Source organism: Telmatherina bonti (assembly GCF_933228915.1).
Source record: "Telmatherina bonti genome assembly, chromosome: 8".
Taxonomy (NCBI): domain Eukaryota; kingdom Metazoa; phylum Chordata; class Actinopteri; order Atheriniformes; family Telmatherinidae; genus Telmatherina; species Telmatherina bonti.
In genome coordinates this window covers 27,211,357-27,274,391 of record NC_136626.1, presented here as the reverse complement: position 1 = coordinate 27,274,391, position 63,035 = coordinate 27,211,357, and the positions used below count along the sequence as shown (strand labels likewise).

Sequence of the window (63,035 nt, the reverse complement as noted above, 5' to 3'; positions counted from 1 at the left end):
TTTGTTACAGCAGCAGGACTTTAACCCCAAACACAGTCTGTCCTTCCCTCTACAGCATGAATGTAGTCAATTTATTTTTTAAGAAAAATGTACAAAAAGTCATTTCTTTCGGCAGATCATTCATACTTACTTTTCTTTTTCTCATCTTGTGCCCATCACAGGTTGCTTAGCTGGTGAATGTGTTCCAGATACACAAAACCAACCTGTGTACCAGTATATGAAACATTAGCATGGTTAATGGCTAGTATTTTGTGATGAAGGACAGGAGCTGCATTAGGGTGACTTACAGTCTTGCATTAGGGTGATGTTTTCATTGCTTTAATAAACGTATGTTAATAAATACACTTAGCTTTTTGATTGTTTAATAAAACAACCCACTGTGACTGTCAATAAACACCCTATGGCAAAATGTAGGTACTTGTTTAACAACAATTCATAGGAACAGCAGAATAACAGAAATTTATTGCTTAAAATTGATTTTTAATTATTTGATTTCACCCCACAGAAGTCTTCTGGGTTATATTAAGGCCTATAGCAAAATACTAATAACCTGTATAAAAATGGAAAAACAAACATAATCCAAAAGTAGCCCAATACTAATCTTGATCATTGCAACTTTCTGAGTCACAGAACAAACACACAAACTAAAAAGTTAAAAACTATCTGGTTATTTCTTAACTGTTTGACCTTTTCTGATGTTTACAGATCTGTATCAACTCCAGTATCAGTAAAATCCTGTATATCCACCCTTGCTGATATGTCACATAGTCGTCAGCAGGATATACGGTTAATGTTTAGCTAAACTGTGTCTTGCAGTTATCTGGGTTTCTGCAGATGTTCGTGTGGCCAACACTGATAAATTTGCCTTCAAATGTGTATAGATAAACATCAGAGGTTGTCCAGTCAAGCATGACTATTTGTTGCCCAATACTTTAATTTTTGTGCAGCTTGGGAGATTCAATTCGGTCCTACGAGGGCGACAACCCGACAGCGTATTCCTGCTCAACACACCTGAAACAAATTATTTGAATCAAACAGCCAATCAGGTTCTGCACAAATACTCATTAATTTGAGTCAGATGTGTTGGAGGAAGGATTCATGGGAAACCTGCTGGTTTGTGGGCCTTGTAGTAACAAACTGAACTATTTAAAGTGACAGTAACGAAAGGAGCTGAAACTTCTTCAAACAGTAGGAGCTGCACATAAATATGGCCCCTTTAATGCAAAATGATTACACCAAATCAAAGCCATTTAACAGAATGAGAATTGTAAAATTTCTTACAATTATTTAAAAAAGAAGAAAAAAAAGAAAGAAAAAACAGGATTAGACCAATGCGAGGTCTTTGCAGAGTGCAGTGGGAATTCTGTTAGGTGGGAATTTCTCAAGCAGGTCTTTTTTATGCTGTTAAGTGCGGTTTACTGGAAATCCCCTGGTTGGCATTAAAGTATTGGTGGCACTGGTTAGGGTTTGGCTATGTTTCAACAACATCCATGAAATTCATCACAGCTGCATTGTGTGAATGCAGATTCCTCACGCTTTGGACTGCAGTTATTCTTCTGGGAATGGACAGGAATATTCGTCCTATCATGGATCTTGAACAGGAGACTGTGTTAGTGGGAGTTAAAACTGTTCACTTGTTTTACTGTGATGGAACTCCTTGTATTTACTTTCATTTCTCCACTATGGGGTGCTAGTTCACATCCTGGCATTTGACTTTTATATGTTCTATTAGTCTGTCATGGGACGGCTGTTGCTCAGGAGGAAGAGCAGTCACCTTCCAAATGGTTGGGGGCTTGATTCTGGGCTCCCCTTAGTGTCCATGAGCAAGACACAAAACTCTGCATTGCCACCTGATGTGTCTAGAGTATAAAGGTGAATGTGACACGCAAAATAAAATGTTTTGAGCAGTCAACATGACCATAAAAGTGTTTTTAAGTCTATTTTCCTTCTATGCATCCATAAAATATCAGGAAGCAGAGACTTCTCTGAGTTTTATAGTTAAAAACCTGCTTTCCTTGTTTCTATTTGGCTGCATCAGAGTTGGGTTAAAAGTTTAGAAAAACCTGTGGGGGTTCATTCTGTGCAACTTTGCTTTCATATGTGGCTGAGTTTCTCTGTTGTGCGAGATCCACAGTTTAAGCCAGTGTTTCTCAAATCCAGTCCTCAGACCCCCCTGCCCTGCATGTTTTAGACACGTTCCTCCTCCAAAGCACCGAGTCAGATAACTGAACTTTCTTATCAAGTTCTTTGCAACCTGTTAACGAGCCCTTTATTTCATTCTGGTGTGTTAAAGTAGGGTTGCCTATAAAACGTGCAGGGCAGGGGGGCCTGAAGACCGGAATTGAGAAAACCTGGTTTAAGCTAAGGTTACTTGTCCAGTAAAAGTGTAGAAAGCTTTTATTACTGTACATGTTGACACTGTTGCACTGGAAGGATACAAAGTGCATTACAGACTGAGAAAATAACTTTTTAATATCACCGCATCAGGTTGAGCTGAACATTTGAAAAATTATGTTCAGCTTACAAACATGAAACATCGATTTAATGACTTCAAAAAAAGGTTTTTGTTTTTTAATAGGACAGAATAAGTAATCCTTTTTACAGTAAGCTGATCAGCCGAGCCTGATGCAGTGCTGAGGTTGTATTTGTATAGTTTTCCCTGATGAACACTGCCTTTAAAGCAGCTTATTGGTGTGACGGCTAATTCAGCATCCATCTTGATTCCTGTCTCTTCTCTGAGCTCTCTTCAGCCAGTAAAAATCAACAGCAGTTTTGAAGTCAGAAACTTGTAGTGTTGCTTTTTTTTTTTTTTTTTTTTTTTTTTTTTTATTCCTACTGAGCGCTCTGTCTTTAATGTACTAAGAAAGCATGTCAACATGTACTTTAATACAAGCTTTCTACACATTTACTTCAGAAGTAAATTGTTGATCTTACAGCAGACAAACTCAGTGGCCTGAAAGCAGAGTTGCACCAAACAAACCCACATTCTTTCTTCTCAGCCATCTTTCGAACCCAACTCTGCTGCGACCATGCAGAATAAAGGGAAGCAGGCTTTGACCACAGTTGGGGCAACCTGCCCACTCTAAAAATATCTTTGAAGCCAGTTTAACCAACAGTCTCTTGCATCAATCCTGTTTCAAAAGTATTAACTCATGTGTTTTGTAACCAGTTTAACAAACTGACCAACATCATCGTTTCAATGTGCTGAAGAAATAAATAAAAACCAAAGTAAGGAAGAGCTTTTTTTTTTTTTTTTTTTTTTTTTTTATCTCAGCAATATAAAGGCAAGAAAGAAAAGTCAGGATATCATGAGAGACCATGGCAGTCCGCTTGGTACTTCTGCTGCTCTTTGCCCTCAGTGGTAAGCTACTCTATAAATATGAAAAATGAAGCTAATCAATAAAGTTAATCAATCTTAAAGTTTAAAAATGTTGTATTTCAGGAGCTGATGGTTCTCGAATTGTTGGAGGCAGAGATGCACCTCCTCACTCGTGCCCGTACATGGTCTCTCTGCAAATTGGAGGGAACCATTTCTGTGGAGGTGCACTTATTAGAGAGGACTTTGTGCTCACAGCAGCACATTGTGCCGTATCTAGGTGAGATTTTAGTCGTTTTTTTATTTGTTTTTTTTTTTTTGTTTTTTTTTAGCAATATATGGATAAGATCACATTTTTCTCACACGTGAATATATGATATATGTGTTTTAAAAGCTTAGATTCTGTTTGTAGTACTCATAAACTAAAAGCCATGTTTTCCTTCCAAGTTATTATTTTTCTTTTATCATAAAATTGATAAAACATTTCACATTTTGAAGTGTTCTTTGCCGCTATATGCATGCATGTGCTTTCACAAAACAAACATCTGTTGTGTTGTCACGCTGGGAAAACAAAAAAGAGTAAAATAATGATCCTATAAACATCTAGGTAGAATCTGATGTTCTGTTCACTTAAAACAGCTCATGAGAAAACTTGCTGATGAACTGCCTGGCATCTCAACATGAAATTTAATATTCTGATTTCTAGACAATTCACAGTTGTGCTTGGTATCGATACCCTGAGAGGCAACGAGCAGACAAGGCAGGAGTTCCGTGTTATCAGATCCATCCCACATCCAAACTACAACGATCTCACCAATGACATCATGCTCCTAAAGGTTAGGAAGGCTCATCCTCTGCACTACTTCAGAGTCAAAATACTTAAAATCTCTTTGGACGAATATATAACATTATTATAAGTCAAACTTACCTATTACATTTATTCTTTTCTTTGCTGTTTGTTTTTCAACCGTCAACTCTTTCTCAGCTTAGCGGCAGGGCCCAGCTGACAGAAGCTGTGCAGGTGATCCCTCTGAAGACTGGTCGGCTGAGTCGGTGCATCACAGCCGGTTGGGGAGACATAGGGGATAACAGTACCTTAGCAAACAGGCTCCAGGAAGTCAATGTCACCATCCTGACACGAAGCGAATGTCAAAGGAGATGGCGCGGCGTTGCTATTGCCACATCAATGGTTTGTGGCGTGGGGGCCAGAAGCTTTCAGGGCTTCTGCTCGGTAGGTAACAAAGTGACCGAGCGATGTTCAGTACGTACAAAAGCTTAAACAAGGCCCACTTTCTGATTGGTATCTTGTATGTTTTCTATTTAAGGGTGATTCAGGTGGTCCTCTGGTGTGTGATGGAGCCACAGCAGGTGTTGTTTCCTTTTCTGGACGGCGCTGTGGAGACCCAAGGACTCCTGATGTCTACACACACATTCCATCCTTCAGACAGTGGATCAATAGTGTGTTAAACAACAATTAGATGGAAATAAACAGTTCTTTGTAAATTCAAAGTACTTTCTCTTTTTCAGACTTCACATTTTTTATTGAATATTATTTTTTGCTGAGAAGTATATTTATAATGCAGAAAAACATGAAGATCAGTTGGTTTCGTTACTGTATATTGTTATCAAGCATGTTTAATCTTAATATTAATATTGAATAAAGCAAAAAAAGCGAAGGGAAATAAACATTCAGCAAATTCTAATGAGGAAAACAATCAAATGTGCAAATAATGCAAAAAAAAAAAAATACAGGATGTATTTGTTTTGGTTTTGTCAAATAAATGATTGACTTAAATGACACTATTTGAATAAAACATTTCATGAGTTTTACAGGTTGAATAAATTGATTACGACAATCACCTTTTATTTTAGAATATGCTATTTTAAGGGCTGTTCTGTTATAAAACTATGAAAGGAAAAATATATAAAATATAATAAAATGGTCTTTTTTTGTTTACCAAATCATAAAATTTCTTCATTATTTATTACAAGGCATGATTATAATGTCATGTGAAGTGTTTTTAACCTGAGGACACAACAACAGATTCACTAAGATGAAGTCATGTTGTAGAGCAAAGTGAAATAAACAGCAAAATGTGTGTTTGAACATTTCAGCACTCAATGAAATGTGAGCTGAAAAAGAAACACACTAGCCATTACATAAATAAGTAATAAAATCTTCAAGAGCATACTAACAATTTCTAGAAAAAAAAATTAAGTATTTATTTTAGAGGGAGATTTTAGGCTATTTTTAGCATTTCACTATATTCAGTGTGAATTTATATATTTTAACTGAAATGTTGTGCATGCTAAATTCAGAATTTGTATTCCCTGCAGACCACTACCTACAATGGACAAACCGAGTTAGAATCATGTCCCAGCATCCTTTACTGCATTACAGTGCAGTAACTCTTAAAAAGAGATGATAAATTATGTTATTTAACATAAAAATATAATAAATTAAATAAATGTCTAAACAGTCATCACAGATTTGCAAATATTTTAGAAATGTTTTTTTTAAATAAATGCATTATATAAAAGTAATATATAAGTTGCTGCTGTTTCATAAATAAAGAGTAAAGTTGCTGGACAGCTGAAGAAACATGTTGAGCCTGGAAGCAAGTGGCATGTGGTGTTTTCACTGTTTCATAGCATCTTTAAATATAGACTGATTTCTCTTTTTGATGTAAGAAATAAACTACATTAACTTTTTTAGTGTTAAATTACCCCAAATACTCTGAGTACTCAGTCACAGAAGCTGAAAAGATAGCAAACAGTCACAATGGGAGTACCACGAAGGAATGTTTTTGGTCTTTAAATGTGTATTTCATGTGTTTTACATTATTTAATACCACTTCGTGGGCACTTTTGTTTTTTGGTAACTTTAGTTCCCAGTTACTGTTATTTGTGCTCAATTTATTCCATATAAGGACACATCTTCCTTATTTTGGAAATCTTTGTAGTTTCAGTGCATTGACAGCATGCTGCTGGGCTGCTTGTTAAAACAGGCTTTCATGAATGATGCAAGAGACAGTTGGTTACATAACATTCGAAGATCATTACAAAGAGGGCTTGTTGCTGTAATAAATCAATCAATTAGACTTAATTATAAAGCACTTTTAGGCAACCAGAAACCCAACATGCTTTATATAATAAAAAACAGTTCCTGCATAATAAAATAAAACCACTACAAACCACTGTAGTAATTAAAAAAAAAAAGCCAAATAATAATGTAATTCACAAATCAACCTCTTCGCTTTCCTCTTTTCAATGTGGTTGCATCACAGTTGGTTTAGATTGCTGAGAAGAAAGATTGTGGGTTTTTTTGGTGCAACTCGCATGTGGTTAAGTCTCTCTGCTGTGTGAGATTGACAGTTTATTTCTCAAATTAAAGTGTGAAAAGCTTTTATTCACATGTTGATGCTGTTTCACTGGGACAATGCAAAGGGAATTGAAGACAGGTCACTCTGCAGGGACAGTTATTAATCATATTGTATCAGGTTCACCTGAACATTTACAAAATCATTGTGTCTCACTAAAGATATGCTTTCCTGTTCTTTCACAAAGCCTTAATCTTCAAATTTATCATGGATCAACAAACAGCCCAGTAAATGTTTGACTAGTTTCTGTGAACATGTTATACTATGTAATACACTATGACTACTGTACCTATTCATGGTGTTTCTCAACAGATGTAATGCAGGGCAGGTAGCAGTTTTTTATTTTTATCGGCGTAATTTTTCTGTGTTTTGCATAATCAATCACTAGTTTGTGGTCAGTTCATTCTCTTGTAACTATATTTCTCTTGTATGCTCAGTTTGGTCATATGGTAAAGATTTCTTGCCATGCTGCATTTCTTAGTGGTAATTTAGCTACTTTTTGTGGTATTAAGGTTATTTTATTCTCTCTTCTGGTCAATCTAGGCACAAATCATAAGAAATGTGTTTACCAAGTACACTTTTGGGAGATGTCTCTGTCAGTCAAATGCTGGTGCAGAACACCGATCCTACAAGAAATGACATGTCATGTTACACCCTGCTGGTTATCTGCATTATTTCATTATTAAAATAATCATTTTGACATAATTTTGCATCATTCATGATAACCTTTTGTCTGATTTTATTAATTTTTCATCTATCTCATTCTCTTTATAGTAGTTATTGACTTTTTTTTTTTTTTTTGTTATCCTGACCTGCTGTTTTGTCCTTTTTTATTTAGTGGTAATGTTGCTTTTTGTGCAGGTTTGTTCTATTTTTTTTTTTCTTTTTTTTTCTTTTTTGCCTGTTGTGGGTTATAATGTTTTCGTTGTTTTGATACTTTTTTTTCAGTCACATTTCATATCGTTCTTATTAAGCTTTTTTTTTTTTTTTTTTCAAAAATGTGTGGTTATTTGCGTTTAGTTGTGATTGTGCTATTTTTTTTTTCCAGAATATGGCTATTCCGATGTCTTTGGGGCCATCAAGTAAATCTTTAAACTCATTTTCTCATATCAGTGATATTACTCTCAATTTGGTCAGACAGTTTTAACTCTAGCAAAAAAAATGCTGAGGCAGCAAAACTTTATGTTTTAGTGACTTAAGCCCCCACCCCTTGTAAACATGATTTTAATCAATATTATTTTTATATACTTTTCTATAATTTATTCATTTTTTTCTTTGATAAGATAGATTAACTCGATATCAACTTATATAATAGTTTATTCTGATACAGAATTACATTTTGTTAAAAGGTAAAGGTTTGATAATATGCTTATTTATTTTAAATAAAAAAGAATGTGAATTAGTTGTTTGTTTTGTTTTCATTATATGTATCTGTCAAATGCCCCAAATTCAATATAAAAAAATAAATAAAAAAGCTTTAGCTCTAGCATGAATAGCAAGTCATAGTTCACTGTCGTCAGAATGACTATCGTTTCAAAAGCCTGCCGCTGTAATTCACGTACACGCTACCGTAACGTACGAACCACCGATACGTACAACCGTCAGCGTAATTTCCTTACGTTATCCCTTGACGTAACGGTGACCCAAAGCTTGACGGGAATTGTAGTATTTTTTCCATGATACCAATAATCTCCCCTTTCTCCACAGGTTTCGCGAGATTTACACCGGCGGGTTGGTGTGTAGCAGTATTTTCTCAGCCAAACGAACTGACCAGTACTGACATGAAAACTGCTTAAAAGGTAACTAAATCATGTCCCAAGCGAGGAATAAGGTTGTAAATACCCCGCTGTTGTTGGTGTTTGTTAGCTACTATTAGCGACTGTAGGAGCGGGTGTTGCTATCTGCACGCCTCCGCTTACCTACAGTAACATCTGCATTGAGGCAGAGCAGTGTGTCACACAGACAAGTGTTATGAATGACATACAGCCTAAAGGTGTAGCATTTAGTGCATTTAGTCCAGGACAGGTGAGCTATTGTTTGAGTTGCTGTGTATTTTATCAGACTTACCTTGTCAGATTTTATTTGGCAGTTTGCCATTGGCACTAAAATGTCACCCTGCTAATGATTCATACTGTAATCTCTCTCATAAGGCGACTGGCTTTGTCTATTACAGTTGTCACGGCGTGATATTTTACCGACTTGCAAGTGACTACAGAATGGTCGTGCTTCCAGTGTAGTGTACAATAAACTGTGACCTCCATGGCTGTGTAGTCTTACAAAATCCTCAGGAAGTTATTTTACGGTGTTAGCCCATTGGTTGTTGGAGTTGTCAGTCTGTTGAGCAGACCGCAGCCCATCACAGGCTGCTGAAGGAGAAGCTTTCCCTGTGTAGTAGCACTGTGCATGCTTTTGTCACTTTGGTAGCAGTCATGCCCACCCACATAATTACTGAACATTGCCTTGTCTTTGTCTTAAATAGTAACCTTTGAATTTCTGGAGGTATGTCCAAGAAAAGGAGCAGGTATGTAGAAATGGATTGTGTGAGCTGTCATGTGATGTCCTGCATATGTGACTTCAGTAAACTTAAATCACAACAGTTATGAGACAGACAAAATAGCTCATATTGTTATATCAGTTTCAGTTACTGGAAAATATATGATGAAAGTCATAATGTTTCCATTCATACCATTAATGTTTAGAAGGGCCGCCATAAAAGCAAAGTCAAATGCAAAGTGGCCTTGAACGTGCTTATTATTTTACAGTACACAAGAGATCTCATTCCACCTGTGTGCAATGATTTTTCATTGTAAAGCAGTAAAAAACTGCATTGCCTCTTAGTAATTGTATTGTTTTTAAGTTTATCTTATGAATAAGCAAAAATGGATCCAGAAAATTAAAATAAATAAATACATAAATAAAAAGATCTAACCAAAAAGCCAGAATATATTGCTACTAAAGTGAATTAGATCATCTGTGCATGTTTAGGTGATATTGAATATGCTTGTAATTACAACAAGCCTGAATATACCCAACAGTGGTTAATGGTGAATATATGAGTATAATCAATTAGTTAAAATACAGCATGTGTATAAATGATATTATAAAGTTCATATTGGGTATTTTTGTTATGTTATAGTATTTTGTTATTTATGTCATAGGTTTGTTAAAAATAAATGTGTAAAAAAAAAACCCACAGAAGTCCAATCATTTTGGCTGCCTGAATTGTAGATGTGTTTATATTCATTTTTTGTTTATCCGTCTCACATAGTTACAGGTGGCCAAATCCATGAAAAAATTCAGTTCCTTATATCCTGTTAATCTGTAAACAGTCAAATGCCTAAATAAGGGAAGGGTAAAAGATAAGAGTATACTTTGGTGGTGATTGCAATCTCTTATTATGAAGCCAGGTTACATCTAAAACAGTATTTTATTCATCACTTGATGATTTAGCACAAAAAACTGAACTTCAGACACTTCATAAAAAGTGCAGGTTGTGCCCTCTCTTTATGATGTTACAACTACACAGAGCTCATAAATATTTAACTAAATGCTCAAGAAGTACATGTAATTCTGAAATGGTACCATAATAAACATGTAGCTTACCCCAGTCTTTAATCATAGTTCATTTAATATTTTTAATACAAAGACCGACTCTCTAATTTGGGTTTGATCTACTGTCAGACGTTTGGAACGTGTCAACAAATCGGTAGAGCAATGAAAGTGTTTATAGTCAGAAATGATTCACCAACTGAATATGTAGCTTCCATGGCAACGTGGCATACAGCCCACAATTTACTTACTGGCTCTTATGCCACAGCATCTTTGGTAGCATAAGAGCAGCTTAGCAGGTTTTATAACATCTTCTCCACCTGAGTTTCAATCAAAATGGTGCTTTTTTAGTAACAGTTACCAAGTTATATCATGTTAATAAATTGCTGTTACGTTAAGAATGATGTATAGGTTACCAGCATCGGATGAGTTTTAAAGACTCAGTCCAATCCTCCTTTTAGCTTTTTAAAATGTTCTCAGTGGTGTTTAAATTGTGAATATAAAGTTTTTAGCCAAAAATAACAAAATCTGAGCCATTCCACTTCTGCTGCTGAACTTTAAAGATGGCAGTAAAAATTTTGATTTTTGAAATATTGATTTTTCTTAGTTATTTAGCATCACTGTGCTTATTCAACATCAACCTATGACCTTCAGTTTGGTTACAAAATAAGGCATGAGTGTGGATACTTCTGCTAGATACACATTGTTTCAGTGTGACTTTGCTATGAAGGATATCATTATGGGAAGAACTGGTGCACAAGTGGAGCTTTGCACTGACTGAATTGGAAACTGAACACAAACCGCAGAGTAGGCTGTGTGTCTTCAGAATAAGATACTAGGGTAATCTTCCCATGTAAATAGTGACTTTCTAGGGGTGTGGAATGACACATAGCACCACTGATTAGAGCGGCAGTAGCCATCTTTCTAAAACGTTTACCACTTAAAATATCAAGGAGACTGATGAATGCCTAAGACTTAGTGCAGCCGTTACCAGAGGACATAAAAAGTTTCTTTCACGGTGCAATTGAATAACCTTTTTTTGTACATGCAAATGAAAAAAAATAATCCCAACAATTTAAGATTATGTGTGCACACGTACACTCCAGTTACAAAAAAACAAAACAAAAACATGAATACATAAAACATATAAATTACAGTAAATAAATAGGGTAAATAAGTAAAGCAAACGCATCAAATGAATGCATCACATCTATGTAACACATCTAAAAAACTGCTGAGGTAATGCCATTATTTTGAGACATGGGTTAAATGTTGACTTCTGTTGTTTTGCTGTGTGTTATGTCAAACTTTACCTGCAGATATTCTGACCTGGCCATTACATTTGTTTTGCCAGAAAGCGGAGCAGTGGGGAGCTGAGTGATACAGTAACACCAGACCCCAACTGCATTCTGGGAGTGCGCATTCAGCATAACTGGCGAGAAAGAGGGAACCAGAGCAAATGGAAGGGGACGGTACTTGACAGACTTGGCGTGAACCCGTCTCTCTTCATGGTGAAATACGATGGCTTTGACTGCGTCTATGGCATTGAGCTGTTCAAGGATGAGAGGGTGTCCAACCTGCAGGTGTTGTCAGAAAAAGTTGGTGAGTCAAAGATATCTTGTGTCTGTTTCGACTAATTCACATCTTAAGATTTAAAAGCAATCTTTATTGATATTTGTTTGAGATTGCAAGTGTGAAAACGGGCTAATATTTTACTGTTTGCTTCCACTTCCTCACAGTAAACAACAAAATCAAGATACCCCCTGGAGCAGAGGAACTGGTGGGCAAAGCTGTGGAGCACCTGTTTGAAAAAGAAGATGGAGAGAAGAATGAGTGGAGAGGCATGGTCCTCTCCAGAGCTCCAGTCATGACCAACTGGTATTATATCACTTATGAAAAGGACCCCGTTCTTTACATGTACCAGCTATGGGACGACTACGCTGATGGAGACCTCAGGATTTTGCCTGAAGCAGGTATTGCTTATTTCTGTTCAACAAAGATAGATTCATACTTCACAAAGCTTCATTAAGTGTTTGATAATCTTGTCCTGAGGCCTGTAGAACAAAGATGAAGCAACCTCATGATGTGTATATAAATTATCTTTCACGGATACCATGTGAGTTAGCCAGGAGTCAATGAGGTTTGTCTTTATTGCATATGGTAATGAAGGAATTCCACTTATCACAGTCAGACCATCCTGTTCCAGTTGTAGGCTGTTTTAAACATTCAGGAGCATCTACCCAACCCTCAACTCATTAACCATTGATAACTACAGTGAAATTTGAAATGATGATGATGATGGGGGTTTCAGAATATGGGGTGTGCTCCCGGCTTCCTTTCACTCATCAGTTTTATTAGCTCCATGATCCTTCTAGCTCCACTATCTGATTGTAAAGTGATCATATCAGTAATTGTGGTGTGTTTGTGGAATGATTTGCTCCTCAGAAAACAAGCACCTGTTGCCTGCGGACAGAAAGCCAGGGGAAGAGACGGAGAGTCTGGTGGGGAAACAAGTGGAGTATGTTACTGACAAGGGTGTGAAGAGAACAGGCCTGGTCATCTACCAGGTCCCAGCCAAGCCCTCTGTCTATTATATCAAATATGATGATGACTTTCATATCCATGTCTATGACCTGGTCAAAACAACCTAAATATTGTGGACATTTTTATCTCACTCTCCTGGCTCTTTCCGTTTGCTTCTTTTTCCACTTGTTATTCAAAGCCATGACAGCATTACGTAGCTGACAAGCTCCATTGTTCAAGTGTCAGTGCAGGTTTTGTTTTTTATTTGTTTTGTTGCACAAACGTAGCACTGCTATGCTTGGCTTTTTCTTAGGTGAGTCGTCTTATTTTATCATTGCTGCTCTACTTCAGTAACTAAGTTTGCACTTCCATCAGCTGCACAGTTTCTACAGCATTCACATTGTTGCCATTGATAAGTCTGAAGTGGTTCTTTTAATTAAATCCAAATGACAGAAAGCTGCACAGATTATCCTTTAGAACCTTTATTTTGGATTATTATAGTAGCTCATAAGCTTAATAATGCAGTGTTTTGAACAAGTGGTTTTATGTTATAAGAAGGAATAAATGGAAGCAGCAAAATCACCATGATGGGGCCCTTTTGTTGTCATATCCCAATGTTGCGCTGCACCTTTGCACCATGTTTAGTATCTGTAGTTGTGGTATGCACATCAGCTACATCCTACGTTATTGGATTCTTGCTTGGCTCCAAATCCAGATTTTAACAGCATGAGGAACATCAGGACCTTTGTGCTTGCAAGTGAAATGCTAAATTTGCATTTGAACGCACACAAATCATAAAGTGCCTTCTGGCTTTGACGTTTTGCAATATTTTATTCACGTAGTGTTTCTCTGGATGGTGCGCTCTTCATTCATTGTACCGTAGCTTTATAAAAGCCACTATTTAGACTTCATTACAGAGTGGCAACGCTGACAGCTTGAAGAAAGTTTTGCAACCTTCAGTTTGCATTAGTGATGTGTTTTGCTCTTAATGTTGAAATGTACTTTAAATGTAAACATGCATCATCATTGGTTGTATTATCTCACTGTTGATATTGTGGGGAGCACTTTAATGTGTAAAGTTTACATTTTTAGGTTATGGTGCAGTCTAATAGTTTCTATTAAGTGTTTTTTTTTTTTTTTTTTTTTAAGGCAAGTGTGGTAGAACTATGCTTTAATTTTTACACATGAAAGAAAAAAATGGAGGATTGCTGCAGTACATTCAGATAACCATATTTAATCTGTAAAACTTGTGTATAATCCCTTGTAATGTTGCTTGTTGTGATTATTCCACTTAAGCATAGCTTACAATATAAGCCTTTAAAAAATAGACTAGTATACTCAAAATACTATTTCATGATTATAACCCTAACAAAGCAATCTGTTGCAAACATCTCTAGTTGTAGTCTTTAAGACTTCATGTACTATCTCACAGTATTGTAGTTTCTGGATTGCTGTTGGCCTCATCCTTTTCCTTTATACTTCTGCATTTTTTCCCTACCCAAACTGCATGCATCACCTTAAGAGTGCCTGAAGGGTTTGAAACTTTATTTTGATGTGACTATGTGCAGTAGAAACAGTTGTTCCTGCATTTAAGTAAAACACAAGAGGTTTGAAACCAAACATGACATCTAGCTGTGCTTTGGAGTGTTTGTGTTGTGAAGATTTGATTCACGAATGACTCCGCTGTTCATGCTTCAGTTGCCTCCTGCTGTTCATAAGCTGTAGCAGAATCAAATGGCAGTTTGTCATCATTCTGAGTAATAAAGATTTTTGCACATTTGTTTAGTGTTTTGTTCTTTGAACACAATACAACAACCGGCATGCAAATGTGATATAACTGAATAAAACAAACTAAAGACGCAACATGTTTTAAAATTGTTAGTCACAGATGATTTATACTGGTTATATACAAGCCATTCTCATAACATTGGAGTTTGAACAAAAGGTCTTAACATTTTCTATTGAACAGCGGTGACAATTTGTTGGTATAAGGAAAATTAAAATAATTTTGTTTCCCTGCACAATGTACAACTTTCACCTAATGCCCCTCTCAGAACCATAGTACCCATTCAGCAGAGTGCCCTTCTTGCAGCTGAATTTGACTCTCTCTTTCATGGTGAGTCTTCCTTTTCAGGGGGAGCTATGACTTTATCAGGACTAATGTCATTTCTCAAGTGCAAAAGTCAAACAAATAGATAATGCTGGTTCAACAAGGGTGTTCCTGTTCATTTGACGAGGTCCTTTACATACTGCAGTCCCTGATTTGTATATTCAGTTGCTTTTGTTGGAGCCTCTGAGAGGCTTGAAATCGTCCATCGCACCCCTGCAATAAAACAAAGATTAGTTCAGACAGAACACTACATATTTTAAACTCATTATGTTGACTCAGGAACAGAATGCTGTCCTAATAAGCATCACTGAGTAAACCATAAACTATGCACCACCATAAATATGGATATACTTAAGAACAGAAACCTGCTGTTTTTTTTTTAAAGCAAAGGAAACGATATTGAGCTCTTACCAGAATTCCAGGACTTAACAGGAGCAAATTCAATCTTGGGCATGGTAGGAAGCTGAGCCTTCGGAGAGAGGAAGAGTAGAAAGAGGTTTAAGCTTATGTTTTATATATTCCTTTAATAAATAATCCCTATTTCTTCATAAGCATACTGGAACAAGATTATCACTGGAATTTTTTCCAAGACAAAATGTTAATTTGTTTTTTTTTTGTATAATCCAAAGCTGTGTATTCATTATAAAACTGTATACATTTATTATGTACAAAAGCCAGACAGTTGGCCTTCTATACTAAGACTGATGCTAATTCTGCCTCTAAAAACTGAAATGGCTTCATGCTTTCTTGAATGCCCTAAGCTTAAATTGTGTATTTAATTCAGAATTCAAAAGTAATAAAAAGAAAACATTTTGTCTTTCTACAGTATCATCATCTACAGTTGATGACAATACTCCTAGGAAAATGTCCCTTATAGTCAGTTTAAAGTAATTAAATATTCCATCTGAGCTCAGTGTTCAACAATAAACTTTCCAAACTTTAACTCACACAGCACTGTTATACTTTGAAGTATTTGTTTGGTATCTTTGAGACCTTAAAATACTTAAATAAGCTTTCAGAGCTCATTAGTTGCTTCATTTTAACCACCATTTACAATGTCTGTATCACTGGTCTACCGGAAATACTTCTCATTCAAAAATGAGTTGTTCTTTTGTTTTTTTTTGTTTTTTTTTTAGTAAAATCAGAAATATCGGTTTGATATTGTTGTGTAAATTTGTACTACAACCATATACTCGAGCAGTGCATCTTTTCTGTACCTCCAGACCAAAGTACTTCATCCATTCCTGTATGGCAGGTGGGACAGCTGCTTTGGCCTTCTCCAGAGCCTCTGAGCCCTGTTCACTGCTTCCCAGCAGCCCCGAGTCATAGGCAACGTAAAGGGCTCCTCCTGCGATGGTCACCTTGGTGGCTAGTCTGCAAGAGAAGGAACAGAAGCAGTCACGTTGTGAGTCCGAAATACTCATTCCTTCATATTTACCAAACATGCAAAACTTAAAAGTGCAATACATTATTCTATGAAGGTCTGCACTTAATGTTGTCAATTTAATGATAAATTAATTAATCACGGATTAATAAAAGGTTGGCAAATTAAGCAAATATGTCCTAATTTACTGAATATAACATTTAATTTACGTTTTAAAAAAAAAATAGAAATATTGTGTTAGAGTTGGAAAGCTCCTGAGCAGAATGACAGTTAGCATAAGTTAGCTAGCTGGTTAATCGTGCATTTTGTATCTTCTCCACCAATATTTCAAAGAAAAATACGAATACCATTGGAAATACTAACTTCACTACAGGCAAAATCCTTGCAGCCATGTCCCACAGCTGTGAAACTCCCCTTTACGGGTTACTTTGGCAAACACTCCAAACCGTGAACCGGAGAGACGCTAGCACGTTTGCTACACTGAAGGACAAACCGTGCTGGTACTTTGTACACCTCTGTTGTGTCAATAAAGTTGTGCTCTCGTCAATGGTATTTCAGAGCAGCAGATTCGTTCTTATTCGATATATTTCTTTCTTAAAAATAAATACAATTAAAAAAAACAACCACAAAAACAAACAAACAAACAAACAAAAAAAACCCCCCTGGAAACTCAGTGTACAAAACGCTGCTGTTATTTTAAAAAAGCATGTTTTTAAAATCATTTATCAAAACACAATCAAGATAGCTTTAGACATTTCTTCCTAGGAAGAAAGGAGGGGTTTTCATTGGAGCACTCTGGGTTTTCCCATACATCACGCAAAAAACGTCAATAAAAACGTCATGAAAGAGGGAGGGAGAATAGGAGCGATCTTTCCTTATAAAATATAAAATACCTCATACTTACAATTAGTATAGTAAAAGTTGGGGTACACTTATGTAAACTTGGAAAAGAGCAACCCGAGCAAGTTACTAAAATGGGATTTTTCGCAAAATTCTTTTTAGTGAGTATCTGTGTGGGTTTCATAGCTGTCAAGTGGACAACACCCAAGTTTGATCCAGGTAAGTAAACTAGTTTCTGCGACCCGTACAGATGTAGTTGTTTGCACCGAAAAGTCTGTTAGGTTTTTGTAATGCAGCCGACATGCATCCATATGACATGCAGTGACATGCAGTTACACCTGCAGGTGGATGCGTGTTTTTCGTGGCTGTTAAACCTATATACTGACTTCAGGCTCCTGCAGTAGTTATGTCATTTAAAACAACTAAAAACAAGCAGATAGTGATAGGTGTGAAATAAGATGGACTTACTAAATCTTAGCCTTGGCTCACTTAAGTCATACAGCGGTGAACATGAAACATATTTGGGATTTCTTTTAAAGAAACCAGAATAATCAGTATTTATCCAAAATGTGAGGACACACTGCACAGTCAATTTTCCACAAGTAATTACAGATTGTGGTTTGAAAAAAACGGTGTAGTATTAAAGCACCTAAACATAGAAAGCGATGCTTTCAAAAGGTCACAGTTTGTGTACTGCAGGGGTCAAATGAGCAACACAAAGAGGAATACAAATATCCTTTCTCTTGAGACAGCCTATGTTGTACTTTGGTCTTTTTATGGTATACCTCTTTGTGTTTAACAATCCTAGATAAAACTGAAATAAACAGTGAGTGTAGTGACTTCTCCCCTCCAATATTCAACCAGGAACGTTTATGACTGAAGTTAACAGACTCTCTTCTCAGAAGAATACAGTCTTATCAGGAGAGCCAAAAGGCTCCCAGCAATCGTTACCTTCAACCACCTCCATGGCATTTTCCATAGAACTTGCAAGACTCAACAATTTTTACTTTGATCACTTCCAATGCACAAGTTGACATCTAAATGCAAACTTCTTTGACCCTAAGTGCCAAAACCATTGTAGTTTCGATTGGATCAAACCCATATATTCACCATAATTTGTCTACCTGTTGCATGCACCAAAGCAGCCCTGGAAAGCTTAGTTGGCCATCCATTGCTTTGAAATAGCAAGAAAAAGAGACCAGACATCTGAAACCCTGTTGGTGGATAGATGAGCACTTTCTTTTTATTCTTCTGTAATCTATAGATCCTTCTGTAAAAGACTTTGGTAATGGAAGTTGGACTGGAACTGTAAATGTAATAATTGCATCTCAGTGTGCTCTTCTAAGGTTTTCAGGAAGTAAAAAGCCAAGGCACATGAGTTTAAATGAAACTCTTCTTTCTAATGCACTGTGAGATGGTTTATTTCAATTCAATTCAATTCAACTTTATTTAAATAGCGTCAAATCATGGTAATGTCATCTCAAGACGCTTTGCAGACAGGAAAAAATACCTAATGAAAGCCAGTTTATAATAGCCTATATAAGGAAACCAACAGATTGAGTTGGAGGCTCCAACTCAATCTCCCATCCCGCGCAAGCGCACTGGCAACAGTGGGAAGGAAAAAATTCCCTTTTAACAGGAAGGAAACCTCCGGCAGAACCCGAATCAAGGACAGGCAGCCATCTGTCTCTGCTGTGTGGGGGAAAGAGGACAGAAAGACAACAGACAACAGGAACTGCTACTCCCGGCCAGGGAGACCTGCTGAGACAGGAGACATACATGTTAATGATGCAACACTGTTATTGGGGGGGAAAAATAAGAGAGAGAGATAAAGAGAAACAAGCTCAGTGTATCAGGAAATGTCCCTCAGCAGTCTAAACCTATAGCAGCATAACTAAGGGATGCTAACGATCCCTAACTATAGGACTTATCAAAAAGATAAGTCTTCAGCCTAGTCTTAAAGGTGGGGAGGGTGTCTGCTTCCCTAACACTAACTGGGAGCTTATTCCATAAGCGAGGGGCCTGATAACCGAGGCTCCTCCCACTCGGCTCTTTGAGACTCTAGGAACCACAAGTAAGCCTGCAGTCTGCGAACGAAGTACTCTGCTTGGTATATAAGGAACTATGAGGTCTTTGATATATAGTGGTGCCTGGTTGTGGAGGGCTTTATATGTAAGGAGAAGGATTTTAAATTCTATTCTAGATTCAACAGGCAGCCAATGAAGAGAGGCTAAAACTTTAGAAATATGATCTCTCCTGCTGGTTCTGGTCAGGACTCTGGCTGCAGAATGCTGGATCAGCTGAAGGCTTTTCAGGGCATATTTAGGACAGCCCAGTAATAGAGAGTTACAGTAATCTAGTCTTGAAATAATAAAAGCATTAACCAGTTTTTCTGTATCACTCTGAGACAGAATGTCCCCAATTTTGGCTATATTACGTAAATGAAAGAAGGTTGTTTTAGTAACCTGCTTAATATGTGGGCCAAAGGACAGGTCAGAGTCAAATATAACTACAAGGTTTCTCACAGTAGCACTGGAAGCTAAAGTAATGCCATCCAGGTTCATTACAAAACTGGGAAATTTAGCTCTGAGTTTTTTCAAATCCAAAGAGAATTACTTCAGTCTTATCTGAGTTTAAGAGGAGAAAATTAATAGTCATCCAAGTCTTTATGTCTATGAGACAATTTTGTAGCCTATCTCACTGCATAATAGATGATCTGTTAACTCCAAGTGGATGATAAAACTCAGTCAAGGGCAAACCAAGAAATGAGGAGACGTCAAAAGTCCACAACCAAGACAACTAGAGACACCATTACCAACCTCACCAAAAAAGAAATACATACAATTCTGATTGGAGACTCCATAATGCAGCATGTGAGAATGGCAAAGACAGAAAATATAACTTTTTCCGATACATCAGCCAAGGAACTGATAGAGATCTTGCTGAACATTCTGTCTTTACATCCAAATTGCATGAAGATCATTGTCCACATGGGGTCTCATGATATTCTGAGGAGGAAAACTGGCTCTGAGATTCTAAAGAAAAACTTTTACCTGCTGTTGGAGGAAATATGTCACTCTGGAGCACACCATGTTTTCATTTCAGGCCCCATTCCTACAGCAAGGAAAGGAATTGAAGTTTTCAGCAGACTTCTGGGTCTGAACACATGGCTATCAAATGCATGTATGGCCCGTGAGATAAATTCATTCATTCATTCATTCATTTTCTGAACCGCTTAATCCAATTCAGGGTCGCGGGGAAGCTGGAGCCTATCCCAGCTGGCTTTGGGCGACAGGCAGGGTACACCCTGGACAGCTCGCCAGTCCATCGCAGGGGGATAAAGTTCATTGATAACTTCAACATCTTTTGGAACTGTAAGGAACGTTTCAGACCTGATGGAGTGCATCCAAATCTATCTGGATGCAGATTACTTGGTGCTCATATGCGTCATGCTGTTGGGATGGCAAACCCAAACATGAGCAAAGTGTTAAGAACGAAGGACATAGAAGAGAGGCAAACAACACCCAGCTCTCCCCCTCATCAGATCCACTTCTCCACATCACCCAAGGTCTCCAGAAGATGTCTCTGTCCCAGTCCGGACCCCAACGACCCCCATCTGTTAAGAAACACAGTTCTCCCCCTCCTCCTCCCCACCCTCCCCTTAGATCATCTGTCCTGGCAGAGCAGAAGACAGGACAATGTGCAGGATGTTCACAAAGCAGTAGCAGAGTTCAAAACGAAGATAGCTCGCCATGATGTGTTCAAGGTCCCTGCTGTAGTAGACCTACTATTGACAGCTATTCTCAGAACAAGCCGGGACCCAGAAGGATTCCTGTATTAGTTAGAAAGGAATGGAAAGCTGTTAACTTGTAGGATGAATCTTTCAAATCTGTTAACTGTGACATGTACAAATAAGCATACAACAGAGACCAGCATAAACTCCATAAAGCTAGCTTTACTAAATACTAGATCTCTGTCTGCACTACAGCTGTGCAGGGCCAGAGAGCGGTCTCTATCTCATATGATTAACAAGAATGTCAACAATTCCCGCACTCTGTTTGCTATGATAGAAAAACTTACAAATCCTCCTAAACAGTTCAGCCCAGACCTCCTTTCCACTGAGAAATGCAATGAATTTGCTCACTTTTTTAGAGAAAAAATTCAAACAGAATATCAATCAATATCAACAAAATACCAATCTCACATATTCAAACAAGAAAGCTAGTCTGTGTCCAAAACTTAGAAATAACTCTGATGTTATGTCAGAATTTATACAATTGATTTAAAAATTCTACAAGAAACAGTTTTGCATCTGAAATCAACAACATGCTCTTTGGACATGATACCATCCGACTTTTTAAAAGTAGTTTTTACCTCTGTAGAAAGCGATCTCCTGCTTACTGTCAACAGCTCACTGACATCAGGTATTTTTCCCAGATCTCTGAAGATAGCCGCTATTAAGCCACTCCTAAAGAAAAGGACTCTGGATGTCTCTGTAATGAACAACTGTAAGACCTGTCTCTAACCTCTCTTTTATATCCAAGATAATTGAGAAAGTTGTGTTCAATCAGTTAATGACTTCTTAAATGAAAGTGGAAATCTTGATAAATTCCAGTCAGGCTTTCAACCTCATCACAGCACTGAAACGGCTCTGGTCAAAGTCTTAAATGATATTAGGTTGAATATGGATTCTGGTCAAGTGTCAGTTCTGGTTCTGCTGGATCTCAGTGCTGCATTTGATACTGTAGATCACAGAATTCTGTTGGACAGGCTGGAAAACTTGGTTGGATTTTCTGGAGTGGTCCTTAACTGGTTCCAGTCCTATTTAGAAGGCCAGAGTTATTTTGTTACAATTGACAGCTATAAATCTGAGCAAGTGGCCTTGACTTGTGGAGTACCTCAGGGGTCAGTCCTTGGACCTCTTCTGTTTAACTTGTATATGCTCCCTTTCGGTCAAATAATACAGAACGTTTTTTTTTTTTAAAATAAAATAAATAAATAAAATAATTATCATAACAATAAAAATATTCAGATTATCAAGGGCAGCTATATACATGAGATGTCTCCCTTGACAGAGCAAATCTGTCTGGCAAAAATATGGCACGCAGATTGCTGTTCTGTATGCTGAGATGCTGGACAGGACAGGTTAAAAAAAAATAAAAATAATAATAATACAGAACGTTAACATCAATTATCACAGCTATGCAGTTGACACGCAGCTTTATGTGTCTTTGTCACCAGATGACCACAGTCCAATAGACTTACTGTGCCAGTGTTTGGAGCAAGTAAACACCTGGATGAGAGAGATTTTTTTTCAATTAAATGAGGAAAACACTGAGGTTATTCTGTTTGGTAGTAAAGAGAAGAGGGTCAGCATTGGTAAACACCTGGAGACTCAAGCTCTCAAAACTACCAATCAAGTCTGTAACCTTGGAGTGTTAATAGACTCAGATCGGACTCTCAGTAGCCTCATAAAAGCTGTCACGAAGACAGCTTTTTACCAACTGAGAAGCATCAACAGAATTAAAAGTTTAGTCTCCAATAAAGATCAGAAGATACTTTCATCCATGCATTCATCTCCAGCAGACTGGATTACTGCAATGGACTTTCTAAAAAGAGCATTAAACATCTGAAGCTCATCCAGAATGCTGCTGCTAGAGCTTTAACTAGAACTAAGAGGTCTGAACACGTCACACCATTTTTAAAATCTTTACACTGGCTTCCAGTAAATCACAGGATAGATTCCAAAATCCTGGTGACTCTTTACAAATCCCAGAATGGTTTAGGACCTGAATACATCTGTGATATGTTCAGAGAATATAAACCAAGCAGAGCTCTTCGATCCAAAGAATCGGGTCAACTAGTCCAGACCAGAGTCCAGAATAAACATGGCTTAGCAGCATTTATCTGCAAACAAGTGGAACAAACTGCCAGTGGAGATTAAACTTTCACCAAATGTAGAAACTTTTAAATCCAGGTTAAAAACATTTCTTTTCTCATGCGCCTATCCATGACATCTGCACAGTAACTTTTAATTAATTCTGCTTTTAATTATTTTAATATGATTTATGATTTTATTGTGATTTTGTTATTTGTATTTTCTTTATACTTTTTTTTCTGTAATGCTTTTAACGTTTCATGTAAAGCACTTTGAATTGTCTTGTACATGAAAGGTGCTATACAAATAAACTTGCCTTGCCTAATTTTTTCATCTAATTTTATATTACACAACAACTTACATAGAGTTAAGACAATCAATTCCATATTACTGTATGCTTATAGATAAATTAGGTTATTCGCTACCATCCAGTAAACATATTAAATAGAACAGTACTCTTAAGCTAATGTAAAAATATTCAGTCTAAGAATGTTTCTGAATGTTTACCAGAGACCTTTAAAGGTAAAGGATGGAAGTTTTATGTAAAAATCTCCTTTTATTGTTTTATTTACTAATTTGTAAACTTCATTTTTTTAAGAGAGACACACCTCTGTGTGAAAGATTCCTTGCACCTGATTGGCTTGTGGGACCAAGACATGTCTCACGGAGCAAAGGAGAGTTGAGAGAAGTGGAAAAAAACAAAGTCATAGGAAAGAAGAGTGAGCCTTGCATGTGCAAAGATTTGCGTTCAAACCCAATAATTCTTTTGTCTGCATTGTTCTTTTTAGAGTTTTTGTTTTTCCTTTGTTTGTCATTTTTCTCTATTAGTCTTTTGTCAAATCTTCATTTCGCAGTTTCTTCCCGTACCTACAGCATCCCTAGTAGGGGTGGGAAAATTGAATTGAAAAATCAAATAACAGGAATTTTTGCTTTACAATTTTAAAATCAATGTTTTTGTTTAAAAAAATCTTTTTTTTAAAAATAAATAAAAATAATCCATGATAACATTTTGTCACGTCTAAACGTTTACTTGCAAATTTTTATAACACGATGCAGCACAAATCGATTTCCAGCAGGATGTAATCTATTTGTTGTTGCACACATATGGCTTATCACCAGTAACACAGATGTAATGACACAGATGTGTCATTACATCGAGGAAATTTCAATATATGTGTATGTATATGTGGAAAAAAGTCTGTCAATGATGAGGAGTCAGGGTTTTAAGTGAAAAGGGATTCACAAAGTTTATTAAGCAAAAATAAAATGAACAAACTTTTACAGAGTACAAACGGTTCAAATTACGAATTGCAATTTCGTCACACAAATAAATCTTTTTATGGTATACCTCTTTGTGTTTAACAACCCTAGATAAAACAGAAATAATAGTGAGATAACTCAGATAAACATTTAGGATTAATTAGATTAATTTGCTGAATGTTTGTATGAAACTCTTTATAACACAATTATGCACAAATTGATTTCCAGCAGGATGTAATCTATTTGCTGTCACACACATTTGGCTTATCACCATTGACACAGATGTGTCATTACATTAAGAAAATTTCAACATGTGTTTATATATGTGGAAAAAAGTCTGTCAATGAGGAGGAATTGATATTGTTGTACATGTTTTAAATAAGATGATTTTGTCTCAGAATCTCTGAAAGGTGCCAGGGTATTGGTGACAGGGGCCAGTAAGGGCATTGGCGAGCAAATGGCATATCATTATGCCCGTTTTGGAGCCAAGATTGTCATGACAGCAAGGCGGGAGAAAGTGTTACAGCAGGTCAGTGAACTTGCAGACATTTTTGGTAGAGGTGTGTGTATATTAGATCAAATGCAACATAAATGGACAGATTTAATGCCTGATTCATCTCAGCTGTTTCAGTATTGGTCAGGTTAGGAATACTTCATTCAGTTAACCTTACAGGAGTAATCAAGAAAAAGTTTCACAGGTTGTGTTTTTTGTTTAATGATATACTTCAGTTTGTTTTTTTTGTTTGTTTTGGTTTTTTTTAAATAAATGTTCAGTTGATTCAATTAATGATTGATTTGAACAAGAGAAAGAAACGCAGAGCCATTCTGCTGGTGGTTTCCGTAGCTGTATTGAAGAGTTTTCGGACTGATTTCGGCTCCTAGGTGGCAGAGAAGTGTTTGACCCTTGGAGCCCAGAAAGCTCTTTATGTGGCAGCAGACATGGCCAGTGATTCTGACCCTGAGAAAGTGGTAGAATTTGCTGTGGAGAAACTCGGAGGCTTGGATTACCTGGTTCTCAACCACATCGGATCGACCCTCTTCAGTATGTGGAAGGGTGATGTGGAGCACGTCAGGTGGCTAATGAAGGTAATGGAGCATTTTGATGGTACATCAGCACAATATGGAGGAGTAATGTTCTGATCTTTCTATGCATGTACATGTGTGTGTGTGTGTGTGTGTGTGTGTGTGTTTGTATTTCAAAGGTCAATTTCTTCAGCTATATTCAGATGGCTTGGAAGGCTTTGCCTTTCCTTGAGCAAAGTAAAGGATCTCTGGTGGTTGTTTCATCGCTTGCAGGTAGATATGCCTCGTTATTTTTATCCACATTTAATGACACAAATCTCCATAATATAAACTGTTCATCTACTTGCTGTCATATTTGCAATAGTGATTTCACAGACCAGTTACACATAATTTATTTTGACCTAACTGACTTTTTTAAATTGAAAATACAGTAAATATTAAAATCCTTTAAACACTCTTTTTGTCCCCTCAGTAGAGTTTCAAGATTAGAGTGATTCTCTGTTTTAACTCTCTTGTTTATGCTTCACAGGTAAAATGAGCAGTCCCTTTACGGCGCCATACACCTCAACAAAATCTGCCCTGAATGGATTCTTTGGGTCGCTTAGGCATGAACTGGCTATGAAGAAGAGCAATGTGTCCATCTCAGTATGCACACTGGGGCTCATTGATACGGAATCAGCAATGGAGAAAGTCAAGTTAGTCAAAAATATTTACTTTGTATATATAAATAATCTGTATGCAGACAACACTGATGCACACGTCACAGCTCAGATAATAATTTAGCAACTTTGGCGCTCTATTTAGCGAGATTTCAGGCCCCTCTTTCAACTCAGTTTAAAGAAAAAGCAACTAACAACAAGTCCCGCAAATTTTTCTGATGATATTGGGGACTTGGTGACTAATGTAAAAGCACTTGCTGCAGCGGTTGCTTTGTAAGGTCCTCCCTCATCTAACAGAACACACTAGAAGCTTGATTCTCACCACTGCTGCCAACTTGGCGACTTTTTCATTATATGATTATATTATATATGATTATATATAGACTACCATCAGAGCGAGGACCACTTCACCCAGAGTATTAAAAAACAAAAAAACAAAAAAAAAAACGTCAGAGCAAGATTACCTACCCTAGCTTTAATAGAATTTCAGTTTACAATATTTATGTATCTGGATACAATTTGATTTAGCCCTCCACTGAAATTCATTTAAACTGAAAAATGTTGCTCTTGGGGGTAAATATTGTTTTGTGTGTGTGTAAAGGATTATAAATATTAAGCACTGTTAACATTACTTGAGTTAAGTGCAGGATTTCTGTTTTTCAGGGGAGTAACTAATATACCAGCCTACCCTGCCAAAGATGCAGCACTGAACATCATCATCACAGGAGCCACACGACAGCTGGATCTTTTCTACCCATGGTTCACATATTTGATTGACATCAGCAAAGATTGGAGCTCTTCTATGACAGGCTATATGATTCAGAACTCGTACAACTACAGTCCATGAGGAACTTGTGTCTGCAGCACTAACGTGCATGTTTAGAGTTTGCCATCGAAACAATGAGTCCCTCATGTTCATCTTCTCACTGGACACCCTCGTACCAAAGATAAACCAGTCCATCACTGATGTTATGTTATGAAGAAGTACTTTAAAACTGTCAACATACCCATCATCACTTAAACGGGTTACACTTAAAAGAACGGCATTGGTTTTCCAATAATTTCTCTGAAATTTTGTTTTATTTTTAGAAAATACTGGTAAAATTATAATGTGATCAGTTAGTGGAGCAATGGAGATTAAAAAGTGAAATATATTTTTACAAGATAGCTGAACCTAACCGTGAATATAATCTGGACCTATTATTTTCATTTGGTTTGAACCAAGAAAATTGAGTGTTTCCAGGGTTTTTCTCAAGCCATATATCATTCAGATGATTGGCACCAAAATTGGCTTCCACTGAAAATAATAATCCTCCTGGGAGGGAATCTATCCTGCCATTCATTTGGAACAACATTAAAGTCACCACCTATAGCGCAAAATGTGTATTAAATAAGCATTTATAGTCATGTAACTGATTTATTCTGTTATTTTAGTTGCTAAAATATTTTGTTTCCCACCCACCCCTTGTTTCTGGGGGGAAGAGGGAGAGTGAGGGACTTTCAGTTAGAGAAAAAGTTTTGGAGAATGAGCACAAAGTGCTCAGATATAAATACTGTCCTGCCGTGTGGTTGATAAAACATTATAACAAGAAATAATTAACTGCAGCCCACTTTCCTGATACACTGAGCTTCTTTCTTTTTCTCTTTATCTCTTTCTTTTACCCCCCCCCCCCCCCCCCCCCCCCCCCCCCCATAACAGTGTTGCATCATTAACATGTATGTCTCCTGTCTCAGCAGGTCTCCCTGGCCGGGAGTAGCAGTTCCTGTTGTCTGTTGTCTTTCTGTCCTCTTCCCCCCACACAGCAGAGGCAGATGGCTGCCTGTCCTGAGCCGGGTTCTGCCGGAGGTTTCCTTCCTGTTAAAAGGGAGTTTTTTCCTTCCCACTGTTGCCAGTGTGCTTGCTCAGGATGGGAGATTGAGTTGGACTCAACTCAATCTGTTGGTTTCCTTATATAGGCTGTTATGAATTGGCCTTCATTATGTTTTCCCCTCTGTCTGTAAAGCGTCTTGAGATGGCATTGCCGTGATTTGACGCTATATAAATAAAGTTGAATTGAATTGAATTGAACTTTCATCTTCGCCTGAAGAGACCGGGGTACGCTACGACATGAGAAATAAGGGTACATTCATATAAAATAAATTTTTTGCCAAAATTCTAATGTATTTTATAATTATTATCTCTTGACAAAAAGCCAATTGTTTTTCCAAATTGGAGGGATAAAGGAGTCTGTTAGGTTAAAAACGTCATAGGGCTAAAGAGGCTCTGTGAATTCCATGACCTAGACAGGTCTCCTAACTCACCAGGTACTTTTTATTTTTATATACAGCTATGGGTAGCAATGTGTGCTAAATGTGTGCACCAATGACTGAATCATTTAATTCATGTGTTAAGCCAGACACATGCTACTCATGTGTTTCATGTGACGTCACTGCGTTTCAACAGCGCCATCTTTAGGACCGTCCTGAGACCGGAAAGACATTGTAATCATGCCGTCTACTCGCTGTGCGGTCGGTTGCGAGCAGGGGGGGCAGCGGAGTTTGAGATGGAGCCTGGGAGGGAGTATGGGTCCATCAGTGTGTGTGTGTGTGTGTGTTTAGGTGGGGTCTTGGGCCTGGGGAACTCAACTGGTGTACTGGAGTGCGGCCTGGCTGTTGCTCGGTGCCGATCTGAGGGTCCTGACCCTTCGATGGCGTGGGATGGGCAGTCTGCATGCGGGGGGTGGCCTTTGGGCTTTTGGGGCTCTGACTGTCCTGGGTGGCCGGTGCCTGGCGGGGCCGGCTATTGCCAGACTGGGCGCACTGTGGCCTGTTTCCCCTGACTGCAGGGGACTCTGGCCAGGGCCCCCCTCCGCCACCTCCTGTGTGGATGCATGGCTGGCTCAAGAGTGGGGCAGTTGGGTTCTGTGCTTGGGAGTGGCTGCTGTTGCCAGGGTCTTGGGGTTCTCCTAGCCTGCCTCTTCCCTTTGTGTGGGTGGGGTCACATTGGCATGATCACTCTTCTCTGAACACGTTACACTCTGTGTGTTCTGCATGTGACACAGTCACCGAGTCGTCCTGCAGGTTTATTCACTAACAGCAGCTAGTTTTCTTTCTGTTTCTGATTTAACTTGTTAGTTTCTGGTGCTCCTGACAGTTGATGGCTTTGTCCTCCCACAGACTGACGATGAATCTATGGTTGGCTTGTATGTGTATGTGTGTGTGTATGTGTATGCCCATGCATATGCATATGTATGTATATTTTTCGCTCTCTTTATCTTTCTCTCTTTCTCTCTCTATGAGGTGTTTTGTTTTTTTCTTCTTCTGTTTTCAGTTCTCTCTCTGTCCCTTTTCTGTCCTCTTCGGTCTGGTCCAGCAGTACAAACTCTGTAAAATGAACAATTATGCAAAATAAAATAAAAATCAAGAGTATCAAGGGCATCATTAAATCTATAAAGCTCCTCTTGGCAAAGTAAATTTGCTAAGCTCAGCAGAACACAGTATCCAGAGCATGACTCTGCTTAAACCCTGGACAAGACATTAACATTTAAAAAAAAAAAAAGTTGTGTGTAGAAGCATGGATACGTGGAAAACCTGCAAGACTGTGGCCCTTGAGGACCAGCGGTGGGCATTCCTGTTAGAGCAGAATTGATGGGTAGTTTGTCATTATCATTTTGTAATAAGTAATAAAGATTTTTGCCCAATTTTGGTGTTTTGTTCTTCAAACACAATACAATTGGCATGCAAATGTGATATTGCTGAATAAATCAAACCAAAGATGGGACACATTTGAAGATTTTCAGTCACAGATTATTTATACTGGATATATATAAAAGTAATTCTCCTTATAACATTGGAGTTTGAACAAAAAGGCTTAACATTTTCTACTGGACAGTTGTGACTATTTGTTTTTGAAACATTTATCATGTACAAAATCCAGACAGTTGGCCTTATGTAGGCTACTAAGACTGATGCTAATCCTGCCTCTAACAACTGAAATGTCTCCATGCCTTCCTGGAGCCTAATTTATGATTTAACAGTGTTCGTCTTTACACGGTCTATGGTTCGTCTGTTCGAGGCTTGCAGGGAAGCACCTGAGCAGAAGGACAACCAGCATTGGTTAACTAGCTGGCTAGCAGTGTTTTATGAACCTCCGTCACCAATATTTCAAAGAAAAATATGAATAACACGCAAAATTCTTGCCGCCATAGTCCACAGTTGTTTAACTATCCTTTACGTGTTGTTTTTGCAAAACACTCCAACCCGTGAACCGACACAAGCTCGTTTGTTCCTCTGAAGGACAAACCGTGCTTGTACTTTAACTGTTTCAATAAAGTTATGCTTTCAACTGATAATTGTATTTCAGATCAGCTGATTCGCTCTTTTTGGTTTATTTCTTCTGTAGAAAACAATCGCTATTTAAAACAAACTTGACATCCCAGTGCCCAAAATGTTGCTGTTATTTATTTATTTATTCAATCAAAGCACGTTTTTAAAACCATTCATTAAATCATAACCAGGAGGCTTTAGATAGTTTTGCGTAAGAGGACAGGCTTATTTCTCAAATGCAACACGTCAAAACAGCACGCAAAAACGTCAGGAAAGAGGGAGGGGGGGAAAAGACGGATCATTCCTTAAATACCTTCTACTTGAAATTAGTGTTGTGAAAGTTAGGGTACACTTGTGTAAACTTTGAAAAGTCCAGCCAGAGCAAGTAACTAAAATGGGATTATTCATAAAATTCTTTTTAGTGAGTATTTGTGTGGGTTTCATAGCTGTCAAGTGGACAACACCCAAGTTTGATCCCGGTAAGTAAACCGTATTTAGTTGTTTGCATCGAAAAGTCGGAGTTAGGTTTTTGTAATGCAGCCGGCATGCATCCATATGACCACACAGTGACATGCAGTTACACCTGCAGGTGGATGCGTGTTTTTCATGGCTGCTAAACATATATACTGACTGTAGGCTCCTGCATTAGTTATGTCATTTAAAACACTTAAAGACAGGCAGATAGTGATAGCTTTGAAATAAAATGGACGTATTAAATGCAAGTTTTGCTCTCTAAAGTCGTACAACGCAGAACATAATACATATATAGATCCATGTCTATCTTGTGAAGCATCTTTTAAAATAGTAAAAGATAAAGTCAGTATATTTAAAAGATTTCATATAGATTATTGCACATATAAAATTAGTTTTGTACTAATCTTGCTGTAACACCATTGTTGCATCAAGACTATTAGCAGAAAAAAAAAAGGTCAGAAACCAATGTTTTAATGTACAAATGAAATCTAGTTTTGAAGAGTTCAAGTTCATCTGACACACCTTGCAAACAGCAGTGTAGTTTAAGTATATTTATGTCTGTTGGAGTGAAAATCCAAGTTAGGAAGACTTGATGAAATGTTCCCCACTATCCCATTGACTGACACACATACCTGCAAGTACATTTTTAAGAATTGATAAAGAGGTATTTAAAAGGTATTGGATGGGGGGGGGGGGGGGGGGGGGGGGACTTGCACCACATGCCTCACACTTAAGCCACTTTAGATACTTTTTAAAGTATTTTTCTGATGAGATGCAGTATGTGCGTGTTGCTCTGCACTGAACAGCACAATCTGTGAATCATGATAATGAATGTTTAATGTTCCCTTTGGGAGATCTGGGAGTGGAGACACAAACTAAGCGAGTAATTCATAATGATCTGCGTTCCACATGTGACTGAAGGGCCTTAGAAGAGAGAAAGCAGTACTTATCCACACTCTGAGGACACACTGTGCAGTCAATTTTTCACAAGTAATTAAATAATGTGGTTTGAATTAATGGTATAGTATTAAAGCTCTTAAACATAGGATGTAGTGTTTTCAAAAAGTCACTGCCACCACAGCTTGGGTCACAGATTTTGTACTGCAGGGGTCAAATGAACAACACAGAAAGGAATCTAAATGTCCTTTGACTTAAATCAACGCATGTAGGACTTTGGTCTTTTTTTTTATGGTATACCTCTTTGTGTTTAACAACCCTAGATAAAACTGAAATAATAGTGCGATAACTCAGATAAACATTTAGGAGTTATTAGGTTCATTTGCTGAACGTTTGCATGAAAATCTTTATAACACAATTATGCACAAATTGATTTCCAGCAGGATGTAATCTATTTGCTGTCACACATATTTAGCTTATCATGATTGACACAGATGTGTTATTACATGGATGACATTTCAACATATGAATAGCTCTTAACTTGTTATGGGTTTTGTTTATCGATATCATTGTACCTGTTCTAAATAAGATGATTTTGTCTCAGAATCTCTGAAAGGTGCCAGGGTATTGGTGACAGGGGCCAGTAAGGGCATTGGCGAGCAAATGGCATATCATTATGCCCGTTTTGGAGCCAAGATTGTCATGACAGCAAGGCGGGAGAAAGTGTTACAGCAGGTCAGTGAACTTGCAGACATTTTTGGTAGAGGTGTGTGTATATTAGATCAAATGCAACATAAATGGACAGATTTAATGCCTGATTCATCTCAGCTGTTTCAGTATTGGTCAGGTTAGGAATACTTCATTCAGTTAACCTTACAGGAGTAATCAAGAGAAAGTTTCACGGGCTTTTTTTTTTTTTTTTAATTTAATGATATACTTCAGTTTGTTTTTTTGTTTGTTTTTTTAAATAAATGTTCAATGGATTTCGGCTCCTAGGTGGCAGAGAAGTGTTTGACTCTTGGAGCCCAGAAAGCTCTTTATGTGGCAGCAGACATGGCCAGTGATTCTGACCCTGAGAAAGTGGTAGAATTTGCTGTGGAGAAACTCGGAGGCTTGGATTACCTGGTTCTCAACCACATCGGCCCAAGTCCCTTCAGTATGTGGAAGGGTGATGTGGAGCACGTCAGGTGGCTAATGAAGGTAATGGAGCATTTTGATGGTACATCAGCACAATATGGAGGAGTAATGTTCTGATCTTTCTATGCATGTACATGTGTGTGTGTGTGTGTGTGTGTTTGTATTTCAAAGGTCAATTTCTTCAGCTATATTCAGATGGCTTGGAAAGCTTTGCCTTCCCTTGAGCAAAGTAAAGGATCTCTGGTGGTTGTTTCATCGCTTTTGGGTAGATATGCCTCGTTATTTTTATGCACATTTAATGACACAAATCTCTGAAACCTAAACTGTTCCTACCTAATGGACTTCTTAGAATTAGAAATACAGAGAATATTAATATATTTTAAACATTGTGATGATCATGTTGTAAAGCACAAAAAATAGTCTAAAAAAACAGACAATATCTGCAGGGCTAAGAAATACAGAAATGTCCTTTAAAGTTGTTTCTTTTTTACTCTAAAAACAGCAGATTCCCTTTCTGTTCATTTAACAGCCAGCCTGATGCTTTTTGTCCCCTCGTTAGAGTTTCAAGATTAGAGTGATTCTCTGTTTTAACTCACTTGTTTATGCTTCACAGGTAAAATGAGCAGTCCCTTTACGGCGCCATACACCTCCACAAAATTTGCACTGAATGGATTCTTTGGGTCACTTCAGCATGAGTTGGCTATGAAGAAGAGCAATGTGTCCATCTCAGTATGCACACTGGGGCTCATTGATACGGAATCAGCAATGGAGAAAGTCAAGTTAGTAAAAAATATTTACTATTTATATAATCTGTATGCAGATTACACTGATGCACAGTTTACAGCTCAGATAATTTAGCAAACTGGGCTGCTACGGACCCCTGTAGCAGCCCAGTTTAAAGAAATAACAATCAACAAGTCTAGTGACTTTTCCTGGTCATACTGGAGACTTTTGGTGAGTAGTGTGAACGCACGTGCTGCAGTGACTGCTGCATAAGCTCCTCCTCTGTCCAAAAGAACACAGTAGAAGCTTGATCCTCACACAGCATCCAGCTTCAACCTGCAGTCAGAGCAGGATGTGATCACCTCTGCTGCATGACCAGGCTGAAAGTGAAAGATAAAGTTGCCACTGACTCATCCCAACCTGGTGTACTGTCAGATATTATTGTCTACTTAAGAAGCATGAGGTTGAAAACATGTACAAAATTAAGAATTACTGTAATATGTGGTAGATTCTTGATTAGACAACAGTTAAAGTACTAAAAATTACACTTTAAGTTTAGGTCTGTTCACTTATGGCCAGTTATATTTTAATTTCTTTTTTTACTGTTTTGAATTGAAATACAAATAAATGGAGATATTAATAGAGCTTGAGTTTAGAATATTCATATCTGTGGATATTTTTTTTTCATTTAAATATCCACTAAAATCCATTCAAATTGAAAAAGTGTGGTTTTTCAATTACTCTTTTGTGTTATTTACCTACAAAAATGTTGATTTTGTGGGTAAATAATATTGTTTTGCAATTAAAATGTGATTAGTCAAGATTGATTCCTTACAAAGCCTGAAATAGACTAAAAAATCTATCTATCTATCTATCTATCTATCTATCTATCTATCTATCTATCTATCTATCTATCTATCTATCTATCTATATCTATCTATCTATCTATCTATCTATCTATCTATCTATCTATCTATCTATCTATCTATCTATCTATCTATCTATCTATCTATCTATCCATCCTCCACCCTATATAAGGAAACCAACAGATCTCCCATCCTGAGCAAGCATACTGGTGACAGTGGGAAGTAAAAAAAACTCCCCTTAGATATATATATATATATATATACATATATATATATATATATATATATATATATATATATATATATACATATATATATATATATATATATATATATGTATATATATATATATATATATATATATATATATATGTATATATATATATATATATATATATATATATATATATATATATATATATATATACATATATATACATATATATATATATATATATATACATATATATACATATATATATATATATATATATATATATATATATATATATATATATATATATATATATATATATATATGTGTGTGTGTGTGTGTTTGGATAAAAGCATCTGCTAAAAGAATAGAATAGAACAAATATATATAATAACATCTATATCGATGTAATATATCGATACATTTTCTCACAAGCTTATTACAACAATTCATCTAATTAATTACATTAAAGAACAGACTGTTCCTTATTATACCGTGAAGGAAAACTCTGCTGCAACGGCACATTGCCTCCCGGATATAAAAGTTGCATAGTACGGACTCTCAACCTTTGGACGCTGCTTGGCAACGGCGGCTGTGAAAATCCACACGATAGACGCCACTGTGCCATCGGAACAAGGCCGGTACGCGGAGTTTTAAGGTCAGAAAGTGACATAATGTGTCTTTAAAAAAGGTGATGTTGTCAGAAGTGCTATACCAGAGAGTTTCCCGATTAACTAAAGAGCCTATAACTGCAGATACACAAGCTCAAGCAGGACAATTAAAAGAAAGCAATAAATATCCTGTTACGTTGAGAAACAGATACAAAATTTGCAATTTAGAATGCGAATTAGACAAGTTAACTCAAGCCATTATGCAATTAATTACGAATAAAGATTTTAATTGACTGATAGTCCTAATACTCGATTTAATTTAATTAATTCCAGATTTTGTAATTATTAATTTCAATAATTGCATTTTAATTGAACAACAAAATTTGCCTGAAAAAGTAACATTTGTTTTTATGTAAATGGATTTTAAGGGGTGATTAAATCAAATAATAGAAAAATAGATTAATCCTGTAAACTCAAGCTGTATTAATGTCTGTAAAAATGTATTTAACCTTAGAACAATAACTGAAATATAAATCATCCCCGGTCAAAACAGACCCGTGTGTGTATGTATGATATGTGTGTGTGTGTGTATGTGTGTGTGAATGGTTGTAACTAGTTAACATTACTTGAATTAAGTGCAGGATTTTTCTGTTTTTCAGGGGAGTAACGAATGTATCAGCCTACCCTGCCACAGATGCAGCACTGAACATCATCATCACAGGAGCCACGAGACGGCTGGATCTTTTCTACCCATGGTTCACATATTTGATTGACATCAGCAAAGATTGGAGCTCCTCTTTTACAGGCTATATAATCCAGAACTCGTACAACTACAGTCCATGAGAAACTTGTAGCACTAACATGGGCATGCTTGTCACCAAAATGATGGCTCCTTTCTGTTTACACATGTTCACCATCGCATGAAAGATAAACCAGTCCATCACTGATGTCTTACACTTGTATTCCTCTCATGTTTAAACTTCTTTATTTCAGGGTCTAATTTTATAATGTTTGAAGACTCATAGCTTGATCAGCTTTAGCTTTCCTTCAGGCTAGCCTGAGTCTACATAGTGCAGCTGCTGCTGTCCGCCAGCAACCTTACTGCAGCAAAACCTGTGAAGTCATTGGTCATAAGAAAACATCTGAGTTATTATTAATTACATGTGGAAGCATACTAGATGTTAGAGTAGGAGTTGGTTTTCAAGTCACATTTTCCTTTCTTGTCGGTGAGAACGTACTTATTTCCTGGATGTCAGATTTTAATAAAATACTACACTTCCCCACCTGGTCAAACTGTCTTGTGCTGGTTAAATATTTAAAAGTAGTTCAGTTGTGTGTATTTATGTTGTTGTTGTTATTATTATTTATGTATTTATTTATTTAAGTTTTCTTTTTTAATATTAGGTTAATTTCTCTTTCTACAGTGTGAATGGTGGGTTATTTATACTGTGGAGTGGTGACGTGCAGGATTACATGTCCTTGCCGCTCACCTGCAAATTGCTGGGATAGGCTTCCTGTAACTCTGAATTGGACAAAGTGGTATATTATTATTTTAATAATAATGTCTATTTTTATATTATATTATATTATATTATATTATATTATATTATATTATATTATATTATATTATATTATATATGTGAGGGCATGTAATGAGTATTCAAGATCCAAAGTTGGAGTGCAAAAAATTTTATTAAAATATGAAGATGCAAAATATTAAATTAAATCACATCAAAAAACGAAAATAATCAAACATTTTTAAAGTATCAGACCCTGAATTAGTACTTTAGAAATATGTGAAATGTGATCGTTTTCGGCACTATTGTAATGATTACTGTCATCTAGTGGTCAAGCTGCAGACAGCAGGCATTCTGAATTCTCTGAATCTAAATTTTGAGCGCTTCCAGCATCTTGTGACTCTAACTAAACAGCCACAGTTGTCCAAGCCAGATGTTAATTCTTTTATTCTTATTCTTACTATTATTATTGGTTAAAGAGACAGAACATTACTTTATAGTTTTGCCATGCAACATGGCATTGGGCGTGTGTTCAGTATGTGTGTGTGGATGATTATGTGTCTAATTGTTTTATTTGTTGTAAAGCACTTTGCTTTGTGCCACTATTTTATGAAAGGTCCTATACAACTACATTTTGATTTGATTTGAAATGATCTATCAACAGTAAATTTCAATATTGAGTTTAAAGAAACATTAGGAGCATTTACTGAATAATGGAAGGTAACAGCTAAATTTATAGAAGTGTGAGTCTATGTATGCATGTATATGTGTGTATATGCATTTGTATGTATACATGTATGTATCGATATATATATTTTCATATATACAGCATTTACATGTGTATGTATGTGTGTGTGTATGTATGCATGTATATGGATGTAAATATGAACATGAATACTTGTAAATCTTAACTGCATTTAACAAAGGGACCTAAAAAAGAATAGCTGCAGCTAGCTGCTGCAAACTAATGGGGTTCCAAACAAATCACAAATTAAATAAATAGGTAAATACAAAAAAAACCAAAGGGGAAAAGGAAAAAACAGAGATCACAGACATTTTTTGGCAAATTAAAAAACAACAACATAACAGTAATTAAATAAATAAACACTGTCACTCTTACTTCCATACTCCTTACTGTTGCTCTCTGAGGAATTTTTTATCTTCTTATGTGATATAACATTTATAGACTCATCCCCTGGGAATCATTATGATAAAATAACCTTTAAAAATTTACAAAAAATCTTACTAAGAGAAAGCCAAAAAAAAAAAAAAAAAAAAAAAGAAATATATAGATGCAGGAATGTTTTTTCTTGGGTGTCATGCCACTTTATTATTATTACAAGTGCCTTCATTTGTAAACAGGTCATAAGTTTAATATTTTTTTAAACAATAATACTTTCATCAAAGATTTTTTTGCAGATTTTTTCTTTTCTCACTGCTGGGATAAGGTCCAGAAATAGGATGGATGAACGCTTTTAGAAAACTGAAAATAGTTGAAGATATCGTTGTAGATATCCCAAGCCCAAAAGGCTACTCATAAACATTTTGGACCGGAATAAAGTACTTGAGCCAATTTTCCATTTAATTATGCGCCACACACTACTGTGAACAAAGTTGTTTAAACTCAAACAGCTTTAATCTGACTGGATGTATATGTTGAACATCCACATGAGGGCAGTAGTGTCTAAATTGTGATCACTGCTTCTTAGCCTCAGTGTCCAACCCGTTATGCCATTTACTGTAATTACAAGAACATCATGTATTCCATAGTGATAAAGTAATCAGATTTGCCAATTTTCACCTGATATATTAATTTTAATTGCTTTAAATTTCACAAGCTTAGTGATTTAGTGTCTGTTTTTGTCTTTTTAAAATCTCCATATCAATACTCATTCTTGCTGTTCCTTCTCCTTTTGCTCTGCACCCCTGGATTCTCCTCCATTTCAATTCTGTATCTCATTTAGTTTTGTCTTCCCAAAGCTGCCCACAGTAGACTTCCTACTGAGCAGGACTTTCTCAGTGGGTTTCTTTGTGCCTTTGTCCTCAACCCCAAAGGCACCACAGGCTTCCTGTGAAGCTGTTGGCTCAATCCATCCCGGTGGTCTTCCTCTTTTGTAGCGCACCCTAGAAGCTGTACCCTGCTGTTTTTCTACTATATATGAAGAGTGAGCTGTCCTTGTACCAAAATAAAACAAAAAGTACAACTTAAAAGGCTGTTTTTTGGAATACATGAGACAGTTTTCAGTCACAGAAAGGGCCTTTAACTTGGAATTGACTTATTTTAGCTTGCATTATGATTGATATGACTGATATTTGAAGGTCATCGGAAGATGTGTTCTTTTTGTCCTTATCTTGAAGCTCATTGTTATTTGGGAAGACTCCAAATATGGTCAAATCTTTCAGCATAAACCGTAGAAAAAAAACAAAAACCTTTTTCTTCCTTTGTCACACATGCACACACAATATTAGGACCTCCTGGAGAGGAGAGCAGGCATGGCCTGGGAGCACAGCCAGAACCACCTGCAACAGATTAGTGCTCCTAATGCAAGGTAATAAATCCTCTCACCCTTCTCGAGCATCTCTTTCCCCGTCATGTGTAGTTCTTGCAGGGTGGGGAACATACAACCAAGAAACTGTTTGCAACATATGTACACAGAGAAAATCTAGTAAACTTTCAAACCGTTCTGCGTCAATGAGTGCATTGCCTCTTTTAGCTCTGCAAATGTTGTGTATGGAAACTACACTCTGCTTGCATTATGACCATATTTTTTTTTCCAAATCACTGAAGTTTCCCCCAAGGGTATGGCCTGGGCTCTTTGTCAAGATCAAACAATTTCATTATGACTGCAAACAGCCAAGGCTAGGACTGAAGCTGGGGCTAGCTGACTAGTCATAAAACTTGAAAGGTAGCAGACTGATTAGCTTATCAGACTCATACTGAAGTTTATAACTGAGGTTAAATTCGGATTATTTCCATGATGTAGAATATTATCTAATCTACAGAAATATAAAGATAAAAAGTTATTTTATAGAGGTAAAACATAAGTAAATCCTTTCATTTTTTTAAAGCAAAAAAAAAAAAAAAATTTTTTTTTTTTTTTTTGCAGGTTGTCTTCTGTTTTAAATGTGTGCACACAGTTTGCTGATGCATCGTCGATTTCAGACCATAGATAGTCCAGAACACCTCAACCATCTTGGACCGGTTCCATGCGGTTTGAGTCTTTTTTTTGTCCTGCTTCCAGGAGCACAAAGGACACCACTCCACAAATCCCTCTCCATCTTCATCCATCATTTACTTTGCGCTCAACAGAAAATAACGGCCTTGATGTACTCACTCATACAGTATTCTGTAAGTTCACTGGGTTGCATGGGTTTTCTGTGTATCTGATATTAATCATGGCCTACCACTGGGTTGAGAATGGGTGACCAATTGGTTAGAATGCAATCAGAAGCCTTGTGTGATCAGGTACACTAAAGGGACGAGAAGAGACGTCCAGTGTGGCCAAGTGGTAACACAATGATGTATAGTATCTGTATTGGTAAAAGCCTATGCCATTTGTTTAGAGGAAGTTGTACACTGTTTTTTTTTCTTTTTTTTATTCAAAAGCCTGCCAAAGCAAGAAAAGTAAACATAAAAATAAGTAATGTGTAGTCACAGAACCATTTAAAGAAACACTAGCACTCCAATTCACAGCATAAAACCAAATTAACTGTAGTCTTGTCTGCATGCAGAGTGACTGGGACTCACTCATGGTTCTCTTCATTCTTCAGGTCAGTAGCACCAAAGTTTTTCACACGCACCCTCTTTTAATCAATCTACAATGTTTTTTTTTCTTATGATCATTTTCACTGATTTAATTTTCCCGTCATCCTGAGCACCTGAGCATCATCATAACTGTAAATAAATTGTAAACGTCATACAAAGTTTTGTACAGATATGTTGTAAATATTTCAGAATGAAGAGGGGTTCTCCTGAAAAATAAATAAAAGAAAATGGTGAAAGTCTCTTCTGATTGGTCAATTCCTGGCAGCAGGAATTTGAGTGGGTGGGCAATGGAATGATAGTAATTTGTGAATGCACCCCTTTTTTCCCCAAACACATTATATTTTGGTTTTAAATGACCTTAAGTCCTGCAGTATATGTCTGAATCAAAATCCTTTCTACAACATGAAACTGAACAGCATGATGAGGTGTGATAAAATGTCAGCTAAAGCAGAAAATGTCTTGCTTTCTATATCTTGAAAGGTGATAATTACATCATCACCTAAGGCTAAATAGCTTATGTTTGTACACAGTGTGTGCAATGCGTAGGAGTTGCTTAATGCAAACCACCGTTGTCTGCGTGAGTGATTCAATATTTTTAAGTGGCTTTGTTTTGTAATGGCTGTGCAAGCAATAAATGGATATTTTCTTTGGTTGGTAAATAAAATGATCACCACAAAGTGTTGTTTGCTTCCTTTCACTGCTGAAATTGCTGCTCACACTGAGGTTGCTGGATATGCTGGTCAGACCAAGTTTCAAGCTGCTTGCGTCCTTAATCCTGTCCAGACAAATGCTAGCAACCGTAGCATTGCTAGCAAGCATTGCAGTTTATGTTTGCTAGTGAACTCTGAACTTTGTACTGCCTTCTTGTGGATGTATTGCATGCTTGGGAGTATGTGGGCAGTTTCATTTTACAACTTTTTAAAAGAACATTTGTATTTACATACATGAAGTGAACATAATTGAGCCCTTAGCAAAACTGTCTTAGTAGCTAGTGGCTAGTCCCTTTCACCGAAGCGTTTATCGTTGTCACAGAGCTGCCAGTTTCTCATGAATCAGCCTCACATTTTCTTCACATCTCATTTAAAATAGCTGTAAAGTTCTGGGGAGTCAGTACTTGTTTTTTATGGAGCAAGAACTTCCATTTTAAAAATGGTGATGGTAGATAATGAGCTGAGGCTTTTGCCTTGAGAATTTGACTATACAAGATATCCAACCGGCTGAAAACAAATTAAATGACATTGGTTAAACACACTATCCTCTACATAATATAGGAAAACATCCACATACAACTTTTTTAATGTTGATATTTTAACTCAATGTTTCTCAATCCAGGTCCTCAGGGCCCACTACCCTGGATGCCCTTGTGTACCTACTCCATCATAACTGATTCAGATCAATTAACTTTATCATCAAGTTCTTTGCAAGTCTGTTAACAAGCCATTCATTTAATACAGGTGTGTTAAAGTAGGATTACCTGTAAAACACACAGGGTGCTGAGGACCTGGACTGAGAAATTTTTAACTGATAATGCATGCTCTTAACACTGCAGATAAGCTTGATAACATGAAATAAATTGCTGAGGCTCATTCATGTAGCTTTATATAATGTTAAACCAAGATAACTTTCTGATCATAAAACTCTTTTGACAAATTCGGACTGCTCACTGACTTTCCATATGTACATTCCTACAGCTCTGCAGCATCTCAAGTCTAAAGAGGTGTTCCCCGTGATCTACTTTTAAATAGAAATGAAAATAGCCAAGTTAGCGTCTAATCTAGTTAGTTACAGTGTACTAGTAACCAAATCAGTACACACTTTAGTTGATTGTCAGCTTGACGGTTGCCAGCTTAGGAATGTTAATGGCCAGTGAGTATCTAATTTAGTGCGTCACCAGCACATAGATGGTAGTTATTTACGTCTGCATGCCAATAAAGACAATAAATAATTCAATAAGAGCCTTAGATGCATGGATTGAATGTGCCACAGTACTTGCTTATCATTGATGAGATAACAGCTGGGGGTGTAGAGCCTCCTGTCACAAGTATATATCCTTTGTCAAATGCTTAACAAGCCCTTTAATTTTTCCATCGTAATCCAGTTCTGTGAAGATAATCATTGTGACCAAATACACAGTTGAGAGGAACTATGGCAAGAGTTCAACCTGGCTTCTTTACTAGACTACTGTCCTTGTTGACAGAGCAACTTTAACACAAACTAGACATTGTGGAAAACATTGCAATTGCATGGTTATCAGCCAGAAGAGGCCAGCCTGATGGTTTAATTCAAAGTTGTGTGCTGCTGCCAGGAAAAACACTTCAAGAAGATTAAAAAGAAAATGGCATCTATATCTAAATGAAAAGAATTTAATTTAATATGGAAAAACAACTTAACAGTATAAAAAGTAAGGTCACATTCACATCAGCCTTTTTCATTTGAATCCTTGTCCATTTGCTCAGAAAGTTTGCTTCATTTGGGGGGAATTGTGAATGCACCAAACAAATTCTGATTTGTCTCAAAGAAGCAAACTTGGTCTACCTGCAAACGCAGGTCTCTGTCTGTTTCACATGATTCAAACACAGGAACCGGACTATAAAGTCACAAAAAAGCTACTTCCTGCATTTGGCAAAGTGTTGCATTATGGGTAACAATCGCGTTAAGGGTCAGAACGCCGTTCTATTGAGCCACATTTTCCTTCAACTCTCAGTTGTGATGATGTCATCTGAGGGAAATCCATGGCATCCTGCAGGCTATTGATGATGTCATCTCATTGGCTTTACAAACATCTGTAGAACCTGATTTATGTTTGGACTGTTTCCGTCCTGTTGACCTCTATAAGCTAACAAGAATAATCGCTACATCTAAACCATCAGATTGTAATTTAGACCCATCCCAGCCAGTGTTCAAGGAATATCCTTTTGATTAACCCTTCATTGCTAAACTGAGATACAAGCACACAAGGTGTCGCCATGCACTTAAACAAATACAAGTTTAAAGAACAGACATTTAAGTGTGTCATTCAAACTCCTCTCTCTTGTGTACCATGCATGAAAACTGCTTTCTTGAAGTTGAGGTGATGCACAGACATTACCTTTCTAAATGTCCTACTTTTGCAACACAACCAAATGTTCTAGTTACACTCCTTCATAATGACACTGCAGCTGTGGTGTTTTATGCTGTCTGTGCAGCAACCGGCTTTGTTCACAAGCTAGAGTCGAAGTGCCAAGGTTAATTGACTTATACAATGAAAAGAAGTCATTAACACCACAGCGAACAAATGAGCCAAAGAAAAACCTGTACACAAATGTCACATTTCATTCATACAACCTGGTGCCAGTCTGGGTTACTGCCCAAGTGGTCCATGTCTAAATCATTGTAGACAAATTAACTGCTGAGTATTTTAGCCTTTTCCTTTGATCTTCTTTGTCAGATAAATCCAATTAACCATTTTCCAAACTTGTCATTTGCACTGATAATTACAGTAGATAAAAATCTTGTACATAGATTTAGATGCAAATGTCATATTTTGTCCATTTACTGGTTATTTAAGTAGGCAGCCATTGATCTCTGCAGTTGTGTGGGCTTATAATTTAGAAAAGAATGTTAATCTTCCTGAATACTGAGCTTGTGCATGACCTCTGAAAAGTTTTCACAAAACATTGCGCTATAATAACAAAAGGAGAGCGAGCAAGAGGGGACAGAGGAGGCGGGGGAGCAAGATGAAAACCTGTGAAAGGGAGCGTCAGTGTGAATAAAACGTGTGGGTGTGAGAGGTGGCTGAGGTGGCCCTGTAACCCCTGACCTCCTTCCCCCAGGTCCATTCAGAGCAGCACAATGGTTGACACCTGTGTCCTTTCAGTGCTGCTTCTATTATTATTTACATCAGTCAGTAGGAGAGAGAGAGAGGGAGCGAGAGGGAGTGGAGGGGGCAGAAAGAGGCCAGAGGTGCTGTGAAGCAGTGTGCACTAGTCTCATGCCAACGAGCCTCTCTCTCCCCTGCCCCTCGCTCTTTCAAAGACAGGTGCTTCATATGTATATATTAATGCCAACTTGCTCTACTAATTATTTCAAATAATTCCAGACATGTCAATGGGGGGAGAGGCCAGATCGGTTGTTTTTACATCCTGTATGGTCTGGCATTGCTCTATTGCTGTTTCGTCATGTCACCATTAACACAGAGGTCACTGTATTAGGGGGATGAAAGCCAAAGTTCTTCATGCACACATTAATTAGCACATGTCTTCTTGGGAGTTTCAAAATATAGAATTTATTGGCGTACAATTTGATGCAAAAAGAGGGTTAAAAAAAGGGATGTTAAAAGTAAATTTCTGATCATGATATGAACATGATCTGTTTATTTCTTATTGTAAAGCTAATCTTACATGTCAGACAAAAAAATGTCATAGCCCCCTTAGTCTTTAAACTCATCATAGCAGTCTGTTTACATGCTGAAAGACAAATAATGTTAAGATTCTTAAACACAGTTTTGCAAATAACGAAAATAAAAAAGTACATCCTTCCTGATGTGGCCTTAATGCAGCAGCCACCACTAACAACCATTTCAGTAAAATATAGAGCCTGTAAAACTACCAACATTCACAGGACAAGCCTTTCGTTATATGCTTGTCATTACATGAATTCTTCTGTTTTTTTCACTTGGGGAGAGAACGCCCAATTAACAAAGGATAAGAAGTGAACCGTAAACACCCTCAACAAGGCCCAACAAACCTACTAGAATAAAGTCTCTCTCTCTCTCTCTCTCTCTGTGCCCCTCTCTCTCTTTCTCCCTCACCCCGTCCAGCCCTCCTCCCCCCTCTCTCGCACTCACTCTCTCTTCCACTTCCCTTACAAAAGGAAGGCTCAGAGCTTACAAAGTGCCAATTAACACTGAATGTTTGCCCCTCGCACCTCCCTCTCTGAACTGCTGACAGCTCTGGTGTTTGGGTTAATACCAAAGGCCTGCAAAGAATTATAATTCTTCTCCTTGCCCCATCCCCCCTTCTCTCCCTATCCTATCCTTTTATTTTGTTTCCAATGGGGTGGTTTTACAGTTCAATGCACAGTCAAAGGGTGATATAAAATGACTTTCCAAAGAATTTCATTTGGGGAGAAGAGGGGCTGTGTTGCATTGGGACAACCAAGGGACAGGAAGGGGGACAGTTGTTAGACAGAAAAAGAGACACTATATAAATCAAAGAAAATGACAAATTAATAGTAAAAATGTATTTAAAAACAATTTCAATCCAATTTATCTGTTAGAGCTCCTGGTAGTTTATACAAGGATTAAAATATCCATCACATTTGGCCCTGTTTTACCATTTCTTCCTTATTGTTTTGGAAATGAAAGCTAAATCCCAGTTCATACATATGCCCTTTCTCTCTCACCCACTGGAATTTACTCCCACTTGAGATGAAGACAGAAGTGTGGCTCATTTATCAAAGGCAATGCTGATGGCTACACTATGCTTGTTTTTCTCTTTGGTAAACCCCAATAAATCAGCACAGTGAATAAAGGAGCAGCCTGAGAGAAAAGGCAAGAGGGTTAAACTCTGGGAGAAACAGGCCACAGAGCTTCTGCTTGCTCTCAGTTCCCTGCCTAAAGAGGTCTGCCTCCAAAATTTATGACCACACAAGACCAAGTTTATACTCTCATCTTCCTTTACTTTGGGATGAGGTCCCAAGTTAAAATGGACTTTTGCTACAGTTCAGTTTAATCCTTTGGGGGTGTCCAATGTCATCAGACTTTGTTGCCACTAAATAAAATATTCACTTCAGTAGCTTTTGTACTCTGTGCCATTAGGCTGTTGCATGGTGCTGTGCATGAATCATTGTCTTTTTTTGTGCCTTTTAAGTTCAGAACTGACACTACTTTGCTGCATATTGGTATCATTTGTCAAAGGACTGATACAGAACGATGAGTAAAAGCTGATCAACTCCTGATATATGTCTGAACTGTAATAAGAAGTAGTAAAGAGATTGTAGCATGAGAGTGTGACATCGTGATCATGCATGATACATGTGTCTAGCATCCTCAAGCCTCATAAAGGTAAAGAATCTAGATTCAATCATAAGTACTACAACATCACTTGTGTAGAATTTTTAACATGGCATCATCATGTGTAACGAGTGTTACTTGTAGCTAGCTGGGTTAACATCACGTCTTCTACAACACAGTTTGTGAAAGAGCACACTACCATGGGATCAGGCTAGCTGGTTTGGTTGATTTGTGAATGGGCAAAGGTGGTCTAGAAAGAGGCTCATCATTACATTCACATGGCAGAACCAATGTGTGAAAGGAACCAATACATCCTCGATGCATCCTGAGCACGTTTGCACCCTTACTTTGAACTGTCCTGATTCAGTTGGATTGCATGTGATACCAGAATCTTTATTTTTGTTTTAATTTAGACCTAACTTGAACTTTGGAATTTCAAGCTCTTGTGAGACATGTGAGACCATTTGTCAGTATTTACAGTCACTCAGTGTTATAGGTTTAGGGGTCAGAACTAACCGATAACGGAAGGAGGGAGGGAAATGTGATTCTGTGTTATTGTACAGTCTTTGAACACCTTGCCTGCTCCTAACAAAGTGGTACTATTTGGCTGGGTTTGAGTGAAGCTCTTTTTATTGAAAAACATACAGCATGTTGCACTGAAAAGTTTCTGGCAACAGACTTGAGAGAAGCCTGGCTATTTGCTTGTCAGTGTTTCTTATCATTTTGCCGAGCTTAGCAACCTTATTTGTTGCTGAAAACTTCAGATGTGATCAGCTCGCCTTATAGAAATGTATGAAGTTAGGACAAATTATTAACACTGGGTTATGTTAAAAAGAAAACAAATGAAAAAAAAAAACAAGTTTCTACTCAAGTGTTTAGTTACTAAGTTTAATAATTCAGCCGTGGAGGTTAAAATTCATTTAGATAACTTCATAATCAAATAAAAGTTTTATTAAAAACAAAACAAAACAAAAGAAAGTAGCCATTTCTACTTTTCATTTCCCCCCCCTAAATCTTGCATCTAAAAAACAAACAAACAAAAAAAAGAAACAACATGCCACATAAAGTTTACTGAAGAATGAAGCTGAAAAAAGTTTTTTGTTAAAGATGCAGTTATCCCCCCTAGCTGCTGAAAATGATCCTTCTTTCATGTGTCCATGCATTACTTTGATTCAGTTAAAGGAATAAATGCACCGACCACAAGAAAACTACTTATTCACCTTCCATGGCTTTAGTCTCTGTGATGCTGGCATATGACTATAAAACCTTTAATTCCAACACCACATACAGGAGGCTTATTATACTCCTAATGCCTCTGATATGTCTATGAGTTTAGGTTGGAAATGGGAGGAATAGCAGTTTTGCCATCTACCTCTCTACCAGAAAGTGTTTCCAAAAGTGTCTTTACTAAACTTCTTATTTATTAAGTAAAGTAGTGATGGTTAAAAAAAAAAAAAAGAAAGAAAAAAACCTCCTGTTAGGATGTCATAAACATAAAGTGGTGCTGCTGCTGTGAAAGACAGACTTTTTTTTCTTTTCTTTTGAGTATGGGGGGAGCTGACGTGACCTGACACGGTTCATGGTTCCACCAGTGAGGGCTGACTGGGCCTCTACCTCAACACCGAGACATGGGGGTCAAAATGCTCTGCAGCCTCTCTGAGACGGATGCAGCTGGAGAAACATGTGACTCCGGCCTTAAATCCAGATTTCTAAGATTTTGCGAAGATAAGGGGAGTGCAAACTGGGAGCTTATAACTTGAGGTGATAGATGGAGAATTCATGTGGGAGAGGAAAAATAAGTATGCATTGGCAGGGAATCAGATTTCCCCTTTTCCAGACATACGATAGAGCTACACCATATCATTTTTATCTTAAGATTTATTTGCAAACAGGTGCTGCTTTTGGTGCTGAGCTGCAAAGGAGTGGAGAGTCTCCTCTCTGTAACATCTGATTCACATGAACTATAATTTCTGGTTGCCAAATGACAGATCCAAAGGTCAGAGAATTGCCTGTGTCAAATGAGGGTCATGAGAAAAGCAGAGAGGAGCACGTGCCTAGAATAAGACGAACCTCAAAAGTCTGCCCAGGAATGGATACAGAGCAGTCATTAGGACTTGAGTGGAACTGCTGTTCTCTCTCAGGAAAACTGAGTTTTTATTTTTCCTTAATTTTAACATTCTTCTCTTCCCCCCATGGTGTGTGCATGTCTGGAGTCTGTGTGACCCCATGAGTGCTGAGCAGAACACTGCGGACCGCTGGATAAGCCCTGTGGGACTCAAATTCTGGGCCAGGATACAGGAGCATTCTGCACCATCCTGGATCTCTGGCTGTAACCCACCCTCGCCCTCACTGTCTGTGGTTTGGGATGTTTTGGAGGTCAGGGTGAATCGCAGGTCAGCCATGGAAAAGCTTGCTTTATTGTCTGTCTCAGAGAATGAAGGATAGAGGGATGAGTGAGCAAGACTGAGGGATGGTAGGAAGCGAGGGTGGACGGGAGAGGAGGGAGGCCGCCAGTTGCACCAGAGGGTATGGAGAACAGGGAGATTAAGAGGAATGAATTGGAAATTAAGACATAAGAAGAGTATTTCAGATGGAGAGAGATGGGAAAAAAACACGTCTAAGATACCAGCGAAGGAAGATCAACTTTGCACATCAGTTTCCCTGATATTTGATTTTTATTTTTTCCATATGGCAGAGTGAAAGACATTCGCAGCAGCAGAAAAGCTGCCGGGCACATGGTTATCTTCAAAGCTGCGCCAATACCCTTGACAATATTTATATCAAACAGCAAATCCAGAGCAACCCCTGCAGTATGTACACGCTAGCATTATAAGTTAGGTTTTTATGAAAATAAACTGAGTGCACATGATAGTTTAGATAAGTGATCGATACAACTCGCACATGATGGCACATCGCTCACGGGAGGAGATTTGTATATTTCTGAAAGTTATCAAAAGCGATGACTTCCAGCAGATTTGGGGTGTCAAAGTTCTTTGTTGAAAGTGATTGATGAGTGCTCAGTAATTGTCCATTGTGAGGATCTGTCAGAAGGAGACAGCGTGTCACCTCGCAGCGAGAGTAGAAGAGCTGGCAAATGGAAGTGATTAGATCTAATATTCCCCATCTGGGAGTGATTGCCTCAGAAGAGGAGTTTCAAAGAGGAGCACGGCAGGGAGAGGAAAAAAAAAAAAAAAAGAGGCAACAGTAATTTGCACAGGATTTACAAATCTCCTGAATCAAATTTGGGAATCTTTGTGCACATCTTGTTCTGTTCCCCTCAAGACAATAACCAAAAAAAAAAAAAACAGAACAGGCACGCATAAACAAATTTTTTTTCCCTGTAAGACAGCTTGAGATCTCTGACAGTGCCAGAGAATGAGGTTGAAATATTCACAGCAGCGAGTTGGATTTGGAGGCTCACACATCAATACTCAATATATCTCACAGTCTGTCTGCGAGCAATCACGAACCACCCAAGACATGGATGCCAGTGTGTCAGAGTTGAGCAGGAGCCAGGTCAGAAGTGATCAAAGACTGCTGAGGAGAGACAGAGGGGGTTATCTGGTCCCAATTACATTCAATCATGGGAAATTGGCAAAGTGCACAGCGAGAGAGATCTTCATGATGAGAGCAGGAGGCCAGATGAGCCGAGGTGGTCTGCTGACATTTCAGACTTCACAGGAGAGACTGGAACATTAACATTGGGTCTATGCTTGTAATGTTTTTTTCTCCTGTTTGTTTGGAGCGCTGTGGGGTCACAGTGAGAGTGGCTCTGACTTTTTCTAACCTTATCAAGACGTTCTGATTCTTGGATGGAGATTTCCAAGGAAGAGCATGCGATAGCTGTTTTTTTCTAGCTACAGCAAGAGAAAAGAGTATTAAGACAAAAAAAGAACCAAAAACAAATTTATGCAAGAGGGAAAATAAAATGAAAACACTTTTTACGTAAATGTTAAAAACCAAAATTACAGAAAATAAGGGTAAAATATAAAGATATGCGGCTCTATGTGAAGATATACTTGCACTGATAAATCCCACACCGTATACTTTCATCATGCAGTAGGACTCTGACAGCAGATGAGTGCAAAAAATCATTTTTGACAGTGATGTATTGGTTTCTGAGAAGAGGAAGAGTTTTTATTACTGCATCACAGTTGCTGATCGATGAATCATTGTAAGGATGGATCATCATCTCTGTGCTGCCATTTGCACACTGGCCATGTACTTGTCATGTCACTGATGGGAGCGCGACAGCTTGGTGAACAGTTTCACCGAATTTGCAGCACTTGGGTCTAAAAAAACTGAGCTAACTTTTCTTTACAGCTGACAAAAAAACAACTAAAAGGACAAAACGAGACAAACTGATCTATTTTTCTCATCTCCAAATTAGCTGGCAGCTTACTCTCAGCTTTACTGTGAGGAACTGACCTCAACGGTCCAGTCAGAAAAATAACAAACAATCCAAAAATGATCCCATCATTCACAATTATCAGGAAATGTGGTCCAAAAATAAACAGTATTGATGTATTCATTAATTCCAGAGGGAAATGGAAACACACCCTGCAAGATAAAATGAAAGCTTACAGGTTTTTCCATCTTGGAGGTGGTGTCAGTAAACAAGTCGATTTATAGTATATTGTAGTGCTAAAAACACCAAACAGTACAACTGACAGAGAAGCGCTTTGACTGGCCGGTTTTTAACAAGGACTAACATATAAAAACTTTTATGAGGCATTTATACCTCATCCTTCCTCTGCAAGTCCAAAATGATCCACCTTTAAGCGTTCAGTCCAGCTAGCATGTGTATTTGCTCACTAACTACACTAAACAATAAGTTTGACTAAGCCCTTTAAGGCTGACCTCACCGACAAACATGAAGCAGATTCAAAATGTTGAATTGTCTGAAAGTGAATTGTGCATTTGACAATGCAGGTAATGAGGGAGACATGGGAAAAACAAGGACAGTAGACATTCCTTGATACTCATGATGTTCCCAACTGCCGACCATTGGCTTTATGGATCACAGCCTTCATGTGACAGAGGGGGGAAAAAAGGTGGTTTTGTCTTGTCTACTAATTAACCAGGCTATTATGTCACCTCAGTGTTTCCATTTGTGGTGCAAATGGAAAGAGAAAAAGGCCCTCTAGATATGGTGTCATCGGTCAAGCATTTTTCTTTCCTTTCAAACAGTGAAATCAACTAGTAGAACTTACAGTGTAATTACTTTTTGATTTAGTAATATACAACTTGTAAACAACCATATTTCTCATTTAACTTGTGCAACACTGCAGTTAAAAAGCTCTTTAGATAAATTGCAAATGCATGAGCACATTTAATGGGCTGCTTAAAAGCAAAAATCCTTACCTAACAGACTCAGTTAATTAACCGCTAACTGTGTGTGACAATGTAATGATAAGTTAGGGAAACCTTAAAAGATGATCCAGCTCCAACAAAGGCTTTTCTCTGCATACAAAGGTGTTAAATAGACTGCATTTCCTCAACTAATGAATGCTGATAAAAAAGAGAGGAGATAAGCAAACGGGCATAACAAAGGGGATTTCACTTATGGTGGGTTTCACTCTGATTTGTCAAGTGATTCCTGCTCATCTGCGATTGGTCGCAAGTTCTCACTAAAGAATGCCAACAAAAAAAGTGACCCTCCACTGAGCACCTCCTCCCTGAAATCTCTCCATCCCCCTTCTTACCCTCCCTGTTTTGTGTCCCTCAATCACCCCCTCCTTCCTTCTACCCCCTAGCACTCAACCACCTCTCTGCCTCACGCTCCCCTCTCTCTTTCTCATTCTCTCCCAGTTGCCTCACGGCTTGCCGTGACCCATCTTGCACCTCCCGAAGCCCACAACAGACGCTTGGTGTGTGAAGAAGGTCAGGAGTTCAGGCTTGGCTGAGGCTCCATTCCTCCCTCTGCACAGAGGAGTCCTGCCCTGCGGGTTTATAATTATCTGCCGTTGGCATTCAGCACAGGTTCAAGCACAGTGCAAGCGCTGGCACCAGCGTGGGGGGATGCGCTTGGCTACACACTTGGTGATTAGTCGTCCCTAATTGTCAGTTCCTTGTTCTGTTTTACCTTTTTCTCCCTCTCACTCTCCATCTCTCTCAGTAGTTAAAACGTCTTTATATAAAACTTGGGTTATTCCCTTGAACGTAGCTGCTTTTCGGTCTGATTCTCTGGGTTATTAACATCTCCTTGGACAAAAAGTCCTGCAGGTGTCAGGTTCCTTTTCACAAATTCTTACATGTGTTAATTCTGATCCCTGGAAATGACCGTCGGGTGTCTGGCTGTCGGCATTTGCTGAATTAAAAGAGTATTTATTCTTTTCTTTTTGTGTTTAGGATGAACAGATGCTGTTTAACACACCATTGTTACACTTCAGTGTGTCACATACTAAAAGATGAAAATGTGGTGTCTAGTCCTCTGTAGGATGTACGTAGCACCATAAATTTCTTTCAAGATAAAAAGTGAAGACTGGTCCCACAGATGGGCTGTACAGTCCACAGTCACTGACATGTGAAAACCAGCTGGCCTCAAAACTGTTGGATTCCTGTTTAAATTTTCCAGTAAACCCCAGACTGTTGCTGTTTTTGATGTGCCATGTGAGATGCAAGGAAGGTGCATGGAAATGGTACAAATGCACAAAGACTAAAAGATTTGCTCACCTTTGAATCATTGATCTGATTTAAAGAAGCCTCACTGTCCATTGGATGGGAATGGAAACAACTTTATGAAATCATGTTTGGCCTGGTAGACTTGTTGGCTGATTCTGGTCTGAGCCAGAAATCAGACTCAAGTAAACGACTGATGTCTTCCCAGATTTTATGTCACATCTCAGAACTTCCAGTGGGAAAAAAAACTTTCCTGGAAACAAGCTCTTCCAATTTTTCACTCGTGGATTTCCACATAATATATATATATTTTTTTTACATCTTTTTTCTCTCTCTCAGGGTAAGAATTTTAGGGTCTGGTTGAACAGTCTTTTATTTTTGGGAATCTTCCTACCTGGGTGAAATTACTCAGGATGTTACTGAGCGGCAGTCATGATTAGAAAGGTTAGAATTTACAGATACTTAAGAGAGGAGCTCCAGTCTTTCCTTTCAAATCTACTTTAGCACAAGATAAACCAGACAATGCTTTATTAAAGAAAAGAGTTCAGTCCAATGGTTCTTTACAGCCAGAACATTAAAAGTGATACTCGATTATTTTTGTCCATTTGTACCAGCTGATTGTTGTGGATAAATATGACAATGTAGCAGTGAGCATGAGCAGCCTGTGATCACATACTTAACTGCAAGACTTTTATTTACTTTCCCAATGATAGCCTTTGATAATAAAGTAATGTTTTACGTTAAATCTTATCATACTAATGCAATATATAGTTTCTGTGTAACATTGTGATGAAATTGCACAAGATAAAGTATCTTCAGTTGTATGGTTTCAGTGTCTCAGATCTGCATCACAGCTTAGTTCAAAACAGAAACATTGAAACACTTAATGAAGGTTAAAACTGCATCCATCTTGCATCCTGTATTTTCTCCGAACTATCTCCTGCCTCGTCCCAGTGTCAACTTTCTTTCTTTGTCCTCGCCTCCTCTCACAATGTCCTATTGGTTTTCTTTGCTAATTCACTCATGGTTGATATCCAGTTGCTGGCTTGAGATGATGCGCCACGCAGAAAAATGTAGCTGTCAAGTGATGCTCTGAAAGTGGAGTGTGGTTTCTCGGCTCCGGACACTGCTGAGCAAGTAATATGCATAACAAATGTTTATATGCCATCAAAATGACACTGAAGCACAGAGTTTTAGGTTGGAAACGTATGTAGTAATACTTTGTGTGAGTTTGGATACTCACCGCAGTGCTGTTGGCTTTTCATAACTGCTCCCTTTATTCACTCAGTACTTTCAACAATAGGTCAAAGACATAATTTTTGAGAAGATGATTACTTTACGTGACTATTTGGCCATACCCGGGTTTCCAGATACAACTATTTCCTTTTACCGAATGAATGAGTTAAGCTGTGTAACCTGTGCCGTCACCCTGTGATGATAGTGAGCAGTGAAGTTCCTCTACTTCCAGCCACTCAAAGAAAATGTGTGTGATTCACATTTCTCTTTGTAGTGCTTTTTGGAAGACGGTTTTTAAATTCGCCTTGCAAGTGAGTCCAAACACACTGTCGGTATGTAAAGCCAGAAGGCTTCCAATTCACCTTCAACTCGTCGGACTCTTCTCAAAACTTCCCAGGAATGCACACTTCGTCATCTCAATGTGTTCTTGTGATCTTAATTCATTTTCCTTATTAAAAAGAGTACAAATCTTTCTCTCTCAGATGTTGCAGTCAATCTTTATCTTGTAATTCACTGCAGATTTCCTCTCTAGCTTTTGTGGAGCAACTGAGTCAGTTCCACTCAAAGGTGAATGTGTGCTTTCCATCAGACTTTCATATTGGCACTGACAGGCAGTGTGATAAATGACACTGGATATATCCATTCTTCAATGCCTTCAGAGATGTCTCCGCGCCATTAGTCACTCACACTAGAGATCTCTGCAAGAGTCCATCATTGCTGCTCTGAGAAACACATCTACAGACCTTGAGACAGACCCTGAAATGGGCACACAGCTGAACCAGTGCTGTTGCGGGGCTGTTGGGTGGGGGAATTAGAGAGGAACAGCAGTCAGGCAGATGTGTGGCTGGATTGCTGCCAAGCAGCACCATCATCCTAAAGCAGACCCTTCATCTCAATATGAGTGAGGAAGAAAGTCAAGAAAGAGGAGACGTGGAAAACAGCAGGGTGCAGTAGGAGTAAAAGGAGGACATGGTCGGATTTTGCATAAAGGTTATCCCTTCATCGAAGAACATCCTCTAAAGTTCCTGCTATTATTACGCCGTGACTTCCCTCTCAAAGGTCAATCGGCAGCACAAACTTATGTTAAGAATAAAAAAACGAATTAAATTGAAAATAATTTATTGTGCAAACACCTTTCTGAACGCAGCTCCTTGAATGGCCTATTATTCTTTGGCATTTTAGTGGAAAGTCGAATTAGTCCTCTGAGCCTTTCATAAAAATCTATATTTAACACATGCACAGATGGTTGGAATAAGACGAAGCCACGTTCACCCCTCTTCCCCTCTGCTTTTGGTGCAAGGAAGAAATAAAGATTTTTGCCAATTTCCAAGAGCTGTGCAAGATGAGACATGGCCTTTTGACAGGTGTTTGTTTGAATATCAAACAGAGCCGCTGAGGCCTGCAGATGGCAGGCAGATTGCATTCCAGAGAGGGGCTTCGGTCTGGGACCAGAGCAGCAGGAGGGAGTCCATCTTTGCTCTCCGATGGTTCTCCTGGGGAACTGATTTCCAGACCTCTTGTCCGCATGACTGTTAAGGTGATCATCACGGCCCTCACCGCTGTTCCAGATGTCTGTAGACAGTTTGTCCACTGTGGAGCAGCAAAGCCCTTTGTTTTTCTGTGAGCTATTTGCATAGCTAGGCTCAGCGTTGAGTCAGAAGCAAAGAATGGAGAGAAGAGTTTGGTTTAAGTTCTAGTATGATGGCAATATTTAAACCTGCACAACAGTATTGCTGCTCTTGTACGAAGGGTTAGGGTTAGGTATTGCTGAGGATGTCAGCAATGATTATCATTCAGAGAAGATGTTGCACTACAGATCTTGTTGACCCGCAAGTTTTTGATATTAGCTACATATAAAGAACAGGGGGTAACGTGATTACCTATTAGCTGAAACACAAACATCTTGCTTCAGCTTTGACCTGCTGTAAGAAGCGTTTCATCTGTTTTGGTTTAAATCAAGTGCCGGAGAAATTTGGACATGTTTACAGTAATCAAATGTCCTGTCTTCAGTTTTAATTTCAACATTTACTGTGGCAGTGTTGTGATATTCTTTTGTATGCGTATGTCTCATAACTGCTGATAAATGATGGCATGAGGCTATCAGAACCAGGTGTAATAAACAGAAACGGAACGTTACTATTTATAAATGGTGTCAATGAGATTAATGAAACAGCTGCAAAGAGTTTAAAGAGATGTGGCTGTGTGTCTTTACAGTGGAAGGCTCAAGTCCTCCCAGGAATACAACCAGACTTCCAAATCAGTGGGAGTATTGTATAAAATGAGGGGGGGGGGGGATTTGTAATTACTTCACAACATTTAGTTTTACTGGAAAAAAAGCATAAAAACAGTTTATCAAATACATTTTTAAAAATGTTTTGTAAAAAGGAAAATAGGAAAGAAAATTGTGATGGAGGTATTTCACAGGCTTACTAACATGATTACACATATAAAGAATATCAGAATACACATGTCGAGAATTTTATTATTGAAAAAATAATAATATTTCATCAAATGTTTTGTATAATATAACTGAGAAATTTATTGCAACTGAAAGGTGAAGAAAGACCAAACAAATACTCCTGAGGGTCTGAATGTCCATCCATCTGTCAGTCCAGCGTGAGGAACACATGCAGCTCCATGGTGGAATTTCCTGCATGGGCTCAGTAACACTTGTGAAAGTCATTATCAGTAACACGCAGTGTGTCTGCAAGCTGAAGTTCTACAATTCAGACACAAAACATTCGTAAACATGATTCCGAAATCCCACCAGTATCAGGACTGACTTCATCTGTTGTGGTAAACTGCAGTCTGGTTTGAAATGAAGTTCGGATCATTGCATCGTGTGGACTAAAGAGGAGAGGGATCATTCTGACCACCACTCACACAAGATCCAGCTGCAGTGATGACATGGGAATGTGTCAATGAGCACAGCACAGCAGTTGTGTTATTCTTGTATTGCAGTTGTATGTTTCAGTGTTGAAACAGTCCAGATGCTAAACTGGGCTGTGTGGAGAAAATGATTTAACACTCGTCTGGATGAGCAGAAATGAGTTTGGGTACAACTTGTTAGTGAAGGCAGTCACATAGTTTCTTACAGTCTCAGTGATGTTCCGTTGGAGCAGCAGGGTACTTAGAGAGTGGATCACGTGCAAACAAGAAGGACCATTTTTGACAGTTCTTTTACTCCTGCCTGAAGTTCAGATCGGTCTCTCAGTGAAAACTCTGTTGGACAGCTGAGATCTCATTCTAAACAAAACTGGACAACTTTTCATTTTCAAAGCGACAACAATCTTTCTTCTCATTTCCCACACGGTTACTGAACGTTGTAGAGGTTACCGGTGGCTCAAACAGCAGATGTGTGCAGAGGCTGGGGGCACTTGGTGCAGCCTGAGTTTCAGTCTTTGTGTGTGTGTAGTCTTTGCTGCAAGTAATTCACACATCTTCTGCTTATTTTCAGGTCTGGGAACTTTTAGCTCCATTTTTGCCTCCAAAATGTTTTACTTTTCAGAAAGGGAAATATAATGCAACTGAGTGGTAAATGTCTATTCGACTTCATGCATCGACATCTTATAGGTATCAAAAAGTATTTGATGCTACAAGAATTTCTCTTTTGCAGTTTCAACTTTTCTTATTTCAGTTTTATAGAGGCTTTAAAAATGTTTATGTTGCTGTATCTGAGTCTTGAGCAGATATGAGAACCACAGAAAAACTGCTTTGATATCATCAAAGAAGTTCCAGGAGATATGAAAAGACACAAGACTGTTGGGAAAATAAGGCGTTATGATACAAACCCTCCTGTTAAAAATGCACCTGTACCACCAGGGAATGTAGAAGCATGAGCTCCTGCAGCAGTGTCATTATGAGCAGGTGAGTGTGTTGAAGTTTGGCTTCAAACACACATCTGCCACACCTGTGATCCTGGTGTTCATCCTACTTCACAGAAATAGTATAAAATAGTGATCTTAAAGACGCTAAAGAACTTCTGCCATTTTCCCTGTCACGCACCCCCTTATCAACGGCTAACTCGGCATCCATCTTGCATCCTACCTGGCCTGTTAGCTTTCTCCAGCCAACAAAAGACGATCTCATGATGACTCTTGTTTTGTCGCTTTCTCTCTTTAAACTTGCGTTTCTTTGCTGAATCAGCGACGCTGCATGGTCAAAACAGCCAATTCCTTATTATACCGTGAAGCGAAACTCTGCTGCAACGTCATGTAGCATCCCGGATGAAAGAGTTTTACAGTGCGGAATCTCAGCCTTGGGACGCTGCTGGGCAGCGTTTTAAGGTCAGAAAGTTATATAATGCGCCTTTAATCAAGTGGAGTCACTGTTCTTTTCAGATGATGATGTGAAACATTTTGTTTAAGTCTTCTCTTTCTCATGTCTGTTGGTTGGCTGATGGCATGGTTAGCGGGCTAACTGACTGACTTACTGGGGAGATAAAATGAAGGCAAGCAGAAGGTATGAATAGTTGGCAAAACATAGTGAGTCAGCAGCCACTCATTACTGACATGGCAGGGGGCTTACTGAGAGGAAATCTAACTGTATGTTCCGCCTTCATGCTCCATTTTACTCTTAGCGATTTAAATCTTCAATCCCAATTGGGGGTCTTTCTTTATTTTGAATCATTGCTTGTTTGAAATGTGTCACATAGACATGTGAATAGGAATATGACAAAGCTGCACTCAGATCTGCTCCTGCAAACTGGCCCAGAAGAGCATGGCCAACAATAACAAAAGTTTGCAGCTTTTGCTCAGGCACTCATACCTCACCTCACTCTCATTACATAACACCTTCAAATAACAACAGTTCACTGCGATTGTGTTACATCTGCAGGTTTTTCATTTCAACCACAGAACCGAACAGCTGTATGTGTGTTACATGCAGGTTCTGAATGTCCAGAAACACTTTCAGGATGAGCAACAACAACAAAAAAAAAAAAAAAAAAAAAAGGAAAGGAAAGGAAGAAGTTCCCTAAGGTTTTATTTATTTATTTATTTTTTTTGTTTTGATTTTTACTCTAATTTTTTCCAAGAAGAAACTTTAAAAGAATTCAAGACCATCTGCACTTTCAAGAAAAAGGTTCTCACAACATGTACCAGATGTGCTTTTATACTCCATGGCCAATTCTCCAGCAGCTGACAGCACTCTGCTTCCCCTGAGGGTGGCAGGCCAACAGCAAGCATAATGCCTGAGCTGTTCCATGCAACAGGTAGCCTCAGTTTCCACATCAACCCCCGCAGCTTCATAGAAAAGGAGGAATTCTGAGGATTTCACTCCATGAGCAACCCACAGAGTAGAAGAGTCTGTTCAGCCCACTGCTTCGGTGAGACCATCCCCATGCAGCCTTTTACTGTAACAATGACCCGTGGATGATTGCAACACCTCCTGTCCCTGCCCCCACATTTCCCCGACCCCGACCCGCGATGAGGTAAAGACACACTGTTATTTTCCTAACCCAGATGCAAAACAAATAGAACTCCCAGTGAAAGGATCCTGGGGCTAAATTTGTCTTTTAATTCTCAAAAGATCGCCAAGAAGGCTATTCAGCCTGGAATGTTTGACTCCCATCTTTCCAAGGGTTGGATGTGGGGGGGGGGGCAGATGTTAGTCAAGCAGAACCAAGGATTTAGCAGCTCTCTACTAGGAGGTTTCTCTTTTTGTAGGATAACTTCAATCAGGCTTTCTGAGAATTGTTCATCCCATAAACACTGAGAGTTTTCATTGTACTTTCACTCTAAGAGAAACCACATGACACGGGTAATTGTAAAAAGCCAATAAAATAGCCCACATGTTATACTGGCCTGACATTAGGACAACAGAATGTGACCACATGCCACAAATGAACTGAAACAAATCAAGAGACTCCTGCCACTGATCTGTAAGCATAAGTCAGGCTTTCTCTGATAATATGGTTCAAATCTCAAGCGCTGCATTTGCTCCAGAGAATTGTGACTAAACCTCAGTCCGTCTGAAGCTGATTCAATCGGCTTATATACAAAAGAGTTCAAGGTGAGGAAAGCCCCTCAAACAAACTCAAACTTTGAACAAAAGAGATATGGGAGAATCTGTGCTGAAGGAATGTGGCTCCTCTTTCAGCTGCTGGTATGCTCACGGCACCTCCTGTCAAGGGAAGAAAAATCCCAGGAAAAAACAAAGTGAAGAAATGCAAAACAATACCAACCTCCTGCTGCACACTGATTGATTGATTAGGACTTGTCACATTTCTCTTCCTTTCAAACTGCTAAAGATGCTGAAAGAGTGAGTTGAGACCTCTTTTTTTAATTAACAAGAGCCCTCTTTTAATTAAAGCTTAGGTTTTCTACCAACCCCCACTTTTCTGATTCCATTGATGTTCCTTGAATGTATTTACATTGTAATTGCCTCAATATATACATATTGTACAATGTACTGCTGGTGGTTGAGTCCACCATTTCCACTGTAATCCAAATAGCCACTAGCATGAGGGACTCAAGGGAAACTGCTTTTAACATCATCGCAGTGATATTAGTGTCAGTGTTTAGTGTTCACTTGCCTGTAGCAACATCACAACTATGTTAAGTTACTGCGCATGCAAATCAAGCTCCTCTGCTGCTTCATCAATGGAAGGTGTGGAACAAGCAGTTTCCACAGCAGTCACATGAATTAGATAAATTTGTCAATGCAAATATTGACAGTTTCTTAAAATGAGATGTTTTATTTTTGGAAGTATGTGCGCAAAGTTAGATGCTCACATGGAGCATCGGTGTCTTGTTTATCTGGCAACGTCTTTAATGTGTTTTTCTATAGCTGATTCAGCATGTTGTTCTGATTGACTGATAAAGGTAGCAGGAGATACCATGATTTCACCCACCAGTGCAGATTAACCTTATTTTTCATGTTTGCCTCCAACTTTCACAACCAACAAGCTAAGCAAGTGCTACCGTTGCCAATTTGCAGGCAAGGTTCTCAAAAGGCGTATCCACATACTTATACTGGAGTAAATTATGAGTTTTCTTTTTGTACGCTTAATTTATTTCTGCACATTTCTGCTAGTAAACCTCTCTTATGCTTGTGTTATATCTTAGCTGCCAGTTGGGCATGGTGTTTATGGTATTAGACCTCTTCAAATTTTACCTTTTTCATCAAACATATGCAAACTGATATTATTCCCATTTTCCAACGCCTAAACAAACTAAATATATCAGTTATTTTGGGCCTGGACCTTGGCTATGCCTGCCTCATGGGCCATGTAGTTTTATTGTAGACGTTTTTCAAAAACAATGCAAAATTCGGGACATTATGTCCTTGTTTTCACCGTAGCTTCCTAGAGGTTGATGCTGTAGCACTGAAAATTGTACCAAATGAAAGCTATTCTACACCAGCCACTGTGTAACCATCACATCTGATGCAGCTATCTGCTGACACAGCTATCCATGACTTCCAGCTTAAGGACCTCCTGTCCTCAACACAGCTACAGACCTGGTAGGCCCAGAGTCTCACTTTCTGTTTGATGCTCTTGGAGTGAAATGTGACTGGCTCACTACTCTTGCTGACACCTAAATAAAATTAGTTCAAATTTACACTGTTGTTAATGTGTTTACAACCATATGCAAGAACATTTTATTAGCTTTCATTTGGTACAACTTTCAGTACTACAACATCAACCTCTGGGAAGCTACAATGAAAACAAGGACGTAATGTACCAAATTTTGCATTGTTTTTGAAAAACGTCAAAAATAAAACTACATGGCTCATAAGGCAGGCATAGCCAAGGTCCAAGATCAAAGTAAATGATATATTTAGTTTATTTAGACTGTAGAGAATGGGAATAATATCAGTTTGTATATGTTTGATGAAAAAGGTCAAATTTGAAGAGGTCTATTATGGTATGTTGAAATGGTACCAGCCAATGATGAAAGGACATTTAGCTTCTTTGTTGCTGATATTGATGGAATATTAAACTTTACTTCTTGTAACAATGGCTGCCACACAAGGTCTGAAACAGGGTATAAGCTGTGTATAAGCTGACTGAAAAGGCATTGTAAAGATTAGAATAATGTAGCAACATTACCTCTTGCCTAACCATTTCTTATTTATTTATTTTTTAAAGATGAATACATGTGTTTTTACCCTCATCCTAGTTATTCACAAAGCCCATTATTTGACCGCCTCTCCCTGTTTTGCTTTTCCCTCCACAAGCTGCAAGTCTTTAGTCAGAGCTTTGCTTTGACAGGTGAAGATCAACTGGAGTCACGGCTATTGGCAACCATGTGTGATTGGAGGGGAGAGGTGGCCACGGGGTCAGCGGCAGCAGAGTTACTCTATACCTATGCAATAACACACCCGGCCGGGGCAGAGTTCACAACATGCCTTTATCCGCTTCCTGCAAACACACTGCAGCACTATTTCAGATTTAACTCCAAAGGCAACAACAAGAAAACCTGCCACTTATTTACGACCTCTGATTCCTTTCTTATGCACAAGACAGGATGAACGGCAACGATACGACTGTGTGTGCTAACCATTCCTTTGCATGAATGCCATTAGAGGAAGACAACTATCCTGCATCCTGTTCTCTGATGAATGGTCAGAGAGGAGCAGTTGAGCATTATTGACTTCCGCTGCAGACATTTAAAACGATGAAACAGAGGTTGGAGCGATTAAGCAGCAATCACATTCGTAATTATGATAATGTCAATTGAGCTTGTCAGGGATGAATAATTTCAGGGGAGACAGTAAAATATACCTAACAAGGCTTTTGCCAGTGGTAAA

The 63,035-nt window shown here is 38.1% G+C and overlaps 5 protein-coding genes across 5 annotated transcripts; 4 read left to right on the top strand and 1 right to left on the bottom strand.

The window, feature by feature from the left end:
- Positions 1–3,464: 3,464 nt before the first annotated feature.
- Positions 3,465–4,794, top strand: LOC306759070 (mast cell protease 1A-like; the record flags this gene model as incomplete). Its single annotated transcript, XM_079244562.1, has 4 exons — positions 3,465–3,596; positions 4,023–4,152; positions 4,302–4,547; positions 4,642–4,794. The coding sequence occupies exons 1-4, from the start codon at positions 3,502–3,504 to the stop codon at positions 4,792–4,794; spliced, it is 624 nt and encodes a 207-aa protein (XP_079100688.1). The 5' UTR covers positions 3,465–3,501.
- A 3,585-nt stretch (positions 4,795–8,379) lies between these two features.
- LOC306759080 (spindlin-1-like) lies at positions 8,380–14,437 on the top strand. The gene is made up of 5 exons (XM_079244575.1): positions 8,380–8,495; positions 9,176–9,217; positions 11,600–11,847; positions 11,985–12,218; positions 12,691–14,437. Exons 2-5 carry the CDS (start codon positions 9,198–9,200, stop codon positions 12,894–12,896), a joined length of 708 nt encoding a protein of 235 aa, XP_079100701.1. The 5' UTR covers positions 8,380–8,495; positions 9,176–9,197; the 3' UTR covers positions 12,897–14,437.
- A 200-nt stretch (positions 14,438–14,637) lies between these two features.
- Positions 14,638–16,765, bottom strand: micos13 (mitochondrial contact site and cristae organizing system subunit 13). Its single transcript, XM_079244576.1, has 4 exons — positions 16,626–16,765; positions 16,096–16,252; positions 15,290–15,347; positions 14,638–15,091 (listed from the first exon to the last, which is right to left on the bottom strand). The coding sequence occupies exons 1-4, from the start codon at positions 16,652–16,654 to the stop codon at positions 14,994–14,996; spliced, it is 342 nt and encodes a 113-aa protein (XP_079100702.1). The 5' UTR covers positions 16,655–16,765; the 3' UTR covers positions 14,638–14,993.
- Positions 16,766–17,193: 428 nt separating this feature from the next.
- On the top strand, positions 17,194–27,214 carry LOC306759156 (hydroxysteroid 11-beta-dehydrogenase 1-like protein). The gene is made up of 6 exons (XM_079244688.1): positions 17,194–17,321; positions 24,639–24,769; positions 25,123–25,326; positions 25,443–25,536; positions 25,793–25,958; positions 26,586–27,214. Exons 1-6 carry the CDS (start codon positions 17,237–17,239, stop codon positions 26,767–26,769), a joined length of 864 nt encoding a protein of 287 aa, XP_079100814.1. The 5' UTR covers positions 17,194–17,236; the 3' UTR covers positions 26,770–27,214.
- A 3,321-nt stretch (positions 27,215–30,535) lies between these two features.
- Positions 30,536–36,417, top strand: LOC306759108 (hydroxysteroid 11-beta-dehydrogenase 1-like protein). The gene is made up of 6 exons (XM_079244615.1): positions 30,536–30,706; positions 32,203–32,333; positions 32,595–32,798; positions 32,907–33,000; positions 33,349–33,514; positions 35,809–36,417. Exons 1-6 carry the CDS (start codon positions 30,622–30,624, stop codon positions 35,990–35,992), a joined length of 864 nt encoding a protein of 287 aa, XP_079100741.1. The 5' UTR covers positions 30,536–30,621; the 3' UTR covers positions 35,993–36,417.
- The last annotated feature ends 26,618 nt before the right edge of the window (positions 36,418–63,035 follow it).

What these genes read in the sequence shown, in the direction of transcription:
- LOC306759080 (XM_079244575.1), top strand. Translation starts at nt 9,198, where the DNA reads ATGTCCAAGAAAAGGAGCAG. An exon ending in ATGTCCAAGAAAAGGAGCAG is followed by an intron (nt 9,218 to 11,599) that starts GTATGTAGAAAT and finishes TTGTTTTGCCAG; the next exon opens with AAAGCGGAGCAGTGGGGAGC. An exon ending in CAGGATTTTGCCTGAAGCAG is followed by an intron (nt 12,219 to 12,690) that starts GTATTGCTTATT and finishes TTTGCTCCTCAG; the next exon opens with AAAACAAGCACCTGTTGCCT.
- LOC306759108 (XM_079244615.1), top strand. Translation starts at nt 30,622, where the DNA reads ATGGGATTATTCATAAAATTCTTTTTAGTGAGTATTTGTGTGGGTTTC. An exon ending in GGTTGTTTCATCGCTTTTGG is followed by an intron (nt 33,001 to 33,348) that starts GTAGATATGCCT and finishes TATGCTTCACAG; the next exon opens with GTAAAATGAGCAGTCCCTTT. An exon ending in TCAGCAATGGAGAAAGTCAA is followed by an intron (nt 33,515 to 35,808) that starts GTTAGTAAAAAA and finishes TCTGTTTTTCAG; the next exon opens with GGGAGTAACGAATGTATCAG.
- LOC306759156 (XM_079244688.1), top strand. Translation starts at nt 17,237, where the DNA reads ATGGGATTTTTCGCAAAATTCTTTTTAGTGAGTATCTGTGTGGGTTTC. An exon ending in GGTTGTTTCATCGCTTGCAG is followed by an intron (nt 25,537 to 25,792) that starts GTAGATATGCCT and finishes TATGCTTCACAG; the next exon opens with GTAAAATGAGCAGTCCCTTT. An exon ending in TCAGCAATGGAGAAAGTCAA is followed by an intron (nt 25,959 to 26,585) that starts GTTAGTCAAAAA and finishes TCTGTTTTTCAG; the next exon opens with GGGAGTAACTAATATACCAG.
- micos13 (XM_079244576.1), bottom strand. Translation starts at nt 16,654, where the DNA reads ATGGCTGCAAGGATTTTGCCTGTAGTGAA. An exon ending in AGGATTTTGCCTGTAGTGAA is followed by an intron (nt 16,253 to 16,625) that starts GTTAGTATTTCC and finishes CTTCTCTTGCAG; the next exon opens with ACTAGCCACCAAGGTGACCA. An exon ending in TGTTAAGTCCTGGAATTCTG is followed by an intron (nt 15,092 to 15,289) that starts GTAAGAGCTCAA and finishes GTTTTATTGCAG; the next exon opens with GGGTGCGATGGACGATTTCA.